Genomic DNA, 72,089 nt, shown 5'->3' with positions numbered 1-72,089 from the left:
ACCATGCAGGGCTGTCTGGGCATGTACCCAGCCTCCACCCAGATGCTGGTCCCACCTGGACCAGCCCTAGGTGGGAAGAAAGAGATTCCAGGGGAATCCGGGCCGTTGCAAATCCTTTCTCTAGTCACAAGATGCTGTTGCTGAACAGGATCTCAAAAATCCAAGAGGCCCACAGGGGCACTGTAACTTATCGCTGGTCACCCAGCCAGTGGGCGGTAAGGTGGAATTCAGAATCCCAGTCTTCCTGACTTCTTTTCCCTATGCCGTACAATCTGAGTTCTCCAATATGTTTGTTTATTTGTGTTCTGTCTGCTTCTGCTAACCAGAAAAAAAAAAAAAATTAGCCAAGGAATGCCAATACCCATTGTAACAGATGGAACCTCCCAGGAGGCGGTTTGCAAATGGAGACAGCAAACTGGCGACCCCAGGAGGTGATTTTTTATGAACAGCATTAGGGATCCAGTGGCACTGGTAAAAGGAACAAAAAGTATGCCTCACAATTGTAGGCAGCACTTTTATGCTAATTTCCCCCCCCCAAGTGTTAAACATTTGCTTTCCTTTATTAGCTAATATCACAAGTTACTCAAGAGAGAAGAGGGGCCAGATATTTCATTATTATTAATTATAAAGATATAAGTAATGATAATAACTGCTGTCTTTGGTGTCAGGCTTTGTGTTTTACATTCATCAGCTCATTTAAACCTTACAATAATGTCGTGAGGTGAGTAATATTAATATTAGCTTCATTTTACAAATGGAGAAATGAAGGCTCAGAGAGGGTAAGTCACTTGCTCAAGGTCATACAGCTGGTAAGTGTCAGAGCCAGGCCCAAGAGCTCCAAAGTATGTGAGCTTAAACTTATGGAACACCCCTTTTAGAAAAGAGGAGACTGGTTGGGAAAGCAGAAGACAGATGGACAAACAGATGTGACAGCTGCCTTCACATAGCAAATGCTTTATTTTGTAGAATGAAGAATAAGCAAGACCTGTTTCCTGAAAACACCAGAGCAGCTACATAGAAGTTACAGGGTTGCACATGTCATTCAGTGTAAGAAATGACCACTGATGACTCAAAGAGAAAGTTGTTCAGATGGTAGCCCCCATCTCTGGAAACGCACATCATAATTGCACTAGGTGATTATCTAGTCCAGGCCTCTCTTCTACTCCATTGTAAATGAAGTAGAAGAGAGGCCTGGACTAGACAATCCCTAAAATCCCTTCCAGCTGGGGGATTCTACAGTTTGTGAGCATTTAAGCATCTTGAGGGTAGATATGGCATTCAATAACTCTCCATGCTCCCCAGAGCATATGGCACAGGCCTACACAGGCAGTGGTAAGAAAATGTCTGCTGGTGTTGCCAGTAATGTAATCACTTTCCTCTGCCTGGTCCTCAAAATGGGAGATCAAGGAGATCTCTCTTTGCCACGCTAGCAGGTCTCAATTCCAGCAAGTGGCAATAAAGCCCTCATTTCTCAGTCTCCCTGAGCCCTAGGCCTGGCAATTTGAAACACAGAGGAGGACAAAGGACTAAGAAACACAAAGGACCAATATCTGGCTAATGGGACATAAACAGAACTGCAGTGTACAAATTCCAGGAAGTGTCCTTAAAGGGGAGAGGGTACCCTTCCCCAGCCCTCCTCTGCCATGCTGCTGTCTGAAAAACAGATATGACTAAAGCTTGAACAGCCATCTTCAGTGATGAGATGGAAACCATGAGTTGAGAAGGGCAGAGCAATAAGATAGAAAGAGCCTGGATTTGACAATCAGGGAGCTGCCATACTAGGCCTGTGCTGCCTACAGGATGAGACAGAGAAGGAAGCTTACCATTATTTTAGGTGTTCTGTTACTCCCAGTGGAATCCAATTCTAATTCTTATAGAGTTGAAAAACATTCTGAACTACCAAATGAGCGAATAATTGTGAAAGTAAATCTGAGTAGGCTATTGAGATGTACATAATTATAGAAGAAGGGGAGAAAGGGAAAGGGAAGGAGAAAGCAAAGAGAAGGAGGAGAAGGGTAGAAGAAGAGGAGGAGGAGAAAGACTAGGAAGAAGAAAAAGGAAGAGGAAAAGAAGGGAGGGGGGAAGGAGGAGGAGATGATGATAATGACAGGCATATGTCTTGCTTACAACCAGACTACAATATTCCTGGAGTCCAAGGTAGAAGGAATGCTACATTCTCACTGCCACATTACATCCTCATTACATCTCACCTGAAATGTTGGGTTGGCTATTTGGTGTCTGTCTATAGTCTTCTTCCCTCTCCTTGATCCATTCTGCCAGCTATTGCCCAAGTCTTCAATATCACTCCCTTGCTCAAAACGGGTCCAGGCCGACTTTGTGTTTCAGATGAGAAAAGGAGCCCTTATTCTGACGTTTGCAAAAATCTATCATTTCTGCCTTATACCTACTTCACACCCCTTGTCCTCTCACAAACGGTCTGTTTCAGGAAGAGTAAATTATTCACTGCTCCCCAAATGTACCTGCTAAATTCCTGCCTCTGTCCCTTTGCTCCCACTGGTCCATCCACCTGGGATGTCCTTTGTCCTCTGAGTGCTGACAGCTCAACTGTCCTTCACAACTCTGGTCAAATGCCCCCTTTTCTATCAATAACTCCCAACTCTCCTTGCCCCAGCTGGAGTCAATCTCCAAAGCCCATACATATTTTAGTATGCATGACTGCCTCTTTGGACCCCCACACTAAAGCCTGTCTGTAGCAGGAGGACACAACATCAGCAGAAGGAGGAAGTGGGGGAGGAGAGAGTGTCTTTCTCTGGGGCTAATGATTATGACTGGCCACCGCTCCAGCTCCATCTGGGATTCCTCATTGCCTCTTAGAGAAACACTCATCATCTAGCCTTATCTTTCTCTTTATTACTGCAAAGATATCCCAGGTCAGGTAAACTAAATTACATATCCTAAGATTTTTCCCATTCGACACTGTGTATTGCTGTGGCCTCCATATGTAATCTTCTCTTCCACCCTAAAGACTGTCCCCATTTCTCAAGGATCTACTCCAGTTTACCTTCTCTGTGGAGCTCTGAGCCATCTCAGTCCTCTATGAGCTATTTTCTCTGTAAGATATTATCTCACTTTTTTGAATTACCTCTTACCTTATAGAGGATTTATTATGTTCTTATATTCTTTCCTCCATAGTATATATCCAAGTTTTTATATTTGCTAGACTGTAAAGAACATGGAGCTTTGAAATTAGACAGACTCATCATTGGACAAGATATTAACTTTGCTCAGGCTCAGTTTTCCCATCTGTAGAATAGGGATTTTAACACCTGCCTCGCAGATTAGTCATGAAGATTAAATAAGAGAGTCTGGTACTCAAAGCAAGGTTAGCAGCACCTGCTCATGAGAATGCGGCAGAAGCACAGAGCCTGACGTGAAGGAGGTCTTCACCAGGGATGGGGAACTACTGAGCTGTTGAATTGGAGGCTCCTGCTGGAGTCTCTGAAGTTTGCTGGGTATCACTGTTTGCAGCTGTACAAGTTAAGTGAGTGTCACTGTGATCTTGAAAACACTTGAACAAGATGGGCTTGGCTGTAGTGGAAGAGAAACCCTGTAACTTTCAGAGATAACCTCAGGAAAGAAGCTACTCCTATGCTCAGTGAAGGCCCTGGGACAGACTCACGTTCTGGAATATCCCAGGCTTCCTTGTCACCAGGAAGCTGAGGAGAGCCACATGGAAGTCCTCCTTAATGTGGGGAGGCTGGTCTAATAAGAGACAGTCGAATGGGAGGCCTCAGGGGAAGTGAGGTGACTGTTGCCCAGTACTCTGTGCTGGTCAGTCTCCACTCAAGGAGTCGGGTTCTCTCAGTGCCACATGATGGAAGAGGGGCATGGATCCATGCAAGGCTTTAGAAGAGGAAGGCAGCCTGGGGAGAGGATTAAGACGCCATCCTTTGGAAAAATGTATTGAACAAGGCATTAAGTCTAAAAAGAGGAAGTTTAGCGAGCATGGGTTCTATTGACCATATTTGATGTCCACAAGGACAGTCATGTGGACATAAACATGTGAAGTGGGCCCAATGCAGGAGACAGCCAAAAGTGATGAAAACAGACTCAGAGGCTTCTCAGCACACCTGACTCTTACACGTAAGGATAGGGGTCTGGTGTTGCAAGATCCTCCAACTTTTCTAGAGAATATTTACCTCTGGGTTAGTTTGTTTGTTTTTCATGAAACCTCACAATTTTCATTTGAGTAATTGATTCAAAAGCTTTCGTAGCTCTGCACCAGCCAACACTGTGCAGACCAAACAAATCATATCTGTAGGAAATGAGTGGATGCCTGGGCTAACAGTTTGCAATTTTTGGATGAGATACCCTCTAGGGTTGTTTCTAAATTGTACTCTCTAGTTATAAAATAACCCCACAAATTTAAAATTGATGGACTCAAATGGCAGGTGTTGGCATCATGTGCCTTAGGAAAAGATGCTCTGTGGTATTTCTAGTGCCCACCATTACTGTTGCCATCAGCCAAGGCAGAGAGATTGAGAGCACATGTTCTGGAATCAGACAGACTTGGGTTCAGATCCCAGCTCTGTCACTTTCTAGTTCTGTGATCTTGGACAAGTGATTTAGCTTCTGAACTCAGATTCCTCAGCTGCAGTTGAAATAGTAGCTGAATTTATTGTTTAAAATGTGCCACACACTGATGTAAGTAATTGTTAAATTTTAATCCTATAAACAACCCTCTAAAAGTGGGCAAAATTATCATTATGTTCATTTCACAGATGAAAAACCAGGCACAGAAAAATTCAGGGATCACGGCTAATAAATAGAGAGCTGACATGCAAATTCAGACACTCTACCCCCAGGTTTGTGCTTTCAACTGCTTTACTCTACTGGCTGGAATCAAAAATAAGGGTGGTAGTGGGAGTGTTCCCTGGGGTTCTCATGAGAATAGAAATGATGATATATGTAAAAGAACTAGCTCAATGCCTGAACATACTAACAATACATTTAAAAGATGCCTACTATTATGTTATTAACCATTTCCTATGTTCATCCTTATTCCCTCCTGCTTTAATCTTTCTTTGGCCCAGTTTCTCTGTCTCTCCCTTTCTCTTCTCTATTCTAATTATTACAGTAAGGATCATTTTAACACCCAGCTCTGAACAAATGCCCTCTTTATTTACGACCAAGCTACGGCTTATTCCTGTTCACCTTTCTGCTTCCTTCAATCACTCCCTAGCCCCTCCCCAGCCTTTTTTGTTTAATCCCAAGGATTATTTATCAGGTAAATCTATCATTAGGTAATGTTTTAATAACATGTTTCCCATCAGATAAATGGATATTACGTATTCCCTATAACCAGCCATGCTCTATGGTAAATATTACCCTAAAAAGGAAATTCATGACTCATGATCAACTGAACACCCAACTGGGAAGCTGGGAAGCTCCCATCTATGAAAATTATTATTGTTTGATAGATTTTTAGCCCACCTGCTCCCTGAGGGTCCTCTGAGTCATGCTGTACACATGAGTAGCATGCAAACTGGCAGGGGCTGGTTAGTTAGGGATGAAGTCAGGGTTATTTAATAACCTGTATTTATAGTATCTACTTACAAGGGAAAAAATCTCCTCTGTTTTATGCAGGTACCTCTAATCAGGAATTCGCTGGCAACACACACACACACACACACACACACACACACACACACACACACAGACACTCACACTGGAACCCACACTTCACCTGCCCCAGCAGGCCAAGGGTGATGTTTCTCAGTTGCCTTCCTCCATCCCACTAGGGAGCTATGGGAAAGATGCTCAGGTTTGGCAATGGTTTATGCCTACTATGAATCCCCCTCCCATCACTTACTTGCTGTGTGACTCCAGACAAGTAACAAACCCTCTAAGCCTCAATTTCCCTGCCCACAGAGCTATCATGTGGATTAGATCAAATAAAACACTTGGTACATAGTAAAGTGCTCAAATTTTGGTCCTGCTTAGGGGGACATAGAAGAATGTGAGCCTTGGGGAAATTCTGCTCCAGGACAAGAGCAGCCATATTTTTGAGATCATGTCTGGAGAGAGATAAGGGTCCAAACATTCTAGAACCATCGGTTGTCTGTCTACTTTGTATTGATAGGACTGGAAACAACCTCTCCTCCATCATCAAGGCTGAAATTCAAGTTACCTCTCCTTGAGCACTTACTGCATACCAAGAACTGGGATCGATAGGTGTAGGGTCATTTAGAGATGAATATCACAGTTTCGTTGCTACCACAGAGCTCAGAGGCTAATCAGTGATTCCCTAAGTTATGTGTGACGTCTGGATCACCCGTCTCAGAGTCACCCTGATTCCTGGGCCTCTACCCCAGACTTCTTGAATCACAGTCTCTGGAGGTGGAGCCTCAGGGTCTGCATTCTCACAAGTTCCCCCAATTAACTTTATGTACACTAAGGTTTGAGAACAACTTGCCAGCAGCTGGCACCATCTAAGATTTATTATGCATTGACTATTCATTCCTTCATTCAACAAATATTTGTTGAAGGTATTTCTGTGCTAGGCACTGTGCTAAGTGCTTTATGTGCATTGATTCATTTAATTCTCTCAACATATCTATACAGCAGGTGCCATTAACTCTGTTTTTCTAGCCCAAGAGCTAAGAAAAGTACATACTTAACCTGACTATGTTAAGTATCATAACAGAGATACATAAAATGTGCTCTGGAAATTCCAAGAAAATAGAAATTGCACTTAATTAAGAGAAGTAGTGCAAGCAAGGAAGATTCTAAAACAGGACAGATCAAATGTCATTCCAGCTGAGTGGCATGGTTTTAGAATCCTTCAGGGTGGGTAAGTCGCTACCTCACAAAAAAAGCCAATTTACTCACAGGCACAATGGTTACAGGTGCCTGTGAGCCATTCCACAGAGATATTTCTATGTTCACAAGGCCTTTCAGTAACAGGTAAGTTTCTCAGACATTTGAGAGTTGAATAAAGATATTCATATGCACTGTGAGGGAAGTATTTAATTCTTCCTTTTGATTATGAGGGGAAGTGAGGTGTTTTTAAAACAAGATGTCATTCTTCAACTACTTTGAATAAGAGGAATTCATTTTCTTTAAATAAAACGAAGTTAATAAGTACCATATTTGTTGTTACAGAACTATAAATGCGATATCAGGTAGACAAGGATTAAAAAAGGAGAAAGAATGTTGGAAAGGGTGCGGTGAAATGGACATTCTCGAAACTGCTGAAGTTGATGAAAGTGTAAATTGTTACACCATTGCTAGGGGTTATTTAGCAATATGAATCAAGAACTCAAATGAATGTTCATATCCTTGACCTTTATAATTCCTTTTCTGGGAAACTCTTCTAATGAAATAAGCAGAGACTAGGATACATTAAGATTTACAAATCAGAATGCTCTCCCTCACACTGTTAATTTTTTTATTTTTAAAGTCATTAAATCAGAAGCAGTTTAAACATCCTACAACAGAGATTTGTTAGGTAAATTATTGTAAATTCACATGATAGATGTGAGACAAAATGTAAGCTCCATCGGAGCAGAAATCTTTGTCTCTTTTGGTTACTGCTTTATCTCCAGAGCCTATCACAGTGCCTGGCAAAGAGTAGACACTCAGCAAATATCTCTTGAGTGAGTATAACATCATAGTTAGACATGAGTACTTTGAAGTTGGACCTTCTGTCTCTCAATCTACAGTTGTGGCAACTTTTCCTCAGTAGCCTCATTTGCAAAATGAAGGTGAACATACAACCTTTTTCATAGGATTGTGTGGAGGACTGAAGGGCATGATAAATACATAAGGTGGCATGAACACAGAGATATTAAATAAATGTTAGCTGCCGTTATTATCCATGGAGTCATAACATTTTCATGGCTAGTAAAAACTTGTATGTCAACTGTACTCAGGGAGATTCAAAATTTGCAATAGAAAAGTACAAATATATTTATATTTAAAAGAATAAATGAATGCCTATTAAGCATGGTTATCTGTGGGCCATGAGGATCACCATAATTTTCATCAGCAGATAGACAGTGTGCCTCTGAAAGGTCTCTGGCTAATACCTAAGTTTAATACATCTATACCTTAGTCTCTACATTCATAATCTCAGGCGGAATCAAAGCAATTCAACAAAACCTGGAGAAAAAAAAGAATTGTGCTGTAAGCAATTATTGGAATGGAAAACAGAAGGGCTTTAAAAACTTTATTTACATCAAGCCACATGTTTAGTGTTGATTCTTGATCTTTGTCTGCTCGCTGATAAGAGGCCCATAAAATGAAATTTCATCCTTGGCATGCTTCTAGCATTTGTAGATAACATCTGTGAATCTCAAGGAAAGTCTTATCATTTGCTCTTTCAAGGTTTTTCCTTAAGCAATTCTATGGCTCTAGACAGAGCACGCACCCAGACCACTTTTCCAGAACTTTGTCTAACAACTTCGATTAGATCTTGCCAATCTAAAGATTCCAAAGGATAATTTGCATTTTTAGGACTTGCCACAAAACTTCCTGGTGGCATGAGCAACTTATAGTAACCTGTAGTTCAGAGCAGTGGTATTGTCTGCAGTGACTTAGGGCTTTAAGGAGTTACAGACAGACATCACAATATGAGGTTATTTTTCCCAGGCCACCAGCTTTAAATGCAATCTGGGAACCCCAAGGAAGGCTTACGACAAAACTGTAGTTTTGTAGTTCTGCCCATACTGCAGCATTGTGGGCCTGGTGGTCCAAACTTTCCTTGTGCTCCAAGTGTGGGCTGTGGGGATAGATTGGGAGATAGACCAGTCCTGCACAAAGAATTCAAATGTCAATTACTGAAATCAAGGGTGAGAGACCTCTGGCTTAAAGGACATTTACTAGGATATACCTACATAATTTAGTAACCACAAAACAAGCAGCATTTTTTTTTCTGTCTTCAGCTGTCTAAGAATTCGAAGTAGGGAGAGTTTGGTGAGGGGACGTGCTAGTTGAAATACAGATTACCAGGTCCCAAACGAAGACATTCTTCTTCACTGTATTTGGCGTGGGCACAGTTGTTTGCATTTTTAGTAAGGGTGCCAGGTGAAACACACAAATCTAGGAAAACTTTCTGTAAGAAAGTAAATGTTCTGCTAAAAAAGTCACTCCAATTGGCTTTTGGGGCTATGTAATTATAGGTGCTGGGGCTCCTCTTGATGGGAAAGGGCAAGAAAGGATGAGATTTACATTTTTCCCTTTTACAACATAATAGGACTAGAGAGTTTTCCCACTGTCAGCCCCTGTCAGAGTCTTATGTCCTTGAATTAGGGAGAGAAAGGAACAAGGGCCCAGCCCCATGGAAGGAGGCTGCAGCCAAGAGCGAAGGGGGCAGTGAGTCACTGCCTTCAAGGGGCGGAGGATGAATACCACTGACATGCTGTCTGACATTTAGTCTTAATTGTTTCCTCTCCTGTGATGTGACTTTCCGCTTTTATCACTAAAACTTTGGTAAAATGCTCTGTACAGAGCAGTGTCGTGTTGGTGGTGCACTAGGAGATAAAAGAGAGAGGAGTATGCAGGGATTTTCTGGTGAAATATGCTAGAGAGAACTGGGACAGCCATGAGAAGCAGGGATGAGGGAGTGAGAAATGGGTGAGAACTGAGGTGGATGAGTTCATAGGGTGAGCTCCAGAAACTTGAGTGCACCTCTCTTGGGAACTCTTGGGAAGCCTTCTGGAAACTTTGGGTTTGTGGAATATCATTTATATACAAAAAGTGTTCCCATTTTAAGTGTATGGTTGAATCATTTTTGACAAATGTATATACCTATGTAATCACCACCACAATCAAGAAAGATATCCACCGTTGTCACCTAAAAATTATCTTTCTATCTAGCCAGTTGATTAACCCTAGCCACAGACAACTGCCAAACAACTTTTTATCACTGTAGATTAGATTTGTCTTTTCTAGGGTTTCATATCAATAAAATTATACGGTATATACACCTTTGTATCTAATAGTATTTTAGGTTCCTCCACGTGGTTGCATTTTTCAGTAGATTGGTTGGTTGAATTATTTGATAAGGAGTAATGTGTTTACCCATTCACCTGTTGATGGTCATTTGGTTGTTTCCAGTTTGGGAACTGTATCAATAAAGCTGTTATGAGCATTTGTATACAAATCTTTCTGTGGACATATATTTTTATTTCTCTTATGTAAATAACTTTAAGTGGAATTGCTGGGATGTAAGATAACCACATGTTTCACTTAACAATTTCCCAGAGTGGTTATACTGTTTTAGTTACCAGCAGTACATATGAGAATTTTAGTTGCTTTACACCCTTGTCAAAACTTGGTAGTATCAGTCTTTCTAAATTTAGCCATTTTAATGGATGTGTCCTGATGTTTCACTGTGATTTTAATTTTCATTCCTCTGATAACTAATAATATTAGGCTCCTTCTCATGTGTTTATTGGCCAATCATATATCTTCATTTGGAAAGTGCCTGTTCTAAGTTTTTGCTCACTTAAATTTTTTTTTCAGTGTTTTGATGAGTTGTAAGAGTTCTTTATAAACTTTGAATACTTGTCCTTTGTCAGATTTATCTATGACAAATATTTTTCCCAGACTATGAAATGCCTTATTATTCTTTTGATTCTGTCTTCGGAAGAGCAGTTTAAAATTTTAAGTTCAATGTTTTCATATTGCATACTTTCCATTGAAATATTTGCTAACATAAATATTGTAAATATTTTGTTCTGTATTTTCTTCTGGGAATTTCTAGTTTTAGATATAGATATAGATTTAGATTTAGAGATTTAGATTCAGATTTAGATCTATGACCCATTTCAAGCAATTTTTTGTGTTGTGATGTAAGATATTAAGTTGATGGTCGTGTTCCTGATCTTAGGATGAAGGCATTTATTTAGTCATTCACCTTTTTGTATGTTAGTGGGTTTTTCACAGACACCCTTTATTAGGTTGAGGAAGTTCTCTTCTATTTTTAGCTCTTGAGTGGCTTGCCTTTTTAAAGTAATAAATGGATATTGAATTTTATAGAATGTTTTTTCTGCATCCATTGCAGAATTTTTCTCTTTTTTCTGTTAATATGTAAAATAACATTAACTGATTTGTAAATTTTAAACCAACATTGTATTTCTGGAAGAAACCCTAGTTAGAGGTGGTATATTGTCCTTTTTTATATATTGTTGGATTTTATTTACTACTCTTTAAAATGATTTTTACATCTAGGTTCACAATGGATATGTTTGTAGTTTTCTTTTTTTCATAAATTCTTTGGTCTCGATAGTAGGGTAAGGCTAGCTTCATGAAATGATTTGTGAAGTGTTCGCTCCTCCACTCTTTTGTGAAATAGTTTGTGTAGGACTGGTACTATTTCTTCCTTAACTGTTTCATAATTTACCTTGGAAGTCTTTATTATTATTTATGGAAAGGTTTTAATAATGGTAACAAATTCTATAATAAATTTAGAGCAATACAGATTTTCTGTTTCATCAGGAATCAGTTTTGGTAGTTAGAGTCTTCCAAGGAATTGATACATTTCATGTAAATTGTTTAATTTTTGGCATAAGGTTGTTTATACTATTACCTTATCATTTTAATTTCTGTAAGATGTGTAATAATGGCTCCTTTTTAATTCTTTTTATTGAACATTCATATCTTCTTCCTCTGCTAGTTCATGACTCTACTAGAAATGTATCAATTCATTTATCTTTTCAAAAACTCAGCTTTAGGATTTGGATTCATTGATTTTTTTTTCTAAGTTTTATAATCTCTTTTTTTTTTTGAGACAGGGTCCTACTCTGTCACTCAGGCTGGAGTGCAGTGGTGTAATCATGGCTCACTTCAGTCTCAACCACCTCCCAGGCTCAAGCCATCCCCCATCTCTGTCTCCCAAGTAGCTGGGCTGAGACTACAGGTGTGCACCACCACACCTGGCTAATTATTTTTTATTTTTTATTTTCTGTAAAGATAGGGTCTCACTTTGTTACCCAGGCTGGTCTTGAACTCCTGGGCTCAAGTGATCCTCCAGCTTCAGCCTCCCAAAGTACTGAAATTACCATGTGAGCCACCATGCCCAGCCAATTTCTGTTCATATATGTATTATTTTCTTCAAATGTGTAATGATACACACTTGAGTTTAAATCTATCTTCTTTTTCTAGCATCTTAAGGTTGGTCATTGATTTTGGACATTTCTAATTTTCCAATATAAACAAAGCCATAAACTCCCTGGTCACTATCTTAGCGGCATCCCACAAATTATAAAGTGAATTTTCATTTTCATTCACTACAGTGTGTCTTCTAATATTCTTTGTGATTCATTTTCTGATCATTAGTTATTGAGAACTATCTTATATAATTTCCAAATATTTGAGGATTTTTCCAGACATGTGCCTAGAAATAGGATTTCTAACATATTCTTACTGTGGCCAAAGAGCATACTTTAAATAGTTTTAATACTCTAAAATTTACTGGGACTTCTTTTATTGCCTTGCATATAATATATCTTAAGTGTTCCATGTGCACTTAAAAAGAAGGTATATTCTGATATTGGTGAAATTTTCTATAAATATCAATAATATCAAATGGTTAATAACTTTGTTAGAGTCTACTATATTCTTGCTGATTTTCTTTATATCTATGATATCAATTACCGAGAAAGAAGTATTGGAATCTTCCAGATATTATTGTAAATTATCTATTTCTTCTTTCTGTCAGTTTTTGCTTCATGAATTTTGAAGCTCTGGGGTGGGATTTAGGATTATTGTATCCTTTTGATAAATTGATCCTTTTATCATTATGAAGCATCTCTCTTTATCTCTGGTCATGTCATTTATGCTGAAGTCTACTTTGTCTGTTATTATTATAGCCATTCCAGCTTTATTATTATATTTTCACAGTATGTTTTTTCCACCCCTTTATTCTAAGACTTTATATTTCAATAGATTTCTAATAGACAACATATTGTTGAGCTTTGCTTTTTTATCTGATCTTAAAATATCTGTCCTTTGAGTCTTTCAACTAGGTTTAATTGAATTTAGCAATACTGTGGCGCTTCACATTTAATATATTTAGCAATATTGTGGTGCTTCAGTGTACCATCTTGCTTATTTGTATTTTTATTAGTCCCATCTGTTCTTTTTTCTTTCCTTGTTTTTTCCCACCTTCCTTTGGATTGAAAGTTTTTGTATTATTCTATTTTATTTCTACTACTGTCTTATTAGCCCAGTATTTTATTTTATTTTACTTTTAGTTCTTGCTCTAAGGCAGGGGTTAGCAAACTAAAGGCTGCAGTCAAATCTGACCCATCGCTTGCTTTTATAAAGTTATATTGAAACACAGTTGCACTCATTCATTTATGTATTGCCTATGGTTGTCTATCTAGCTGACGAGTTTCATGCTGCAATGGCAGAACTAAGTAGTTGTCACAGAGACCACGTAGCATGCAAAGCCTAAAATTTCTACTATCTGCCTCTTTACACAAGTTTGCCAGTCTCTGCTCTAGGGTTTACTATAGGTTTCCTTAACTTATTACAATCTATCTTCAAATAGTATTATACCACTTCACATATAAAAACCTCTCCTGTCTTTTGTTCCACGTTTTACTTCTGCATATATTATAAGCTTGCAAATATATTATTACATTTGTTTTGAAGGGCCCATTTTACATTTCCTTGCACATTTACCATACCTTGCACTCTCCATTTCTTTTCTATATCTAAGTTTCCATCTGCTGAAATTTCCTTTCTGTCTAAAGGATATTCTTCAATATTTCTTATAGTTTAAGTCTGCTGGCAACAAATTACACCAGCTCACATTTGTCTCCAAGTATTTATTTAATTTTATTGCTGAGGAATATTTTTACTGGATCTAGAAATCTAAGCCAACAGTTTATTTTGTTCTTTCATTCAGCACTTTAAATAACATGGTCCATTGTCTCCTTGCGTAGTTTCAGATGAGAAGTCTGTACTTATGTTTTATCTTTGTTCCTCTATACATAATGTGTCTTTTTTCCTTTAGTTACTTTTAAGATTTTCTCTAAATTGTTTGTTTTCAAAAATTTGGTTATAATGTGCTCCGGTGGAGTTTTTGTTTTCCTATTTGAGGTTCATTGAGCTTATATTTTTCATCAAATTTGGAAAATTTTAGCCATCATGTCTTCAAATATTCTACTGTTTTCCCTTGCCCCAGCCTCTCCTTCTGGAACTTTATGTTACAGCACTCCAAATTGTCCCACAGGTCACTGAGACACTGTTCATTATTTTTTGGATTGTTTTCTTGCATATGATTCATTTTGGATAGTTTCTATTACCAGACTTTGAGTTTACTAATATTTTCTCTTACAATTATACTTTCAATCTTTCCAGAAGATGTTTCATTGGCATATACTGTATTTTTTAATTTCTAGAAGTTTCATTTTGTCTTTTTAAAATATATCTTCCATTTATCTCTTTACTACATATATGTTTACTTTTTATCATTTTGACAGAGCTTAACAGCTGTTTCAAAGTCTTTGTCTGCTGATTCTATCATTTCTATGATTTTCTGATTGATTTTTCTTCCTGATTATAGATCACATTTGCCTACTTTTTGGCATGTCCAGTAATTTTTTATTGGATACTGAATATTGTGTTTTGAGCATCTGGATTTTCTTGTTGTCCTTTAAAGAAGTTGAAGTGTTTCCTGCCAGTTAGACAAGTTACTTGTTGATCAGTTTGATCCTCCCAAGGCTTGTTTTGAAGATTTTTAGGGCAAGTCTAGAGAAGCAATGACTCTAGGGATAATCCCACCACCCAGTCATGACACTTCTGTGGTCTCTACTGAAGGTCCAGGTGATCCGTGAGGACGTTCCGCTCCTCCTGGTTGGAGTTTACATGTCTCTCACTGCTGTGATTTTTGGGGATTGCTCAGTCTCCAGCTCCCCATCCATTGCCTGGCCTCATGGAGTTTTGCCCTAGGCATGCATGACCTAATATTCAGCAAAGACTCTGAAGTGTTTTTTCTATGCAGCTCTCCTCTCTGAAACTCTGCTCCACAATTTTGAGTCACCTCAGCCTCCCTGAACTAAATCTCTGTCCTCAACTTAGTGAGACTGCTGAGCTCTGCTGAGGATTCCTCAACCTGCCATGGGGTACAGAATGAGATCCCAGGCAGAAGGCCAAGGGCTTACCTCACTTTTCCCCCTTTTCTTAGGAATCAAAGTATTGTACTATCTGTTGTCCAACATCTGAAAACACTTGTTATGCCATTTTCGCCCAGTTTTCTTGTTGTTTATGATGGGAGACTATGTCTGGACTTTTGTCATTCCATCATGGCCTGAAATGGAAGTTCCACTATTACACTTTTATTTATACATAAGAGAGAAGGGCAAGCCTCAAGACTGGAGGCAGAGATAGTCGTGTTACAACAACCAAACAAGATGAAAAAGCTAGGTTGGTCTGCATTAATAGAGGTGTGGTGTCTGAAACAAGGAAGGTGATCATCCCACTGTTCTCCACACATGACTGGACTTGTTCATTTATTCATTTATTCCATAAGCATGCTTTGACCACCTCCTTTGTCAGCTTCTGTGGTAGGCACTGAGGATACCACGTTGCATGAGATATAGCCTTTGTCATTAAGAAACTCATAGACCAGAAAGGAATAGGCAAATAACATGGAAATAACAGTGCATCATCATAAGGAATGCAGTAGAGATAAACCCAGAGGTTATGAGAACCCAAAGCGGGGGATACCTATTCCAGCCTGAGCAAGGGTAGGGGAATCAAGATGAACTCTGTGGGTAAGGATGGCTTATGAGTAAAGTCCCAGTGGATGAGTAAGAAAGAAAGCATCAGCTGAAGAAAGTGAGGGGAGTTGGAAGTAAAGCACACATATGCAAAAGCTAATTTAATTTCTTCTGGGAATTGGAAGCATTTCAGTGTGGCTGAAGTGCCACAAGGGTAATAGAGGAATGGGGTGAGATTAGGCAGAAAGGAGATATAATTGATGAATAACATAAGGTCTCATTAAAATTTTAAACTTTATCCTAGGAGAACTGAGAACTATTGAATAGTTTTCCCAGGTAAATAACATGGTCTCATTTATGTTCTGGAGAGATGTCATGGAAAGATGTTTGGAAAATGAGGCTCTAGGGGGGAAATAATAATCCATCAGGCAGCAGTAGCATTAATGCAGGCAAAAGATGACATGGGCCTGAGCTATGTTATTGGAAATGGGAATTAAGAAAAGTAGATGAATGAGAGATATTTACAGCATAGTCAACTAAGCTGGAAGACTGATTGGATATAGAAATTAAGGAAGAGGTAGCCATCATAGATAGCACCCAGGTTTTGACTTGGAAAGCTAGAGTATTCTATTAAGAAACACCATATTCCTTGGTTTTGTTAGGATTGACTCTTGTCTTGCCATCTATGTGATTTCAGGCTTTTCGTTGCCCGGACCTATGCACTTCCTCTGGATGTGTGAGTTTGTTTTCTGTTCTTAAAGTTGCCTTCCATCTCTTGCCTCTTCTCACAGTCAGAATCTGTGTGAGCCAAGCTCATGGCTTCTCTCCTGGCTCTGTCTGGGTCACCATGTCAGGTTCTTTCTTGGGTCTGTCTCCCCAGCTGTGTGCTCTGGACTCTAATCTCCACTGTTACTATATTTCTTTCTATGACTCATGGAATATTGTGACATAGAACTGACAAAATAATACTTGGAGATCAGAGCCAGAAGGGAGTTAAACCTTTTTATGGTACAATATACCAGTTTTTCAATTGAAAAAAATGAAAACATAGTTCCATCATGTCATTCATACATTCACTGAGCATATGTTGATTTTACTACCCTGCCTGGGTCAAACAGGACTAATCAACAATGATAACTCTCCCATATAGAGGTGGATCTGTAGGTTCTTACAACCTTGTATGAGGTAAGAAAGATGGTGATTTCCTTCTAATGTGGATATTAAGAGTAGGGAATAGAAAGTTCAAGCTATAAAAAGTAGACATAAAAAACAGGAGAACTGATCATGAAAGACTGATAGGACTGTGGCAAAGACTGCTAATCATCCTATAATATTGGTCCTCCTCTTTTTTAGTAACACAGCCTTCAGTTTTTAGGTTGAGTACATGGCCCATAATAAAATCCTTATACTTAAATGGATGTGTCAAAGTCCCCACATAGTATAGATGATATATTCAAAGTAGAATAACTCCAAGAAGATTGATTTATAAAGGGGCTAATGACTGAGATTGGGTATGGAGAAACTTTAAGAGTAGTGTAGTAAGCAAAGCTCATGTCAGCCAGGCTGTTGTTAACTCCTTTGGGGCTTCATGGGATGGAGAGAAGGAAGAGTTACCAGAACCTGGAAAAAGAGAGAGTCAAGTAGTGTCATTCATTTTGCAAGGATGAGTTATCTTGAGTTGAGGGACAGAGCCAGCCAATGCAACCTTGATGGGAGGGATCCAGAAAAATAAATACCCTGACCTCACTCTTCTCTTTTTCTGATCTCCTGCTAGAATTCCTACTGTCTGAGCTAGAACCATAGAAACCAAAGGTTACAATAGCCCACTGATGTGGTTGACACATGCCAACCCACAAAGACAGACAGCAGATGACGAGGAGTAGGCAGTGCATTTGGGGAGGCAAATGGAAGATAACTGGCATATGGGAGTTATGTAACTAAGCAGAAATGGTGTGTTCAGCTTCTGGGATACATCTTTAGAGGGAGGAGCATGTCTTCCTCCTTCCTGTAAGCTAGAGTAATGACATGATGCCTGAAATTTGAGCAGCCATCTTGGTCCACAAGATGAAAGCTCCATCCTGAGACTGGCGGAACAAGAATCCCTGAGGGAACCTGAATCCCTGAGAACTAGGCAACTAGACCTGGTTGCCTACATTCCATTGAGAAAAATAAACTTGTACTCTTTTTAGGCCATCGTTATTTTGAATTTTCTATCACTTGCAGCTGATGCAAATCCTAACCAACTCAGAGACAAAACAGGAAATTCTTTTGGACTACATTGGTCATATATTTTTTTTTTTTACTTGTAGGCATCTAAAATGGACTTCTTTTGCTTAAGCAAAGGAAACATTTATTGGAAGAATGCTGGGGGTGTCTCAGAGAATCAAAGGAAATGCTGAACTACCAAGATAGGAGGACCCAGGGCAATTCTGGTTTCTTGAAATTCTTCATGGTCTCTCTTTCACCCTTGAGGACTGCCACAAACATGACTCTTTCCCCAGCAACTCCCAATCTCTTCAGCAACTCATTTCAATTTTCATATTTCTATTAAAGAGAATCTGACTAAGGTAGATTGGGTCAGGCTCTGGTGTCTCTGTGGGTTAAGAGGTCACAATACAGACAGGGCCATTGGGGGGGCACCTGAAATTCTTAAAGCCATGGATGTGTAGTGAGTCGGTCAGCCCAGGAGGTGTGATTCAAGGTGAAAAAGGCACCAACCTCTAAAACATTTGTGTAAGTATAGTGTATCTCCACAATGAAGTCACAGCTCTTTGAGAGCATGTTTCATGCTTTTTCTGGAAGCAACTTGGACAACAAAAATGCCTGGTTTATAGTAGACACTGAATAAAGGATCATTTCCTTTCACTTTCCCCCATAATCCCTGATATTACAAGTCTCATTACAGGAATAGGGGTGGCAACAACTGAAAGCCAGAATGTTTTGTAAATTTTGTGCAACCAGATTCACCAAAATTCTCAATATCTACCATATGCCAGGCGTATATTGAATACAATTGACAGAAGAAAATAGTAAATGTTTTTAAGAGCTCACAGTCTGGCAGGGAAGAGAAGCATGTAGATGACTCACAATAATAGTGAGTTATATGCTGTAGTAGAAATAAGTATAAGATGCCTTAAGAGTATAGGGGAGAGAGCAACTGAGAGGGTTGGAAGAAGTGACATTTGAGGTGGTGTGTGTGGATGAGTAGGAGTCCTGCAGGGATAAAATGGATGAGGAGAATTCTAAGCCAAAGGAATAGCATGTTCAATGGTACTGAGGCATAGAAATGCTGAGCTGTGTTCAGGAAACAGCTAAAACCTTCATGTGAATAGACTCCTAGGCATAGACTAGAACAATATTTAGTCATTTGATAATAACAATTGAGTACCTGTACTGTGCAGGGTTACTAGGGGTTCAAGGAAAAATGATAAAGAAAATGTGGTATATATGCATAATGGAATACTAGTCAGCCAAGAAAAATAATGAAATTATGTCTTTTGCAGCAACATGAATTGGAGGCCATTATTTTAAGTGAAACAACTCAGACACAGAAAGAAAAATACTGCATCTTCTCACTTACAGGTGAGAACATAATAATGTGTACTCACGGGCTTAGAGTCTGGAATAGTAGACACTGAAGACACAGAAAGGTGTGGGGTGGCAGGGGGGTGGATAATAATAAATTACTTAATGGGTACAATGTATGTTATTCCAGTAATCAATACACTAAAAGCCCAGACTTCACCACTACACAATATACCCATGTAACAAAGTTATACTTATACTCCATAAATTTATACAAATTTTGTATAATTTTTGCACAAATTTTGTATAAATATCAGTGCCAGGCACTGTGCTATGGATTTTACATGTTATCTCATTTAAACTGAGGCTGATCTACAATTCTTACAAAGAAAAATGAGATGTATTTCTCACCTTCAGTGGGAAGGGCAACTACAATGACTATGATTAGATGAGTGCAATACCAGATGGGGACAAAAACTTTCCTGTGAGTTTTTGGGGGAGTTTTAGGGGAGAGGACACTATCTATGGACTCAGGAAGAGGAGCTCAGAGCTCTAGGCATGGGTTGGAGATTTGAATGCCATGCAAAAGCTGCTTCAGTTTCTTTATCTTGCAGGTCATGGTGCCCTCTAAAATTTTTCGTACATGTTTGTTAAGCAGGAAGGCTCATTTGCAGAGGTTGCTTTAAAACCTTCTGTCTCAAAAAAGGACAATCCCATTTGTTTTGTACTTGTTTGCCAGGCACTGTGCTATGGATTTTACATGTTATCTCATTTAAACTGATGCTGATCTGCAGGTGGAGAGAGCTGTGTGGCCAACTTTGGAGGTGAACAAGGCAGAGAACAGAGAAGAGTGCTGTGTAGTGTCGGTGGGGATGGTTGGGCATGTTAATGCTGTTTTATGTGTAGGGTGCAGGGAATTAAATTCTCACAGTTCAGAGAAAGTTCCCTGCCTTGATCAAAATGGCTGCTATTCGTTGAGTATGTATGATGAGTCAAAGCCTTAATTACTCCATCAGCCAGAAATATGGTGAGCTGCAAATCACTTCAACTACCTACAGTCCACTTGTCTCAAGCCGTGAGGAGTCCAAGAAAAGCAGTCCAACAATACCACCAAAGACCCACTCATTGTTTTTCTAAGACAGCTGTTGCATCTCCAGGTCTCTTTTCCCTATTCCAAGAAGGAAGAAAAGGAGAAGAAAGGCTTTTACCAAAAAGGTTTAGCTTTCTTATTTAGGACCAGATACCCTTCCCTGAGACTTATGCTTACATTTCATTGGCCAGAACAATGTCATGTGGCCACCCCCAGGTGCTAGGGAGACTGGAAAATTGAATGTTTTAATAGGGTGTATGTGCTGCCTCCTCCACCCTAAATTAGGCATGAGTCACTAAGGAAGAAGGGGGATATGGGTAGCAAGTAGGCAACATATATAATCTCATTCCACATTCCACGCTTCCAACAGTTCTGTGAAGTAAAGTTATCTACATTCTACAGATAGGAATATGAATGTAGAGAGGAAAGTAAATTGCCCAAAGTCACCCAAATAGTGAGTCATGGAATAGAGATTTTAAAACAGGCCTATATCATTCCAACTGAAAGGATTATTTTATGATATCATCCTGTCTCCCTTAGCTGTGTGACCTTAAAGAATTTACCAAACCTCCCTGAGCCTCAATTTAAGATCTGTAAAATTAGAATAATCATCCCTGTCTCAAAGCTTCTTGAAGCATCAAGTTACATGCAAAGGGTTGGAAAGGGTATTATCAATTATTATTGATTACCCAATTATTATTGATTTACCATTTGCCAAAATGTCTCATCTAAAGTTGACAAGCAATGAAGGTTCTCTGCACACAGCTTGAACGTTGGTATTTGGGGTTGGCACCAGTAAAATCTCTTCACTGGCATTTCCTATTTGGGCCTCATTATGGATTCCCAGGAATTTCCACTGGCTGGATTTCCTTTGTCCACCTCAATAGCTGCATATGCAGATGAGTTATGAGCCACATTCCACAGCAAGTCAGATGAAAACAATGTGCAAACTATCCATTGTAGCTTTCTTGCCTTCTTTCCCCATGGCTGCTCCCCAACTAGAGCTAAACCCAGGCTGTTCCTTAGACTGTGCTTCTGGTGCCCCCTCCCAAGATGGAATAAACTGTCTGAACACCAAGGAAGTCATCCTGCTGCAGATGCACCACAGCTCACATGGTTTCGTGCCTCTCAGATTGGGCTCTTGTGTGCCTCTGCCTGGAAGGCTTTGCCGTCATTGTTCTCCCAGTCAAGGCCCAGGCAAAATCTTAGGTCTCTCATTTCAGTGACACCTTTCCCCACTCTTCCTGGTGGGATTTTGTTGTTGTTACATTTTTTTCTCTACTACCAAAGGGCTTTGTCCATACTTGTGTTACACATAGCACTGTCATCACATCAAGAGTCTGGCTTTGCTTTTACTGGACACCAGGATTTTGAAAAAGAACAAATAAAGTAATAGTGATAACCCCCAAAAATGTGTCACTGTGGTATGAATGTTTGTGCCCCTAGCCCCCAAAATCATATGGTGAAATCTTGACCTTCAAAATATTAGTATTGGTATTGGTATTAGTATTGGTATTAGGAGGTGGGGACTTTGAAAGATGATTAGGTCATGAGTGTGGAGCCCTCATGATTAGAATTAGTGTCCTCATGAAAGAAACTGAAGAGAGCTCCTTTGTCCCTTCCACCATGTGAGGATGCAGTTAAGAGGTGAGATCAATGAGGAAGCATGTCCTTGCCAGACACCAAATCTGCTGGCATTTGATCTTGGACTTCCCAGCCTTCAGAACCATGAGAAATAAATGTTTGTTGTTTACAAACTACCTAGTTTATGGTATTTTTGTCATAGCAGCCCGAACACACTAAAACATTCATGTACATTATAATAGAAGAAAGGAAGGATGAGATGGGAATCAAAAACATAAATGAAAAAAATTATATTCTCCTTTCCCTTCCCATCTGTATCCCTGACAGCCACTTAGTTATTTCTCTGGTGTGGCACAAGCAAGGACCAATCCAAGCAGGCAAAGAGCTAGAGCAGAGTGCTAGAGGCCTCCTGTGCAGCCAAGGTTCATTTTCTTAGGGCTAGAGTCTGGTCATCTTTTTGTGTCAATACATACAGACCTATTCTATTTGTTTTCGTTGCTCCCTAACTATTGCATGAATATACCATGAAATTTTTAGGCCATTTTCCTACCTTGGAAGCATCCAGTGTTACAAATGTTGCTGGAATGAATCTGCTTGAAAATATATTTGTGAGCACACGTGCTGGTATTTCTGAGTGATAGAATCCTAGAAACAAGGTTTGGGTGGAGACTCCAAAGTTGCACTCCCACTTAATAGCACATAAGCATACGCGTTTCCTCAAAGCCCCACTGAAATTAGATATTGTTGATTGTATTAACTTTTGTAAACGTTGAAAAACTATCTCATTACTTAGTTTGAATTTCTTTAATGATCAATTCAGTTGAGCTTTGTTCTGTATGTTTATAGGGGTTTTATTTTTCTCCTGTGCGGCGACTACTAGCATCAGGATCTTGACTGCAATAATCAGGGAGTTCCCCTCAGTCCTGAGGCCTGACTCCAATAATACCCCATGAAATTTTTCAACACAAGAGTATGTGAGAAGAACACAAGAATTTGTTAAGAATGACTGAGCCAGCACTCTGGGATTAGAGCCCCAAGAAGTTTTCCTTTGCCGTTTACTGGGCATATCCATGTGTGACAATCACATGTACCATTCACTGAGGTTCTAGTGGCAACTTCTAGACCAAACACTTTAAACATGTATTAAGGGTCTTCCGCTTAGGTAGGGAAGGGAAGGGTCTTACGTTTTCTAGTTTGGGGGCTTTTGGGGCTTTGCAGGGTTTTCTGTTATTTTTTTGGTCGTTGTGTGCATTGCTGTTGTCTTTGCTTTGTCCCAGTCTGGCAGAGTATCTTCCATGTGAAATGACGTCTAGCTCTGCAACATTCTGATGGGGGATGTCACCTTCTCAATTCAGAGCCTTTTCTATTAAATACGGTCTATTGCCTTTGCATAAGAAGTCAATTTTATTTCGTTTCAAATTCAAGGAGCACCTACTCTGTGCTAAACTTTGGGAATACAAAATTAGATTACACTAAGTCCCTATTTCAGGAAAGCCTCCAGTCTGGTGGAGCTGAAAGGGAAATATCATGGTCATATAATCAAGATGGAGTGATGCTTGGGATTCTCTGGGAAGATAGGACCAATCCCCTGCTTTCCAGTTGCTGTGATCTGAGTGTTTATGTTCTCCCCAAATCCATATGTTGAAATCCTGACCCCCAAGGTGATGGCATTAAGAGGTGGGGCCTTTGGGAGGTGATTGTGTCCTGAGGGCACAGCCCTTGTGAATAGGATTAGTCCCTTATAAAAGAAATCTGGAAAGATTTCTCACTTCTTCCATTCTTGTGAGCTTACAGGGAGAAGACACCCATCAATGAGAAAGCCTTTACCAGACACCAAATCTGCAGGCACCTTAATCTTGCACTTCCCAACCTCCAGAACTATGAAAAAAAAAAAAAGTTTGTTGTTTATAAGCCACCCCATTTATGGTATTTTGTTATAGTAGCCCAAACTGACTAAGATACTAGTGAGCAGGTAATAGAAACTCTATGTACCTCAGTTTCTTCATTTGTAATACATAAAACATAATAACACAACTGGTAAGGTTATTACGAGTACTAAATGAATTATCCAGATAAAGTACACAGAGCATGTCATGTAGTAAGTGATCAATGTGTTAGTTTTTAGTGTTATTATCACTGTTTTTCTTAAGTATTATTATTATTATTATTATTATTATTATTATTATACAAAAAGGGATCTCACTCAATCTAGAGGTTACTGGAGAAGGTGCTGGCAGGGTCAAGTTTTGAAGAGCAGAGAAAGTGGATTTAGCCTTGATTGAGAGATGAAATGTTTTATTTATTATTTTGTGGTGCACAGTGACAACAGGTTGGACATTTAACCTCCATGATCTCATATACAAATGACAATGCTCAGACTGAGAGGTCACATAACTTGTCCAAGTTTACACAACTAGTTAACTGTTGGTGTTAAGACTTGAATGTATAGTATTTTTATTTCCTCTATTTTATAGATAACAGTGAAGTGCAGAGAGGCATTGGGGATCAAAATTTAAATCCATGTTTCTCAAAGTCCTGAATCCATGTTCTTCCCACTACCCTAAGCTTCCCACCTAGCGGAATATATTCATCTTGTTTCTTTCAGATGTTGCAACAAGACATTAGGCTTCTTTATGATTTGGTTTTCTTATTTCTAACTCGGGCCTCTCTACACCTCTCTTTCTCTGCAGACTGCCCCTGTTTCAGCCTCCAGGAGAGTCTGTGACAAGGAGTGGGCTCCCTCTCCAAGGTGCTTGGATTCCTCTGAAGAAAGAAAGCAAGGAAACATGAAGTATGGTGATGGTGGCATTTTCAAGGGTGGGTGATGAATGGAAACTTCCTGACATTTCAAGTGACAACATCTGAAAGGAAATGGAATTTTCCTGAAGCACAGGCAGGAGGTCTCTGTCACAAGCTATTGATTTGGTGTGCACATCTTGCATTTAATCTGGTGATTAATTTGGAGGGAGGCTGCATGCATGCTGGGCTTTCATTTAGTGAGTTTAAAAGCCCACAACTTCTGATTTATTTTGCTTCATTCATGAGGAGCTGTTTTATTGCGAAGGGTTGAATGACAGGTTTCCTGGCAGGCTGTAAAGACAGGTAAAATTTAAATAAGCAACATAAAATCTTTCAAGACACTCTATTTATCTGTTGTAATTTATTAATCACACCTATTGAAGGCTGGTTGACCCTCCGGGAATAGTTCAGCAAAGAAAAACTATTGAGCATGTTAAGCTTGCCAATCCCTTGCTTTTCTTTTTCTTCATTTAGAGATGGGAAAACTAAGGACCTAAAATAAGACATCACTTGCTAAGTCATACCATGAGTTGGAACTGAAATTAACTCCTAGCTCTGCCCTGTGACTTCAAGACCACCAAAATACAAGAAGTATGTGTAGAGCTCGAAATATGTTCCTAAAATATTCAAAGTATTTTAATAATAAATTGAGAATTAACATAAGCACTCTCTAACTAATATCTTATCAATGGCTCCCCATTGCCTGAAGAACAAACTTTAAGAGCCAGCCTCCACTTACTTGGCAAGTTCCATTTCTTTTCTCCCTTGAACTCACCTCCGTCCATATGAAACGATTTTACCTTTTCCCAAGTAGAATATGGTCCTTCTTATTGCTGGGCTGATGCAAATGCTGTCCACTTGCCTGGATGTTTTTCCTGGAAGGAAGTAAAGAAGGGAGAAAGGGAGGAAGGGAAGAGGGAAGGAAGGACCGAGAACGTGGGTTTACAGCTCATTTTATTAGCAGGCATTGCCTCTTTGGGTTGGTGCTCATTCCAGGAATTCAAACTACCTCTGACCCACAAGAATTTTAATTTTTCTACTGTGACTTTATCATTTACCTGGGGTTCTCCCATTGTAATCTTTGGGTGTGACATGGCTCCACTTATTTCAAGAAGTTACCATATTTCTCTTGGCTAAAGCTCCCCAACTCCTAAAAACCCAAGAAACTCTCTCTCTTTGATTCCTTAGTAGGTTGGAAAAAATCTCCCCCATCTATAGCACATGGATTCCAAGAAATCAAACCGAAACTATACTGAGAGGTTCTGAAGGGGGAAAATGTAGGTGGGCCTCATTATCTTGAAGGATGGCGCAAACTCAAACAGCAGGCATTTCCAAAAGCGGCTGGGGACACATGCAGAACATGATATAAAAATGTCAGATTATTAAAGAGTAGCTAGAGATAACAGGGTCAGGGTTAAGGGTGAGCATGGAAAACATGTCTTAGACTGTGTGTTGGCATCATGGAAAAGAAAATTCTAAGATCAAGAGTGGAGGAATGGGATATTGGAAGAATTGAAGAACAGGGCACTTTGTTCATTTAATAGCACATTTTATTGAGCACCTACTATGTAACAGGGCCTGCTCTGTGAGCTCAATATGCAGGAGGAAAGAAAATGTGATCAAAAGACAGCTTTTGATGGAATTCAGTCTCATGGAAATCTGGACTTCAACTTCAGTTCTGTCACTCATTACCTTTTTGACCTCACATTGTTTGTTTCAGTTTCCTCATTTGTAAAATATGTGTACTCTTTTCTGTGTCTTGATGGCCTGCTATGCTGTTGTGCCAGGAGCCGTGCTAAACCCTGGACACACAGCAGTGAACTAGACAGACGCAGTACCTGTGCAGCCCTACCCTCACCCGCCAGAAGCTTATTGAGTAAAGGCAGGGACTGACATTGTTACCACAATAAAGCATTTGCTGTGGGAGGATCTAGCAGAGCTGAGATGGCATTTCACATACATGGGCTCTTAGGATTCAATTAGATAAATGATTTTAATGGGCCACCATGATTTCTACAAGAGCACAGGCTCTAGAACCAGACAGCATGAGTTCAAATTCCAACTTCGTTAGTAAATCCCAATTATTTACTAACTATATCATGTAAGGAAGTGTCTAAGTCTCTCTTTTTTCTCATCAGTAATAAGGGGATAATAAGAGTAATTAACTCATGTAGTTGTTAAAAAGATTAAATTAGTTAATATATGTAAAAAGTTTAAAATAATATCTGGCACAAAAGTACACAATTAATAATAATTATTATTTTTATCATTATCATTGACACAGACCCTGGCTCATGGTGGGTGCTCACAATTGCTAGTTCCTCTCCTCTGCTACATGGCTCTTCTTAAAATCCCATAGGCCTAGCAGAACAGTGGCCCATGTTTCATATTTCATCATATGTCAAAGGCCCAAATTGGTAACTACAGAAAGGATTGTTCTCAGTATCACTTATGATTTATTCCTGTCTGAGCAAGTTGCCTTGTTGAGCCTTTGAAGAGCACAAGGGTCTTCCCTGTAGGGTGGACTAGAGACTAAAGTCAGATTGTCAGGGAATTAGAGCCACAGGAACAAGAGAACTTGGAAAAAAAAACTTGGGTCCCAGATGGATGACAGCTGGCTGTCTTCAAGGAGACCCTTGGAGGAAAAGGCCGCATTTTGTCATTCAACCACAAGCATGGTATTTGGAGTCTTATACACTTGGGGTCACTGCTTGACTCCACACTTACTTACAAAGCCACGTAGTCTTCTGGGTCATTTGAGAGTTGGGAAGGATCATGTCTACATCATATGATTGCTAGGAAGGTTATATGGATGACTAGTTTTTAAATGCCTGGAAGTTAATAGAACTATTATCCAGCCTTGTCATCAAATAATGATGCTGACATTATCCTTAGCACTGAGTGGTACTTATGGTACTGATGGTCAAACAAACTTCCTCCTCCAATGCTAGTAAGACTAGTATACCCTACAGAAAATCAGGTCTCAGAATTAGGGACCCAAACTCCATGAATACAGGAACTGGTGAGTCTTGTTTCTTGTTGTATCCCCCAGATGATCCTCAGCATTCAGCAGTAATGCAATAAATGCTTCCTGAATGGATAAACTGTAAGAGGGACAGGCATAAAAACATAGCATGTTTGGAAAGAGGCCAGCATGGTAATGGGACTTAAAACCACATTGTATAAGGCACATTGGTGGAAGTCGGGCCACACAACTAGTGATGGAAGACTGGGGCATTGAGGTCTTCCGAAAGACGGTTGTATCAGTCAGGGCTTAACCAGCAAAGCAGAATCACAGGAGAGATGGCTGGTTGATTGACTGATTGATTGACTGATAGATGAATGAAAGGATGAATGATAGATAAATGCATAGATAATTAAATAAAATTAAATAACTTATCATTATGATTGTTTCAAGTATTATTAATTATCCTATGCAATTTGGGAAGCTGACTAAGCCACAGGGAAAACAATCAGGAAGGGAAGACGCACAGGGAAGAGAGAACAATTGCAAGTCCAGCTGCACTTGACACACTCAAAATCAACTGAATAGGAACTTTAATTACATCTGCAAATCCCCTTCACTGCAGCACCTAGATTAGTGTGTGATTGAATCCCTGGGGGATGGTGTGCTTATGCTACAAAGTGGCCTCTGCCTCTCATCCAACCTGCAACTCTCATGGAAGACTATCTCTTATGGCCCACCCTAACCAGAAACAGACAAGAGAGGGAATTCTGGGGTGGGTGGCTCGGCCTAGCCAAGCTGATGTTTTTCCTCTATGTCCCAAAACATTGATGCTTTTCCTCTATTTCCCAAAGCCCTCACAGTAGTCATAAGGAAAAGGGAGCAAAGTCCTATTCCTCAAAGACAGAACAAGGCTTAACGGGTGGGAATTTTGAGGAAAAGATATAGACCCATTTGAAGAAAGAACTTCATAATAAGTGAGAATAGGTGGCTAGAAGAGGTGTGTGAGCAGAACTGAATCCTTGATATTGGCAGAATGGCTGGGAAGCTGACCTGTAAAGAATCCTCCCATTCCCAAGACTCTGAGCCCACAAATCAGAGACATAGGCTCTAGGGGTGATACCACTATTCACAGGCAGGCTCAGTCACCATTGTATGACCCTCTGTGTGCCAGGCACGGTGCTTGGCACCATAAGACCTTAGGCAGGAAGACCAGATGATGCCTGACTCACTGGTTTCAACATCTAATGAATCTTTTCCTAGGGATTGAGAAGGTGCTGCCCACACTCTTAAAATTACATCTCAGCAAAGGCACGACAGTTAAAATCATGTATGCCAATCTGAGGCAGCACCAAATTGGTGGGTCACATGGCCTAGGGAAAGAGCTTAGCCTGCACCTCTTGGGCAAACACACAGGCAGCTTGATTGCATGTGTCAGTCTGCAGTGAAGCAAGACTTCTAAATTCTGTGTGAGGATATTGATTCTCTCCAAATTTCAAAAATAGTTTCTACGCCCCTTTCACCACTCAATACGTTTGCACCTGCTGTCATTTCCTCTTCCTAAACTGCTCTTCTAGCCTGTTCTAGGTATCTACTGCCGTGTAACAAGGCACCCCAAAATGTAGTGGTTTAAAACAAACAAACAAAAAAAGCCATGTATTTTGTTCAAAAATCCGTGGTTCAGGCAGGCTGAGAGGGAACAGCTGACACTCAGTGTCAGCTGCGGTGGCTCAAAGGCTGGGGGCTGGAATTATCCACCATCTCCATCTATTGCTGTGATTTCTCCATGTGGCAGCTACAGGGTCGCTGGACTCCTTACATGTTGGCTCAGGGTTCCAGAGGGGTATATCCTGAGAGAGAAAGAGCCAAGCAGAGGCCTTATGGCCTTTTGGTGACCCAGCCTCAGAAGTCTCATGCATCATTTCTGCTACACTGTCTGGGTGGAAGGAGTCACACGCCCCCACCCAGATTCAGGAGAAGGGAACACAGACCCCCACTTCTCTGTGGGAAGCATGCCAGTCCCATTGTAAGAGCATGTGGGATGGGAGATATATCTTGGTGAGTCCATCTTCGGAAAGTACAATCTGCACCTACTCTTTTTCTATCTGAAAAACACTTCTTATATTTCAAGACCTAACTCAAATATCCCTTCTTTAAAAAAAAGCATCCCTAGCTCTCCCAGAGCAAGATACCTCCTCCCTGCAGCCCTATAAGCACTTTGTATGTCTGCTTTCAAAGTACTTTGTACCCTAAAATGGCATTCTTTGTCACTTTCTGGAGACTGCGAACCATGAGCTCTTCAAGGTGCGTGGTGGTATTTCTATACCCCAGGCTTTCAGCATTGGGATAATGCTTACTTACGAAATAGTTGTTACTGCAGGCTAAGGTTTCTCGTACACCCTGGACTATCTACATCAGAATGCCTGAGTGCTTGCTCAAAACGCAGACTCCTGGGCCCACATCCCTCTAGGTCAGACCCAGGTGAGACTCAGTGCCCTATGTCTCCCTTAAATGGGTCAGTCCCCTGGAGGAGGTGGCAGAGGCCATAGAAGGGAGAGAATCCTGGTGGTTGCAAAGTTGGTACATTATTTCACCCTCTACCAGCAGGCTCCTTCACCATCCCCACCTCCCCCTTGGCTCTGCCCACCCCCTCCTTGGCTCCCCCAACCCCCACACATCCTGTCACATCCCAGATCAGAACCATTCTGGAAGCAGTATTTGCTAGTTTGACATTTCAAAATAGCATCATGGAAGCTAAAGATAGCTAGGTTACAAGGGAGGTTAAACATCTTGCCAAATGACACTGAGCAAATTAGGTCTTCTCCATGTTGATCCAGAGAGTACACTGATGTTTTTCCTCTATTTGGAGGAGTAGAAGCACTGGACGAAGAGGAGAAAAGAGATTGAACCAAGAGCCAAAGCGCAGAACCTGTCTCAATTCAGTGGACAGTAAAGGAGTGCATGTATTTCAAAGTCTCAGTTACCAGACTCTGCTTTCTCTAGTTGTCTGAGACAGAAAGCCTGACATAGTAAAACCCTGCTCTCCAGACTATCTATACAGCCCCCGTGTTCTCTTGTGCATCTGGCTTCTGCTCAGACAAACATAGCCAGGAGTTATTTGAGTTGAGGAAGCAGTTTGTGCATCTGAGACAGTTAAGAAAAAAAGTCACTACCCTTTTACTTCCTTTTCTTTTCTTCCTGTCTCACCACATTTCAACTAAATTTTCCAAAGCCACAAACATATGACTGTGGATGTGCAGAGTTGGAGGCCAGAGCCTGGGGTCTATGGAGAGACACGGTGTTCCCCAGAGATCAAGCATTTACGAAGACGTCAGCTTGTATAAATAATAACACGTACCATTTAGGAACTGTTCACCATTTGCCAAGGACTCAGCTAAGCCTTTCACATACTTTACTGCATTTACTATTACAATAATCCTACGAGTTAGGTAGCATTATCCTCCCATTATAGAGGAGGGATTGAGGGTCAGGGAGGTTAAGCAACTTGCTTTGGGTGCCATGCTAGTAGACTACAGAATTGAGATTCAGCCCAGCATGTCTGACTCCAAAGCCTGCTTTCTCCCAACCATGTTAGATCATCTTCCTTTAAAAATGTAGACAAGGGGCTGGGCGTGTTGGCTCACACCTGTAATCCCAGCACTTTGAGAGGACAAAGCAGGTGGATCACTTGAGGTCCGGAATTCAAGATCAGCCTGGCCAACATGGTGAAACCCCGTCTTTACTAAAAATACAAAAACTAGCCAGGTGTGGTGGTGTGCACCTACAGTCTCAGCTACTCGGGAGGCTGAGGCAGGAGAATCACTTGAACCAGGGAGGCGGAGGTTGCAGTGAGCCGAGATCATGCCACTGCACTCCAGCCTGGGCGACAGAGCGAGACTCTGCCTCAAAAAAAAAAAAAAAAAAAAAAGAGAGAGAGAGAAAAGAAAAAGGTAGACAAGGGATATCCCCACTGCGTGCTGTGAATTAAATCCATTCCAGGAATCACACTGGCCTCAGAGAGGGGAAGAGACGCCCCTTGAGATAGACAGGCAACCTCAGGTAGAGTGGAAGGCAGGGAAACTCACTCTCAGTGACTCAGCAGCCCAGCCCACTGTCTGGCCTTTTCCCCATATCACTGATATCTACTGAAAGGGTGATCCCTGCTTGTGTCCTGAAGCCCCAGGGGTAAGTGGCAACCTGAGTCACAAGGGACAGATAGAATGTCAGGGTTGAAGTGACTCTCTGCCTCACCCACTCTGAATGTGACTGCCCCTGCCTATGCAGTGGTGGTGGTGCTGTCACAGCCGGAACATGTTGGCAGAGTGGTGGGCAGGGTGCCTGAGGGGGCAGGGTGCTGGTCATCTGGCTAAAAACAGGGGCTGGGGGTAGGGAAGGCCACTCAGTTATGCCTTTATGCCTTCCTTTGGTTCCAAGCTCTATAATATGGTTCAGGTGCCTCCCATGCCCCCCTGCCTTCCCAGCAAATTCACTAAGAGCAGAGGGAGGAGGCACTAATGGTTTCCACATTTGGGGCCCTCTGCAGTGAGGCCTTCCAAGCTCTGGGGCAAAGAAATCCAACCTCACCAGCGCTCTGAGTAGATCCCTGCTCTGTGGAGTGCAAACGTGTTCACGGAGTACCTCTTAAAGGTGAGGGTCTTAGGCCTTGTGGGCAAGACCCTGAGAATATGACAAACCAGCAAACAGAGAAGCAGCCTGCCCAGAGCTTACAGCCAGTGGCAGAGACAGAAAACTTACCAGAAAATTACAATATGGGGTGAAGAGGACTGTGGGTGCAGTAGCAACAGAGGAAGGCACCTCTTCCTCTGTTAGGGGTTTGCCCAGCATGGTGGCTCACACCTGTAGTCTGTAATCCCAGCACTCTGGAAGCCAAGGCAGGCAGATCACTTGAGGTCACGAGTTCAAGACCAGCCTGGCCAACAGGGTGAAACCCTGTCTTTACTGAAAATACAAAAATTAGCTAGGTGTGGTGGTGCGTGCCTTAATCCCAGCTACTTGGGAAGCTGAGGAAGAAGAATTGCTTGAACCTGGGAGGCGGAGGTTGCAGTGAGCGGAGATCATGCCACTGCACTTTAGCCTGGGCAACAGAGGGAGACTCCCTCTCAAAAAAAAAAAAAAAAACAAAAAACAAAGGGGGGAGGGCTCAAGGGAAGCATCTCTGTGTTAGTGACTGAGCCCTGCAAGCTGAAAAAGAGTTACGGCAGGGAGGGGTTTGGAGATGCAGGCAACAGGGACAACAGCACATGGAAAGAGCCAGGGAAGGTGGGTGGGTGAGGATGAGGTGGCCAGAGCACAGGGTACACGGGCACAATGTGTGAAGAGGTGAAAGGAGAGCCAAACAGTGGGAAAAATCTTCAGGTCTTGAAATCCATCAAGGACGGCAATGGAAGAATTATAAGCAGGCCCGAGATAGGAGATCCATTTAGAAATACCAATCTGGCTTCTGAGAACAGCTGGGACATAACAAGATACATGCAGGGAGAGCTGTTAGGAGGCTGAAGCAGTGATTTGGGGCAATAATAGTGGTGTTCTGGAAGAGGGTGGCGGCTGTGGAGATGGACAGGAGCATGAGGGTAAAGGGTGTGACGAGGCCAAATCAACAAATTATATGGTCCTTGCTTTCAAGGAGAAAAAAATTTTAGTTGAAAACAATCTTTTCTCTCTTAATTCATCCCAGTTTTCTGTGACTAGAAGGACACTTAGAGGTCACTTAGTTCAATTTTCCCCTTGCAAGAAGTCCAGGGATTTTGAATTCCTTCATGCACACAGGGAGTGGGTGAATATTAGGCAGCAGGGGGAATACTCTGGGTGGGCAGCTGAATTGGACACAAGCTTTCCCAAAGTTCCAGAAATTTCTGGACAGAGAAGTGTGTATTCTGCTGGCCAGGCCCATGGCTCCAGGCAAAGGGGTGGTTTTGAGGTGACGCTTCCTCTGCTGGCTATGATGGAGCACTCTCCTGCCCTCCCCAGGCAGAACCCCCAGCAGGGGTGCGGGGGCACAGAGGCTGGCATGAGGCTGAGGGCTCCTTTCTGCCAACAGACCCAGCCACAAGTGCTTGCTGAGTGACTGCCCTGTACCCAGCCTTGTTCCTGGAAACTGCTGTGATAACACTCTCTGGGTGAGAACCAAGATTCGCTGACCTTTTACATAGGCTGAATCTCCAGGAAAAGGTCATTCTTTTTGGAGGTTGTTGAAAATTTAATGACAGCAATTCCTTAGGCTTGTAAAACCCTTTTAATGTTCTCAAAGCACAGACAACAGCATCTTCTCTTACACTGAGTGGTGTTTTACAGCATAAAGCACTTACACAGTGACATGCTTGATCCGCAGGAAGCCCTGGGAGGGACGCAGAGATCATGGGCCCTAGAGCCCAAGTGACTTCAGTTCAAATCTTTTTTATTCTACGCCTTGAGGCTGTGGGGGTGTGGGACTTGCTTTACCTCTTTGAGTGTCTTCCTCTGTAAGATACATGTAATATACAGTCATGTGACAGTTAACAACGAGGATTCATTCGGAGAAATGTGTCCTTAGGTGACTTTGTCGTTGTGGAAGCATCATAGTGTGTACTTACACAAACCTAGATGGTGTAGCCTACTACACACCTAGGCTACAAATCTGTACAGCATGTTACATTACTGAATATTATAGGGAATTATAATACAATAATATTCATGCATCTATAAATTAATAGAAAACGTATTATAATCTTATAATCATAAAAATATGGTATTATAATCATGTGGGGCCACCATCATATATGCAGTCAGCCATTAACCAAAACAGTATGTGGCACACGACTGTACCTATTTTGAAATGTTACTATAAGCATTAAATAAAATGATGCTGCCTGGCCCAGTACTCAATAAAGGCTAGCTTCCTCCAACTTGTTTCCCACCCATTTCCATATTCCAAACAAGGACATATCTAGGGTTGCCACACTAGAAGTGGTACCTGGCACATAGTGGGTCTGAAATGAATGTTAGTTTCCATTTTCCTCCCTTTAAAGCCCTAAACTAAAGCTATTTCTTCCCTGAGTTTTTCCTTACCCAGCCCCTGGTATTTCCTGGAAAACCCCGTTGACAATATCACAGAGCCGTGGAGCCTCTCCTTTGAGAAACGCCCATATATATATAAAGAGGCACCACACACACCCTCTCACCCACACAATTTTGCTTATGATTTTAAGAAGTTCAGATTCCCTGAAGCTTAATTTAGAAGCCTGTGATAGCACCCATATGACACAAAATATCTTCTGCCACAAAGGACAGTTCTTCGGTTATCTGATTTCCGTTTGTAGATTAAAAATTACAAGGAATTGGAGACCAGCTTTTCTTCTTGTCCAAGTCTGTGTTCTATATGGTGACTGGAGGGTGATAAATACATGGTGAATGTTAATTTAATGCCTGGGTGGACAAATGGATGGATGAATGGAAAGGTGGGTGGGGAGGTGGATGAGTGAGTAGGTAGTTGAAGGGATGGTAGTAGATAGGTGGGTAATTTGGGTGGCAGAATGGATGGGTGGATGGATAATGTAGGTGGATAAGATGGTGAAGGGGTTGCCAAGCTCAGAGAAAGGCCCAGGCAAGCAGTGAGAAGATAAATTAGTGGTCATGGGGGATCTTAACACTCCTGGCAGAAGACGTCTGATATAATCAGTAGAAAGTATGGGATCTGGAGGGTTCAAAGCAGAGAATGAGTGGAGAAAACAATGTCTTAGCAGGTTGGGTCTGAAGCAGGGCTCTTAGCTGGGTGGAACAGGAAGAATCTGAGTCAGAAAGCCAAATAGGAAACAGGGCAGGAGATAGGGGAACTCCTGGCCAAGAAAGCAGTGCTGATGCTGAATGGAAAGCAGAAGCTGCAAGACCTGTTTCTAAGGAAAAGTGGAGAGCGGACAGGATCCAGGGGGTAAGGCAGAGGACTGAATAGAGACACAGGAATTCATGGCATGTGGGATTCTCTGAGTCATAAGTTCAACGATCATTTGTTGAGTTCTTCCTGTGTGTCAGGGGTTGTTTTAGGCACTGAGGATAAGTCCTTGGTGTCAAATAAGAAAGACAGAAACATTAATAAAAGTTGAGATTTATGGAGCATCCGCTATGCACCAGACACTATTCTAAGGGTTTAATGTGTCTCTTCCAAGCAACAATTGTATGAAGGAGGTATCATTATCATCATTGCTTAACAGTGAAGGACACTGAGGCACAGAGATAGTAAGTCACTTCCCCAACACAACTAGTTAAATATCAGAGCCAGGATTTGAACCCAGTTTCTAGGGCCTATGTGCTTTTTTGCTGTGCTATACTGCTGCCGTTAAATGAATAATTAAACAATAGTTGTACTGCAGGGTGATGAGAGATATGATGGCAGTCTTTACTGGTTACTGTGGGGCACAGAGCAGAGGTGGTAATTGACTTCGGTTGAATGGGTCTAAATGGGTTTTAGAGAGAAGACTCTTTGACGCTGGATTTTGGAAAATGAGCTTCTTAGGCATCCCGTAAATAAGGAGTGAGGTTTAAAGATGAGGAAATGAGGAGAAGGGCATTCCAAGCAGAGCAACCAGCCTGTGCAAAGTGCACAAGCACCGAGGCATGAAACAGCAGGGACCTAGGCAGGAAACCGTTAGTAGTTCTATCAGGCTGCTTTGCAAAGCTAAGAGCTGCCAGGAGGAAAGACACGCTGCCTACTGGGCATAATGCTTAGGAATGTTCCTCTCAGCCTTTATAGAAATATATGGTGTTCAACAGGTGTTCAACAGGCTTTTTATCTCTTTTATCATCCTGAATAACCCCAACAAGTAGGAAAGTCAAATATTAAGACTATTCCTATTTTGGGACTAAGAAAACAGCTTGGAGAAGTTAAATGACTGATCTAAGATTACACCTCCAGTGTGTAGCAGAGGCCAAACTAGATCCTCTGACTCCTAACTTTAATAATCTGGACACACTGGCACACAAAACATTTTGATGAGCACTGCTAGTACAAAGAAAAATAAGATTGAGTTCTCAGTTTTCTGCTACAAAGGCAATGATGAGGCAGCTCAGATCTGCAAAGGACTGGATATGAAGCCTTGACAGAAAAGTAACCACCAAGATTAATCAACATGAGCGCAGCACTTCACAGCTTGCAAAGCACATTTACATACAGAATCTTAGTTGACATTTATGGAGACACTGTGGCAGATCGTACAAATAATGTTCTTGTTCCCATTTTTCAGATGAACTAGATATACTAATTGATTTGTTTAAGTCACACAGCCTGTAGGTGATAGATTTAAGACTCAAATTCAAGTCTTTCTAATGCCAGATGTATAATACCCATGGGGGCTGTTAATATAACGGCCAATATTTATTGTGTGATTACTATGTGCTAGTTGCTATGTTAAATGCTTACATGCAACATTTCATTTCCCTTCTACAAATATGCCATGAGGTAGATACCTGCTTTAAAATAAAGAAAATTGAAACTCAAAACACTTAAGGTCCCGTAGCTAGGATGACCAGCCAACCACCACTCAAAGCCCCCTGCTTCTAGCACTATGCAATGTTGTCTCCATTGTCTTTAGTCTAGTCCACCCGAACTAAGGAAAAAAATACTTTGAGCTTTTCACAAAACTTGTGTAAAAGCAGGTACATTTGAGGATAAAAAGTTTAACTATTTTATTCAAAACTCTTTATTCCCTTTGTGAATGGTCCAGTGAAAAAGGCCAAGCTTTCCATGTTACCTGCGAGGAAGGCCCAGAGAGGTCATGAGACCTAATCAATAACACACAGCAGCACCAAATTCCTAGTTCAGTGCTCAAAAGTTTAAACCCCAAAAGCCATTCAACTCCTCCTCCCTCCCCTCTGTCTTCTTTATGACCTGGCCTTGTAGGGTAATGGGAACGAGCATGGAAGACAGTCAAGCTGGAATCTGAATCCTGGACATAGAATTTATCAGTTGTAAGCACTTGGACAAGTTGCTTTGTGTCTCAGCCTCAGTTTTCATAGCTATAAAATTGTTATATAACATTGTTTTTTTTTTCTTTTTTTTTTTTTTTGAGACGGAGTCTCACTCTGTCGCCCAGGCTGGAGTGCAGTGGCGGGATCTTGGCTCACTGCAAGCTCCGCCTCCCGGGTTCACGCCATTCTCCTGCCTCAGCCTCCTGAGTAGCTGGGACTACAGGTGCCCGCCACCACGCCTGGCTAATTTTTTGTATTTTTAGTAGAGACGGAGTTTCACCGTGTTAGCCAGGATGGTCTTGATCTCCTGACCTCGTGATCCGCCCATCTCGGCCTCCCAAAGTGCTGAGATTACAGGCGTGAGCCACCACACCCGGCCTATAACATTGTTATATACTATTATTCAACTTGAAGGGGGAATTGAAAAGGTTAAATGAGGTAATGTCCATCATTCTATGTCATTACTTTGTTTTAATTTCTTCCTAGCATTGAGCACTATTTATGATTATTTTATTTGTTCATGAGTTTATTGACTTTCTACCTTTGTCTTTCCATAACTGTTTTCCAAGTGTCTAGAATTGCAGTGATTAGCACAGTGGCCACTAGCCAATGTGGCTATTAAGCATTTGAAATGTTCCTAGCAGGAACTGAGATGTGCTGGAAGTGTAACATACACACAAAGTTTCAAAGACACAGCATTAAAAAAAAAAGTAAACGTAAAATATTTTATTGATAATTTTTATATTGATCACATATTGAAATAATATTTAGGGCATATTGGGTTAGATTATTAAAATTACTTTTACCTATGTCTTTTTACTTTCTTTAATGTGGCTGCTAGAAAATTTAAAATGTCGTATGTAGTTAATATTATTGCCATCGACCAGTGCTAGTCATGAACAATGCTGGCACATACTAGGTGCTCAATAAATAGTTGAATGACTGAATATTTTTCTTTGAATGAGTGAGTGGCACAAAAGTGAAAGTATGTGAATAATAGTTTATCTCAAGTAGGTGACCTCCATAGGATAAAGCTGTCCGCTTTAGGTTAATAAACTAATTCTGGTTGAGGTGTTAATAGCTGATAACAGCTTAACTTGTTGGCATGAGTCAAGGTAAGATGTACATTTTAATTGCAACTCTCTAGAAGTCAGATAAAAGTAGGCTTTTTAATTTTACTGTGAGGTCTTCCAGAAGCAAGGTTCCTTTAGATTAATTTTTTTTAAAAAAAGAAAGAAGAGGAGGGAGGGGACAAATGCTGAGAATGGGGATGGAACAGAGGATGGAGGGAGATGCGGAGAAACTTCAGAGCGGCAGGTGCCTTTGTTTCCCGTTACCTGCTTAGTCTAGTCCCTTCCAGGGCACACAGTGGGCGCTTAGTAACTGTAGAAAGAAGTCGAACGAAATCGGAAGGGGGAGAGGCAGAGGCCACAATCAAGACACGGAAACGACAGTCAGTCGAGGCAGCAGAGAGGGTTTCACGCGGGCCAGCGGAGGCGCAGGGCAGTTGAGAAGGGAACTTGCCACTGGGCGGAGGGGCCGCGCTCCCCACCAGCGCGGCGCGGGGGTGCTAGGCCAGGGACCGCCGGGCCAGGGACCGCCGGCTGCGAGCAGCGGGAACGGACCTGCCCCGGGTCGCAGCGGTTTTTCCCGGGCGGGGCTGAGGCTGCAGGGAGGCGGGCGTGCCGGCGGAGGGTCACGGCCTCGCCGCCGGGACTTTCCTGGGGTGGAGGTGGGAGCACGTAGGAGCCCTGGCCTTTCCAACTTCCCAGGTCAGACTGGGGCTGGGACCACCCTGCGCGGCCTTTGATGCAGGGAACCAACCCAGTGCTAGTCCGCCCTCGCGGGGACCTGTCCTCTCGCCTGACCTATGAAGTCCGTCCCTGCCTCCAAGGCTCCAGCAAAGTCCTTCTTTCCCCCAGAGTAGCAGTTCTCAAACTTGAGTGCATCAGCATCACCCAGAGGCTGTATTCAAACACGTTGCTGGCTCCCTCCATGGTTTCTGATTCTGTGGGTTTAGGGTGGTGATGCTGATTCTTCTGGTCAAAGGACCATCCCTGGAGAGCCACTGCCCTTTAGGTAACGATTTTCCCCTCATTTTTCTTCTGAACTCGGTCAGCACCGTGTTCAGCCTCCCATTGAGCCTGGAACCCTTGACAGCTGGGGAAACAGGTGCGTTGCTGCTAAGCCAGGAGGGCACCTAGGAATCCCAGCTTCCAATCCAGGGCGTTTTCCTCTGCATTCACTGCTTCTTTTACTCTCTTGGGAGCCTATGTGTGGGATCCAGAACAGGGCAGAACCCTGAGTAGTAAAAGCTGAACGGGAAGCGAGGTTAGTTAAATCCAACTGCAGGAGAGGAAAAAAGAGTCCTTTTTTTCAGGAGAGGAGAGGATACACAGAGGATGCCTGTCCATTGACCAAACCTGCCCTGAGCAGGTCAATCACCATTGACGCTTTCGTTCATTCAAAAAACAAAGTTAATTGAGCAGGTGCTCTATGCCAGGCACTGTCTTGGTGTGGGGGATAATGAAGGAAATAAAACCGAGATCCCTGTCTTTGGAGATACTTCCTAATAGGGAGATTAACAGTAAACACAATAAAAGGTAAATCATTGAATATGTTAGAAGGTAGTAACAGTTACAAAAAGAAAAACAAGAGTAGGGTAAAGGAGTGCAATTGGAGTTGCAATTCTAAATAAGATGGTCAGGTAGGCCTTATTGATGAGGTGAGTTAAGATAGTAAGCCATAGGATAGCTAGGGGAAGAGTGTTTCCAACAGGGGGAACAGCCAGCACGAAGGTCCTGAGTCAGGAGCATGCCTGATGTGTTTGAGGCTCATCAAAGAGGCCATTGTAACTGGAGCAGGGGCAGGGATGGGGAAGAAGCTGAGTAGGAGATGAGGCCAGAGAGGTAAAAGGGTGGGCAGGAAGATGTTAGAGGGCTGGCCGAGCCATTGTTAAAGGATTGACTTTTACCCTGAGATGTTCCTCCAATTTGATTTACTGTTTTGCCCTAATGATTCTTGCCTCGTCCATCTACAAAATCTGCCTCAAAAACAGCCATTAACCATCCTCTGGCTCACAGCTGGAGCTTGTTTTGAGAATGATACTATTTTCATAAGTTGGTGGGCCCCAGCCTCTCAGATTTGGGGCTTGCAAAGGTTGCAATGACCCTTTCTGACCTGCAGATTAGAGAGTTGGTAATTCATATTTGCTTTCAGCATTTTTTTTTTTAATCTTCTCTCATCATTCCCCATACCTCCTCTGGGTTCTTGTTCCCCTGACGTACCTGCTCCCTGAAGCTTCCCAGATTTCTAGAGCAGCACTGTCCAATCAAAATATGATGTGAGACACATAATTAATTTTAAATTTTCTAGTGGCCACATTAAAAAAAGTAAAAAGAAACAAGTAAATTTAATATTAATTACATATTTGATTTAACCCAATATACCCAAAATATCATCTCAACATGTAATCAACATAAAAAATTAACACACTATCATACATATTTTCTTCTATACTGTCTTGAAACCTAGTATGTATTTTACATTTATAGCCCACCTCAATTCAGCCTAGCCACATTTCAAATGTGTCATAGCCTCATGTAGCTAAGGATTACCTGGCCAGCACAGTCCTAGACTACTCATGTTCCTCCCCAACTCCCTCTCCTTAATATAATTTCTGCTTCCAGACTGAGCTGACACTTCCTTCAAGAAGCCTTCCTTGATTTCTCTACTTCCTTCATATGCCTATGAGAATGAAATGAGTTAATATATGTACATTGCCTAGGATAGGTACTGGCACATAGTAAACAATGGAAGTGTAGCTATCATTATAATACCATTTACTACGGTTGTAATAAACTGATCAGTTGTGTAACTATTACTTCACATTTCTCTCTCCCTGTTATGCTCAATGGTCCACAAGGAGAAAGGACTCTGCCTGCCTGTCTTTTTCATTGCTCTTTTCTTGGGACCTGGGTCTGGCACAAACAGATGAATATTCAATATAAATGTATTGAATGAATGAATGAATATAAGTAAGTATGCTTGGGGTTAAGCTTAAGCATTCTAATTCTAATGTTGCAATGGATTAAAATCATAATCCTGGATGACAATGGTATCAGATTCCATGTTTATAGAGGTTCAGACTAGATCCTAAAGAGAAATGAAATCTGGTCTCAAAAAGGGAAAGAAAAAAAAAAAAAGACAAAAACAGGATGGTGTGGCAGAAAGGGCCCAGACTTTGAATTCAGATACACCTGGGTCTGAAGGCCTGCCACCTCACCTACTATTTGTATGGCTTTGGAGATGTTACTTAACTTCTCCAAGTCTCAGTTTTCCCATCTGTAAAATGGGATCTCAGCATCTCGTTGCGTTATGTACCTACATGTACAGTAAGTTTGTAAGTGGCAACAACACAGGCCCTAATCTCGGCTCAGCCACACTCAGTGAGGCTACTTAAGCTTTCTGTACCTACTGTGTGTGTGTGTGTGTGTGTGTGTGTGTGTGTGTGTGTGCATGTGTATTCTTTTAGTAGTTAATGAGATATGATACTTTACATGTAATATTTTCTTTAATTTTCATTCAACAGCATGTGATCTTTCTTTTTTTCACTCCACCTTTCCCCCATCAAGTGAGGAAGGAAAGCTCAAGCAGTTTACTATTTTGGGAAAATTGTGCCATCGTGCCTAGTACATAGTGTGTATCAGACTTAAGAAAAGGACAAGAATGAAACTATTAAAAAAATTTCTCCAACTAGCAATTAAAAGACAATGGGAAAACTGCTTCTATGTTTAAGAAAAAATAATTTAACTCTTAATTTTATTGCCACTTATCTACTTTTGACCATATATTGAGGATTCCCCCCACCTTCCACCACCAGTGGAACTGGGGAATAAAACAACAAAGATTGAAGATGTAATGGAGAAAAGAGTGGAAACAACTCAAGACAGTGATGAAGGGGAATCTCATGAAATCATCTGTGTTGCAAATCTAGAGAGGTATGATGTACTGCAGTGGAGTAACTGGATGGATGGAATTCACCTAAAAGGAGATATTCAGGGGAAAACAAAACAAACAAAAACAAAAACAAAAAATGCTCAAACTATTACACTAGGTTATATATATATATATATTTTTTTCTTTTTCTCTTCCTATTTTCCTTTTCCATTTTATGTGTTTCAAATTTACAAATGAAAATTGTAGATATTAAAAAAAAAAAAGAAAGGAAAGGCCCTTGGGGAAAACTGTAAAACTTGCCACTTTAGTCTCCACACCCTTTCAGCCTTCTTCAGCCTTCTTCCAGAAAGCCCTCTCGTGCCATGTTGGTTCCTGGAATTTTCTTCTCTCTCTAGTTCTCATAGATGAAGTAGTTCCCAACCACACTCTATGAATTTTGCTGCTTGTTGAAGAGGAATGCCAGACACCTAAAAAGGGTTGGCACTTGCAGCTCAGCAATCTCAAAGCTCTCTATAGAGTTAAAAGCATTCTGCTACAGGGCTTTTTCCATTACATCCTTAATGTCCATTAATGCATTTTCCCCACTAGACCCCTGAATGTTATGGGCAGATATAGCCCATGTCTATCTCTGGATCTGAGCCCTTAGCAATCAGCTGCACACACAGTAGGTGTGGCTAAACCTGTGCTAAATGCATATGTGAATGCATGATGCATAAGTGACTGTGATTGCTTCCCCACCAAAATGCACAGAAGACTGACAGATGTGTGCGGTGAGAAGCTAGAATGGGAGGAGGTTGGTTGCTTGTTTAAAAATGAAACTGAACAGGCTGAGAAGCTTACTCACACATCTGCTTTCCTTCAGTGTCCTCTGGGGAGGAAGGGGAGGGAGAGGGGGAGTTGGGAGCCTAGGAGGGCTGACAAGGTGCCCTCTTCAGCACTGAGTCAGCAACACCCGGCCCTGTGGACACAGGATGATCCTGATTTCAGGGGCTGAGTCACATGAATAACTGGAATAGTTGTTTAGATCATAATGAATTCCCAGAACCTTTCCAAGCCAACCAGCAGGCACAGGCTCTCTCCCTACCCGCAGCACTTTCCAGCTTTGTGACTTAGCAGAAAGAAAGAGGCCGAGCCTGGATCCTGGGAGAGGACAGGCTGCAAGGGAGTAGGGCACAGGGATCCTCACCACTTCCATTGCCAAGCACTGCGGGTTGTTTCTGGACCTTTTTGTGTTTCAAGGAAGATGCTGAAAGAGACTGGCATTGCAGGCATGAATCCTGCACAGAGTGCACAGCTGTTGTGTTGCCGGGCAAATGTATGGGCCAGGGCCCTGGCACCTTACAGTGAGTGGTTAGGGTGTCAGTGATACTAAATGCCCTGGGAGTCCAGGAAAATATCCTCTGTGAAATGTCATTAGAGGTCTGTGTACCTTGGATGAAACAAGATATCTAAACTCTAGCCCTAGAAGAAACTGTATATGAGAGGGGGACGGCTAGCCTCCAAGGGATTTGGGAATGATGCTTGATTCTACAGGTTGCATCTTATTTTTTTTTTCTTTTTTTTTTTTTTTTTGTTTTTTTTTTTTTTTTTTTTTTTATTGATCATTCTTGGGTGTTTCTCGCAGAGGGGGATTTGGTAGGGTTACAGGACAATAGTGGAGGGAAGGTCAGCAGATAAGCAAGTGAACAAAGTTCTCTGGTTTCCCTAGGCAGAGGACCCTGCGGCCTTCCGCAGTGTTTGTGTCCCTGGGTACTTGAGATTAGGGAGTGGTGATGGCTCTTAACGAGCACGCTGCCTTCAAGCATCTGTTTAACAAAGCACATCTTGCACCGCCCTTAATCCATTCAACCCTGAGTGGATACAGCACATGTTTCAGAGAGCACAGGGTTGGGGGTAGGGTCACAGATCAACAGGATCCCAAGGCAGAAGAATTTTTTCTTAGTACAGAACAAAATGAAAAGTCTCCCATGTCTACCTCTTTCTACACAGACACGGCAACCATCCGATTTCTCAATCTTTTCCCCACCTTTCCCCCCTTTCCATTCCACAAAACCGCCATTGTCATCATGACCCGTTCTCAATGAGCTGTTGGGTACACCTCCAAGCCGGGGTGGTGGCCGGGCAGAGGGGCTCCTCACTTCCCAGTAGGGGCGGCCGGGCAGAGGTGCCCCTCACCTCCCGGACGGGGTGGCTGGCCGGGCAGGGGGCTGACCCCCCCCCCACCTCCCTCCTGGTCGGGGCGGGTGGCCGGGCAGAGGGGCTCCTCACTTCCCAGTAGGGGCGGCCGGGCAGAGGCGCCCCTCACCTCCCGGATGGGGCGGCTGGTCAGGCGGGGGGCCGAACCCCCACCTCCCTCCCGGACAGGGCGGCAGGCTGGGCAGTGGGCTGACCCCCCCACCTCCCTCCCGGACGGGGCGGCTGGCCAGGCGGGGGGCTGACCCCCCACCTCCCTCCCGGACAGGGTGGCAGGCTGGGCGGTGGGCTGACCCCCCCACCTCCCTCCCGGACGGGGCGGCTGGCCGGGCTGAGGGGCTCCTCACTTCCCAGTAGGGGCGGCCGGGCAGAGGTGCCCCTCACCTCCCAGACGGGGCGGCTGGCCAGGCGGGGGGTTGACCCCCCCACCTCCCTTCCGGACGGGGTGGCTGGCCAGGCGGGGGGCTGACCCCCCCACCTCCCTCCCGGACAGAGCGGCTGGCCGGGCAGAGGGGCTCCTCACTTCCCAGTAGGGGCGGCCGGGCAGAGGCGCCCCTCACCTCTCGGACCGGGTGGCCGGCCAGGCGGGGGGCCGAACCCCCACCTCCCTCCCGGACAGGGCGGCAGGCTGGGCGGTGGGCTAACCCCCCCACCTCCCTTCCGGACGGGGCGGCTCGCCGGGTGGGGGGCTGGCCCCCCCACCTCCCCCGCAGACGGGGCGGCTGGCCGGGCGGGGGACTGACCCCCCCACCTCCCTCCTGGACGGGTTGGCTGGCCGGGCGGGGGGCTGACCCCCCCACCTCCGTCCCGGACAGGGTGGCAGGCTGGGCGGTGGGCTGACCCCCCCACCTCCCTCCCGGACGGGGCGGCTGGCCGGGCTGAGGGGCTCCTCACTTCCCAGTAGGGGCGGCCGGGCAGAGGCGCCCCTCACCTCCCGGACGGGGCGGCTTGCTTGGCGGGGGGCTGACCCCCCCACCTCCCTCCCGGACGGGGCGGCTGGCCGGGCGGGGGGGGGCTCCTCACTTCCCAGTAGGGGCGGCCGGGCAGAGGTGCCCCTCACCTCCCGGACCGGGCGGCTGGCCAGGCGGGGGGTTGACCCCCCCACCTCCCTTCCGGACGGGGTGGCTGGCCGGGCGGTGGGCTGACCCCCCCACCTCCCTCCCGGACAGAGCGGCTGGCCGGGCAGAGGGGCTCCTCACTTCCCAGTAGGGGCGGCCGGGCAGAGGCGCCCCTCACCTCTCGGACCGGGTGGCCGGCCAGGCGGGGGGCCGAACCCCCACCTCCCTCCTGGACAGGGCGGCAGGCTGGGCGGTGGGCTAACCCCCCCACCTCCCTTCCGGACGGGGCGGCTCGCCGGGCGGGGGGCTGGCCCCCCCACCTCCCTCCTGGACGGGTTGGCTGGCCGGGCGGGGGGCTGACCCCCCCACCTCCCTCCCGGACGGAGCGGCTGGCCGGGCAGAGGGGCTCCTCACTTCCCATTAGGGGTGGCCGGGCAGAGGCGCCCCTCACCTCCCGGACAGGGTGGCTGGCCGGGCGGGGGGCTGATCCCTCCACCTCCCTCCCGGACGGGGTGGCTGGCCGGGTGGGGGGCTGACCCCCCCACCTCCCTCCCGGACGAGGTGGCTGCCGGGCGGAGACGCTCCTCACTTCCCAGACGGGGTGGCTGCTGGACGGAGGGGCTCCTCACTTCTCAGACGGGGCGGTTGCCAGGCAGAGGGTCTCCTCACTTCTCAGACGGGGCGGCCGGGCAGAGACGCTCCTCACATCCCGGACTGGGCAGCAGGGCAGAGGTGCTCCCCACATCTCAGACCATGGGCGGCCGGGCAGAGAGGCTCCTCACTTCCCAGATGTGATGGCGGCTGGGAAGAGGCGCTCCTTGTTTCCTAGATGGGATGGCGGCCGGGCAGAGACGCTCCTCACTTTCCAGACTGGGCAGCCAGGCAGAGGGGCTCCTCACATCCCGGACGATGGGCGGCCAGGCGGAGACGCTCCTCACTTCCCAGACGGGGCGGCAGCCGGGCAGAGGCTGCAATCTCGGCACTTTGGGAGGCCAAGGCAGGCGGCTGGGAGGTGGTTGTAGCGGGCCAAGATCACGCCACTGCACTCCAGCCTGGGCACCATTGAGCACTGAGTTAACCAGACTCTGTCTGCAATCCCGGCACCTCGGGAGGCCGAGGCTGGCTGATCACTCGCGGTTAGGAGCTGGAGACCAGCCCAGCCAACACAGCGAAACCCCGTCTCCACCAAAAAAATACGAAAACCAGTCAGGCGGGGCGGTGCGCGCCTGCAATCGCAGGCACTCGGCAGGCTGAGGCAGGAGAATCAGGCAGGGAGGTTGCAGTGAGCTGAGATGGCAGCAGTACCGTCCAGCTTCGGCTCGGCATCAGAGGGAGACCGTGGAAAGAGGGGAGAGGGAGAGGGAGAGGGAGAGGGAGAGGGAGAGGGCGAGGGCCAGGGCCAGGGCCAGGTTGCATCTTCTAAGCTGCAATTCAAGAGCTCAGCATCTCCCAGAAATGCCTGTTCTGAGCTCCATGGAAGTCCTACGTGAGTGCCTTGTCCAAAATACTGGCTCAGTTCAAAGTTTATGTCTCAGTGTTTCCTTCCTGAGAGTATCCAAAGAAGATCTCAGCCTTCTATGATTTTGCTCTCCCCTCCTTGATATCACATCCACTATGAATATCTCACCCAGGCCAGTGAACAGACCCTATTGCCACATTATTCATGTTTATGTTTGCTCTAGGGCAGTGGTTATCAAGCTTGAGCACACATCGGAATCATCTGGAAGACTTATTAACACAGATTTCTGGGTCCCACTCCCAGAGTTTCTGATTTAGTAGGTCTGGGATAGGCCCTACATTCCCAATAATACCCAGGAGATGCTGATTCTGCTGGCTCCAGGATCACACTTTGAGAACCACTGCTCTAAAGCAATGTTCACAAGTGTATTTTTAGATCAAAGACCCACTGGAGAATCTGTTGAAAAGCTTTTCTACCACTTCCCAGTAAACAATACACAAATGCTAAAAAATCATTAAAATTTCTTTACAATTTCAGGGTTCACTAGATTTGCAGAAATTCATCCATGAACTTCTGGGTTAAAAATGAAAACTTCTGATTCTGGCCCAAAGCAGAATTAATAAGTGGGATGAAGATTCATAAGGTATAGGAAAGCAGATTTTAACACTAATCAGAGGAACTGATTGAGCAAAGTAAGCATTTGTTTTGTAAAACTAGACTACCTGGTTTCAAATCCTGCTTCTGCCATTTGCCAGCTGTGAGCTGTGCTGCAGTTTTTGCATATGTAGACTTGGAATGACAATAGAACCTACTTAGTTCGTACATGCAAAGTGCATAGAATAGAGTCTGGTGCATAGTATAAAAGCAATAATTGTTCCCAATTTCTTTAGCTTGATTGACTCCTATTGAGTCAACTTCCTGATATATTCCAGGACTTCTCTACATCATCCCAGCATCCATAGATCTAGTTTAGGTACTATGTCTAGTCTACTATATGGCAATATCCTCCCAAGTGTTCCCTTTATTCGGATTTCTCCCCTTCTCAATGCGTCCTCCAGACAGGATCCAGAGTGACCCTTCTAAAATTCATCTGCTATAGTTTGGATGTCTGTCCCCAGAAACCTGTTAAAATATGATCCTCAGTGTTGGAGGTCAATGTTGAAGGTTGGGCCTAATGGGAGGTGTTTGGGTCAGGGAGGTGGATAGCTCATGAATAAAATTAATGCTCTCCAGCATGGAAAGAGGTGAATGAGTTTTGCTCTGTTACTACTGCTCTGAACTGGTTGTTTAAAAGAGTTTGTTCACTCCCCTCTGGCTTCCACTCTTGCAATTTGATCTCTGCACATGTAGGCTCCTTCTTGCCTTTCACCATGAATAGAAGCAGCCTGAGGCTTTCACCAGGTGTCCAGTCTTCCAGCCAGCAGAATCATAAACCAAATAAACCTTTTATTTGTTTATTTATTTATTTATTTATTTATTTATTTATTTATTTATTTGAGACAGAGTCTCGCTCTGTCACCCAGGCTAGAGTGCAGTGGCATGATCTCGGCTCACTGCAAGCTCCACCTCCTGGGTTCATGCCATTCTCCTGTCTCAGCCTCCCGAGTAGCTGGGATTACAGGCGCCTGCCACCACACCTGGCTAATTTTTTGTATTTTTAGTAGAGACGGGGTTTCATTTCACCGTGTTAGCCAGGATGGTCTCGATCTCCTGACCTCGTGATCCGCCCGCCTCGGCCTCCCAAAGTGCTTTTGTTTGTTGTTTAAGAAATTTCCCAGTCTCAGATACTTCTTTATAGCAACACAAATGGACTAAAACACCATCTCATTTTGTTGTCCTTCTGCATGAATCCTTCCAAAGGTCCCCCATCACTTAGGAGAAAGTCTGGGCTCTTGAGCATGTTATATGAGGCCTGCCTTGACCTGGGCCCTGCCCGCACTCAAATAGCATTGTTCACTCTGCTCCTTTTTCTCCCTTCTGTTTCTTGTCTGGAAGTGCAGGATGGTTCTAGGTGCACTATGCTTGCCTTGTCTAACACATAAGTTTACTCTGCCCTAAATGTCCTTTAGCCCTCTTTAAGGCAGACTTCTACAGGATATTCTTCAAGGCCCAATCTGAGTGTTTTCTCTGCACTTTGTTTGAATCTCCAGATAGAACTGGTCTCTTCCTTCTTTGTGACCTACCATGCCTTACATAGTGTGCATAAGTTTGTGACAGACACTGTTAGATATTCCCCCAATATCCACTCTCATCTTCTATACTACGAGTCCATTTTCCAGACTTCCTTGCAGATTAGGTTCTGGATGCAAATTAAGTTCCACCAACAGTTACACACATACAGGATATGAAGCAAAGCAAAGCTTCTTGCTGCTTCAGATATTTTCTATTGGTGAACATAGTTGTGGAGACATGAATTTTTTTTTTTGGCATCATATTCTAGTAACAAATCGACAGTTTTACAGTTGTCAAGAGTTAGTTTTAATAGCAGCAGTAACAGCTTCCTATGCTGGATTGCTGATTCTTAGAATGCAAGTATGGGTATGTTACAGATTCAAGAATCCAAAACTCAGTAGTTCAACAGTTTTGGGCTACTACAGTCTCCCTTCCTGATGGAGCACAGGTAGTAGCTGTCTCTGGAAGTCCTTGCTAGAGCCTACAATCCACTCTTCCAGCCTTTGGGATGATTTTATAAACATCTAATCCCCCTATTAAAATCCTTTCTGCTTGAAATACCTAGAATGGCTCCCATTTCTTTGGGAACTAGTAGTAGGCCAAGACTGTGACTCATTTATCTTGGTATTCTTAGTATTCAAAATTGTCAAGACAGGCTTCTGGGAAATGAACCCCTTATTCAAAATTGCCAAGAGAGGCTTCTGGGAAGTGAACCCCTTAAAGAAGTGAGCAGACTGGCCAGGCACAGTGGCTCATGCCTGTAATCCCAGCACTTTGGGAGGCCGAGGCGGGCGGATCACAAGGCCAGGAGATCGAGACCATCCTGGCTAACACGGTGAAACCCCATCTCTACTAAAAAATACAAAAAATTAGCTGGGCGTGGTGGTGGGTGCCTATAGTCCCAGCTACTTGGGAGGCTGAGGCAGGAGAATGGCATGAACCCGGGAGGAGGAGCTTGCAGTGAGCTGAGATAGCGCCACTGCACTCCAGCCTGGGCAACAGAAGGAGACTCCATCTCAAAAAAAAAGAAGAAGAAGTGGGCAGACCACTAATCTAAGTTGGAGAAGGGCTTGTCAGTGGACTCAGGGCAGGTCATTTATCTTCATTCACCAAATGAAATTTGAGTACAGAGCTGCTCTCAGACCAACAAACCAGCAAACATACACACCACCAGCAAAACAACAAAAAATAGGAATTGAAGGAATGACTGGAACCAGCAGTGTCAGGTCTGAAACAGGAAGACTCAGACCCTGCTCCTCATGGTGGGAGCGTGGTAAGGAGGTACTGTCCTCTACAAGGGCCCATGACCCTCAGGGGACCTGTCAAGAGTCCAGGAGAGGAGAGGGAAAACTCCACCTCCCCAAGGAGTAGCTCCAACCAGCTTATGAGTCTCTTCAGAAAAACAGTGAAGAATGGAGAAAACAAGTATGGGTGGGCCTAGCACAGCCTCAGGGTCTGACGCACACATAGCTGGGGACCAGAGGGGTTGCTAAAATCATGCAGGAAAAAATCCATGAGCTTTGGGTATCAGACAGACTTGTGATGAAATCCTAGGTCTGTACAAATCACTTTGTTATCTAAGACAAATTCTCCAAACTCTGTGAGCCTCTATCCCCTCACTCATAAACTGAAGATTATAATCTTTATTCCAAAGGACTGTCATGAGGGTTGAAGGGGAAGATGTGTGAGACTAGGCCTAGTATGGGGAGGGCCTGGCACTTTCTCAGCCCTCAGCAAGTCCTCTTTCTTATCCTCACTCTCTGGATGTGCCTTAAACTCTGTCTGGTATTATTTCTAGTCTTCCCACTTTGCTCTATAAAATATTAATTTACTGCAAGGCACAGTGGCACATGCCTGTAGTCCCAGCCACTTGGGAGGCTGAGATGGGAGGATCACTTAAGCCTAGGAGTTCCAGGCTGCACTGAGCTATGATTGCATCACTGCACTCCAGTCTGGGTGACAAAGCAAGACCCTGTCTCAAAAATTTTTAATTTAATATTTTGTTTTGTTTTTTTGTTATTTTGTCTGAAGGTAAGGCACTGAAGTTTCTGTGAAGGGTAATTTCTCAATCCATTCATTTGTCTGAAAAGGTTTGGGGCAGGAAGTAAGGTTCCCGGAAGTTTTTAAGCACAGAGAGGATGGGAGGTAGAAGGGAGCTGTTCCAGGAAGATTGCTCCTGCCAGCTGGAGAGAGAGTGCATAAGTTTTCCTCACAGTCTCTGTGTATTCATGTAGTCTATGCTCATCAGCAGTGCTATTAGCATTTGAGTCTAAGCCAGTCTTTCTGTGTCATCTTGCAGGACTCTGGGTTTAATGCGACTTCTCCTTCCATTGTGCCCTTTGTAATCTATGGCTTTTTGTGTGTGAATTTCTCCACGAAAGGAACTAGATTTCCACTTAGTGAGAGAAATGGCTGTCTCAGATATCTCACTGACCTTTTCAGTACAATATTTCCTCAGAGTAGAGAATACCAAAATTCTACGGAAAAGGCCTAAGCCCCAAAACACTAGGAGGACAATGCATTTTTTTTGTTGTGGTTTTAAATGAGACTATGATATTCAACGACCCCCTGGACCCTTCTACAAAGCCAGCTGTTGGGCTTGTCCAGGATGGGTAGGACTCAGGGAATGAGCCTCACAGGAATTAAAGGCATGAAGAAGTAGCCCCTGGGAGGATTGTAGTGATGACACATATAAAACCTCAGTGACATCAACCACAGAGCAACATCAAGAGATGGCCCCAATACCTGTTTGAGGGTGGAAATCAGAATGAGGAAGAAAACCACCATGACAGGGCATCCATTACATGCACAGCACTGTATGGCAGGGGCTTTTGTAGCTCATGCAGACTGGGCATGAAACAGTTAAGCTGTCAAATCCTGAGCTTCTGCAGCCACCGGGAATATTTGATGTTACTGCACAGGAAGCATAACCTAGAGTGAATAATTCCCGCACAGCAGGGGAGCTTTTTTCAGGTTGAACCCTGTCTGGAAGCTGCTCTTTTCTTGTCAGAGAGCCAGGGGCAATAGCTATTGCCCGAGTCTCCCAACCCTGCCCTTCCCCCACCAAGAACACAGCAAAGGCAGCTCAGCTCCCATGGAAACTCACGGGAAAGAGTAGAGATCCAGAGAGCTACTACTAAGCTTTTTGCACAATGGAGGGAAACAAACCTTCTTGTTAGCTGTTGATGACCATCTGTATCTTAAGCCCCTGTGGACAGAGAGACTGGGAATTCTCTACCATTGCTTTAAAAAACAACACACATTTTTTAATGACCATTTTGTTTTTGTTTTTGTTTTCTGTCTGAGCAAGATATAAACAAGGAGGGACTCAGAAAGGGATGAGGGCAGTGGGAAAAAACAGGATGTCCAAAGAAGAGGAGCCTCAGATCAGACGGTTCCTGAATCCCTGGTGAGAGACTGGTACCACAGCAGGTAGTATTGGGGTGTGGTATTATTGGGGTGTGTCAGGTGTGTTTATGTATAATAAACTTCTTTCAAAAAGTGTATTTAAGGCTGGGCATGGTGGATAATGCCTGTAATCCCAGCACTTTGGGAGACCGAGGCAGGCGGATCACTTGAGGTCAGGAGTTCAAGATCAGCCTGGACAACACGGTGAAACCCTGTCTCTACTAAAAATACAAAAATTAGCCAGGCATGCTAATTTTTAATTAATTAATTTTTAATAGGTGGCACACTCCGGTAGTCCCAGCTACTGGGGAGGCTGAGGCAGGAGAATCGCTTGAACCTGGGAGGCAGAGGTTGTGATCTTGGCAGTAAGCCAAGATCATGCCATTGCACTCCAGCCTGGGCAACAAGAGCAAAACTCCATCTCAAAAAAAAAAAAAAAAGAAAGAAAAAGAAAAAAAAAGAAAAGTGTATATATTGTATGTACAAAAGGGAAGAAGAGAGAAAATAGGAAATAATAAGCATGATGCCACTCTAGATATTTTACATGAATATCTGGCATTGAAGGGATTCTAATCATTCTTACATTTGTTAAAGAAGAGTGTTTCACTTATTTTTTATAGAAATGCTAGGAGGTAGGTTCACTAGGTCCACTTTACAGACAAGTTACCTTAAAGCTTAGGAACATTAACTGAGTTGCCCAATGTGAAATAATTTATCAAGTAGTGGAGCTAGAATTCATGTCCAGATATACCTGATCATTTCCAAACTTGTGCCCTGTCTACTAAACCACGTGTACCTCCTTCATATGTGTTCTAATTTGTAGAATATCCTCTTCGAGAAAAAGAAGCAAATTCCAAAGGGAAGAGCTAGAACCAATAATAATAATAAAATGAAACTACCAAATGTAGATAAAAGGGACAAAATATTTGAAGAAGCAAAGAAGAAATGTAGATGGCAAACAAGCACTGAAAGGATGTCCAACATCATTATTCATTAGAAAAACACCAGTTAAAATCACAATGAAATACCTCTGCATACTTGCTAAAATGGCTAACATTAGAAAGACTAATTATATCAAGTGTTGGTGAGGATACAGAGCAACTGGAACTCTCAAACACTGCTGGTGAAAATGTAAAATAAAACAACCACTTTGGCAAACCATTAAGCTGTTTCTTAAGAAGTTAAACATACACCTACCATGCAACCCAGACATTGCATTGCTAGATATTTATTTAAAGTACATATTTACATAAAGACTTGGACATAAGTATTCACAGCAATTATAATTGTGCTGTGATGTATACCACCATACATAGGAGCAGTCATATAATGAAATAATAGTTACATATAAAAACAAATTATTGATCATAGATGGATCTCAAAACAATTATGCTGAGTGGAAGAAGACAGAAAATAAAGAATATATACTGTATGCTATCAATTATATAAAATTCTCAAAAATGCAAATTGATCTATAGTGACAGAAAGGAGATCAGTGCTCACTTAGGGATTGGAGTGAAAAGGGAAAGGGATAGATTACAGCAACATGAGAAAAGTGTGGGTGGGGAGTAATGGATATGTTCCTTCTTATCTGAAGTGCAGTGATGTTTTCATGGATGTAAACATATGTCAAAACTCATCAATTTGAACTGGCTGTTGTATGTAAGTTGCACCTCAAAATATTGGTGGAAGTAGGCTGCCAAGAAGATGCAGTAGTAGGAGATAGGAGGGGGAAAAAAAGCAAAATCCTGTAAGGTAAGTTACCTAAAAAGAAATACAGTATAGTAGGTAAGAACCCAAACCATAGATTCTCAGTTCAACTTTAAGCAAGGCACTTAACTGCCTATTTAAAATGCAGATAGTAATAGAACCTACTTCATCGGATAGTTGGGACAATTAAATGACTCATGAACACAAAGCTTTAGACCAGCGCCTGGCATATAGTAAGGAATTAATACATATTAGTTATTATTATTGTCACACAAATTACTTCATTTCATCCAAAGTCAATAGTTTCCCAATAGGAGAAAACTTAAATCCCCATCCAGCTGCCGACTCCAGATGCCAGTGATTTTCAAGCCAAGTTGTCTGGTGAATGCTGATTCTTCCTCTTTAACATAGCTCACTGAGACTTCATGAAATTTCGCAGCCTACATAATAAATAATGCACCCAATAATAACTACCCAATATATTAATTATCCAAAGGTCATGAAGATAAAGGATATGAAGACTCTCTTAATGAGGGCCGGGGAAGCAACATGATACTGAGTCACCAGGACAGAGTGTCCTCTGGATTCTGTTGGATCACTCACTCTCATTAATATCTGTTTGTTCCTTGATCAGTCATTCAGGCCACCCTGGGTTCTACCCCCCTGGGAAAACTTCCTTTGGCCAGTGTCAATCAGTGCCCAAACCAAGAGGAAAATTGAGGAGGATTTCATTATAGAAGACTATACCACCTGAGTAATTCACTTCTATTTGGATCATGAATGTGGACTAAGGGCAGCTTTAATGTTTGAACAAACAACCACAGGTCTCTGTTTACCAAGCTTGAACATTTCTTGCAGTACAATTGTTTTAAGTCCTTTGTCATCCAGACCTATTGATTGCATGGGGAGGGCACAGAAGACACATGGACTCAGTTTGCTGGCAGCCAATACCAGAAAAATTAGCAGTTTCATTTTTGAATTTGGATCTTACTTTTGTAGCATCAGTTTCTCAGCATCAAATCTGAGGACTCTGTACATCTCTCTAACTCTTAGCTTATTGGCCTCTGCCTCTAAGTTTGAAGAACAAAAGGCTGGAGTAGTGGGGCAAAGCTAATATTTCCTACCATGTGGCTGCTGTCTCCATTTCACTATTCATCTAAATGTGCATTTTCAACTTTTCCAGACACAAGGATACAAGAGCAGAGTGCTGAAGCAATCTTGGAGCATCAGGTCTCCTTGATTCTTCTGAATCCTCCCAGACATCCAATATCCTAATCGATGCACTAACAAATATTGAGGCTGTATTCTTAAGGCACTTGCTTATCTGATTCTATGGTTCAAATTGCCAACTACAGGCAGAAGCAAATTAATTCTTTAAACAAAGCTGTAAACCTACCCAGCTATTCTCTATCTGCTATCAAATGAGCCAAAATCAATAACTTATTAGAAGTAGGAAATATTTTGACATTTTCTATCAGGTCACCTAATGTTCCTATTTTACGAATAATGCTCTGAGTTCACAAAATGCAGAGTTTAGCAGACAATTGACAATTCTTTAACCAACTGATTTTCATACCACCTAACAAAGATGGCAAATATCCCAATTCCATATGGCAGCATCCTAACAACTCCCTATGGGGGGCTGTCAGTGGGAACGTTCCACTTCCAGTACCCATTTCTCTACTAGTCAAAACTCCTTTGATGGGAAGTGACAAACACCTATCTGAAATAGGCTTAGGTAAAGGGATGACTTATTAGAGGGATATAGGAGACCATATATACCTGAAGGGGGAAAACATAAGACCTCTGAGGGCAGTGACTCCCAGCTTAGTCCATTGCTCCATGCTTGATGCCTGGAATCCAGCCTGTTCAATGTTAAATGAATGAATGACCAAACTGCAGTAAAGGCAGGGTTGCCACTTAGCCTTGATAATAGCCAAAACTAGCACTGAATGCCTCAAGAAGACAGAGGAGATAAGACTTTATGATAGATACTTTCTGGGTTGTCTCCCCAGCCCCTCTATTCTCAGAACTCCCCTGCTTCATCATATACATGATGTATGGGGGTCAGCCCCAAGAAGCCAAGTTCATACTCTGTGATCCTTCTGTGATCTGCACAGAGCTGGTTGTTACACCACTGGGCACAAGATCCAAGTGTGGCCAATCACATCTACTCTTGTAGAAATTTGTATTGGCTTAAGATTCAGTCTCTTCCCTGGTGGTTAAATTTGTTACATATAAATATAGATGATGACAAAGTCTATTTTTCAAAGACTTTGAAAAAAAGTCTGTTTTTTCAAAGATAGAGAAGTATGAAGCACACAGAACAGCAAACATTGGAGAGAAACAGATTGCCAAATGCATTTGAGATCTTGGTTTTAGGCCACTGCAAGGCTCAGCTAAATTCCTGTATTTATAATAAGGGTGTCATGAGACACCCCTTATTCCTATAACAGTTTCCTCTCATTCTTACAAGTTAGCTTCAGTTCTTTTCTGATACTTTCAACCAACAAATACCTCCCACTAATAAAAATATGAACACTAAGAATTCTGGAAGTAATAAGATTTGCCTGTTGTCTTAGGCTAAGACTAAGATAGTCTTAGCTTGACTGCCACTGGAACAAAATACTTTAGACTGGGCAATTTATAAACAACAGAAATTTATTGCTCAGAGTTCTAGAGGACGGGAACTCCAAGATCAAGGTACCTGTCAGTTTGGTGTCTGGTGGGATCCCATTTCCTGGTTCATAGATGGCACCTTCTATGTGTTGTGACATGGCGGAAGGGATGAGGAAGCCACTTCAGGCCTCTTTTATAAGAGCACTAATCCCTTTCATGAGGGCAGAGCCCTCATGACCTAATTAAAAGGCCCTACCTCTTACTGCCATCACCATAGGGGTTAGGTTTTAACATATGGATTTTGGGGGGACACAAACATTCAGACCATAGCACCTGTTCATTAGAAAATGGACAATAAATGCCATAGTCTTTACTGCACTCTCACTCCAGAGAAGTACAGCATATTAGAAGTGGTTTTGGCTACAGATAACAGAATGTCAACTAATAAAATCTTAAGAAACAGAGAATTTAAGTATTGAATTTAGGAGTTGGGAGGCAGAGAGCTCCCAGATTTGATGCTAGCCCCAACAGAATTCCCAAGTATCCAGCCACCCTCAACTTACTGGTTTTCTATTTTTGTGCCTCTGGTCCTAAAGGGCCACCACAGATCTGGGCATCCTGATCAACATTCAGTGGCAAGCCTGGAGGGGAAATGCTCACCTCCCATTGTATGGCAGGCCAGATATGTTCCTGGCCCATCAGAAGCCTCCTTCTGGATGCAGTCTATAAGCCACTGTGATGGATGAGAAGAGCCCAGGATGGAGGTGAAAGTCTGGAACTGGAATCTGAGCCCTTATTTTTCTGACTCACTGTTTTACCTTGGAAGAATCACTGAAGTTTTCTGCATCTCTATTTCCTCATATGTTTAAAAAAGAAAGCACTTAACCTTGGTGGTTGTGAAAAATAAATGAAATAATTTCTAGAAATGTGCCTAGTTCAATACATTGAAACCCACCTACATTAAAACCTTTCTCAAAGTCGTTTGAGCCTTTTCTTCTTTCTTCCTTTCTACATCCTAGTTCAAGGCCAGTTCAATAAAATCATGGGCTTTATAGTCAGGCAGATTTCATTTCAAGTCCTGGCTCTAACATTTATTAGCTATCTGACTCATTCAAAAATACTTACTGGGCACCTACTACATGCCAGGCACTGTTCTGCCTGCTAAGGATACAGAAAAAAAAAAAAAAAAAAGGACACAGTTCTTGCTCTTTACAGCTTAAATTCTAGTTTGTTCATTTTAAAATAAGGATAAAATCACTTACATTCTATTGTTGCTATAATGATTAAATAACAACATTTATGAGGAAGATTTATGAATAATAAATGCTCCCCAGTAAATGCTAATTCTCTTCCCTCCTTCTCTTTTCTAAACTTTGAAGGATGCTGGGAAAAGTATTAGGTTGGATGTTAGGAACCTGGCATTCTAACCCTAGCCCTGCCGTTAGCTAGCTGTGTGATCTCAGGCAAATGTCTGAGCCTTTCTAGATCACAATCATTTCCTCCATAAAAGAATAATGTTGTACTAAATAATTTGTAAGAGACCATTTGTTAGGATGGGATTCGGTACTTCTCAAAATTAGTCATTAATCTTGATACACTGTGGAAGAGTAGGTATATTAGACTGTGTTGTGATTCAAAAACAAATTTATAGCTAGCATTCTTCAAGGGCTTACTAGGTTCAAGCTGTCCAAATCCTTAAAGCTTTTTGCTTTAATCTCACAACAACTTCATGGGGCAGGCATTCCTACCTTCATTTTATATGAGCAAACTAAACCTCAGAGAAGTGAATTTGGCAAAGTCACCCAGCAAGTCAGAGGCAAAAGTGGTATTGACACCGACGTCTGACTCAAAAAGCCATTCTCTCTGCCCTCCACTGTTACTGGATAGTTGTCAGAGCTTGTCCTAAGACCAATCGAACATACTTAGTGACTCCATAAATTAATCAGTATGTCATGTGGGCAAAGAGTGACTCCTGCATGGTTCATCCACGGGAGACACAGAACATAAGCCTGGCTCCATTCTGTTCTCCGGCTCCTATTCTTGGCTTCCTCACAGCTGCCTCTCCCTACAGCCATTTCTGTGGATGAGTCCAAATGATTGATGGCAAACCACACATTATTGTTCAGGAATGATGTTTTTTCAAATTGGACAGCTGCTGCTTGTTTGGCTGGGAGTTTGGCAAGTGTTTAAGTATTTCACTTTGTCATGGTGGTCAGACCTAGAGGAAATAATTAGGTGGTCATGGCAACCAGCATCCCAGGCACACCACAGTGACGCCCAGGAGGAAGCATTGAATGGAGAGTCCAGACATTGACTCTGCCCTGAGTACTCTGGCCTCAGGTTCCTCAGCAGGCCTGCCCCTTTAGGTCTAAAATCTCTCAATAGGAGAATGAAATACCTAATTCTATCCTGAAAGATATAGGTCTTGAGGGACATGAAGACCAAAACTCACACTAAGCTGTTAAAGACTAAGGAGTGGGGACAGAAAAAAAATCTCAAGTGAAACATCTGCTATGTGCCTGGAGCTGTGCTATGTGCTTTATACTATTGTCTCAGTTAATCCTCACAACATTCTCCTTTGGACAGAGGAAGAAACTGAGGCTCGGAGAGGTGAAATGACTTGCCTACAATCACATAGCTAGATAGTAAAGGAATTAGGATGTGAACATTGGTCTAGCTGATCCTGAAGCCTTGCTACAACACCTATACTAAGTGCCATTAGGACCTTTCCCAGAAGCACCTGCTGCTTGAGGTATAGAAAGGGGCTGGGTGGAAGACACTAAAGTGTCCGAAAGGTGATGTCATTATTTGATGTCCCCTCCTCTACACTGCCCACCTTGGTGGGAATCTGGCTTCTGGTGTAGCTCCTAAATCATTCTTGCGTAGGCTATACCTCTCTTCTTCACCTCAGTTATTTCAAACCCACGTTCTCTCTACAGTATTTCTGAAGCGTCCTAGGCAGTACATTGAAACTGGGTCTGAGCCCAACTCTTTCTTTCTTTGCCTTATTGGAAAGATGACAGAATCTGCCTGATGTTCTCCAATTCCTGGATTATATATCTTACCTCTGACTCAGAAGATGAATTGATTGTTACCTTATAGATCTTTGAAAATTACTGTGCCTCATGGGCAGGTTCAGAAAAATCCCAATCATCAGTGATTTTTCTCCCTTTTCTGAATTCCTGCAATTTATTTAGAGTCTCATAAGATTATCCTTTACGGGGTGACGGCAGCTCATCTGCCACTTCATGCCCAGTAAGCTCTACACCCCCAAACATCTGAGGTTCCCTAATACAGGAATCAGAGCACCTGCCCTTGACTCCCATTTCCACCACTAACTCATGGTATTACCTTTGAAAACCCAATGGACATGTGTGAAATAAAATTCTGTCAAACTACTGAAGATGTCTTTCAATTCTAATATTTGGTAATTAAAGTCTTCCTTCTAGTAAGCAAAATTTCAAATTCTATTTGAAAATTAAGATTATTCAACCCATTCCTCACTTCAGAATGAAGAGTATCACCTCTGAGATTGATATAAATTCACAGACTTTTGCCCCAAGGTTTTGATTTTTCTAGCTCACATTTTTTTCTCTGCATTCTGCAGAGGTAATTTACGGATTTCTAGAGAGCTGTCTTTCTGTCTCCTGATGAACAGAATACTAGATGAAGGGCAAATAAAAATGATGATGATGCCAGTGAAGAAAGTAAACAAGTTAAATGATACCTTTAAGGAACTGAAGACAAGGGTTGCCTGAGTCATGCTGCCCTTGCTATTACTATATTTCACTGTGTTTTGGCTGCACTGGATGACGGTGTCATAGGAAGGGCATAGCCTTTGGATCTGGCTCTGTCTCTTCAGTAGCTGCATAATCTTAGACAAGTTACCCAGCACTTCCAAGCCTCAGTATCCTTTTCTGTTAAATGTGAACACTGGTATCTTGATGGTTGTTGTGAGGATCAGGGATTAGATAAATACAGTGCAAAAGCATTGAATCTTAAGAGATATGTGCTGATGTATTTACAGGTGAACTGACATGATGTTTGGGATTTGCTTCAAAGTAATTGGTGGAGATAGACAATTGATTTTCTTTCTGTTTTTTTTTAATTTAACTTCTTTTTTAATTTCAGAGGTATATGTACAGGTGTGTTACACAGAAACGTGTGTCATGGGGGTTTGTTGTACAGATTATTTGATCACCCAGGTATTAAGCCAAGTACTACTAGTTATTTTTCCTGATCCTTTCCTTCCTCCCACCCTCTACCCTCCGATAGGCCCTAGTGTATATTGGTCCCCTCTTTGTGTCCATGTGTTCTTATCTTTAGCTCCACTTATAAGTGAGAACATGTAGCATTTGGTTTTCTGTTCAAATTTTAATTTGCTAAGGATAATGGCCTCCAGCTCCATCCATGTTCCTGCAAAGGACATGATCTCATTCTTTTTTATGGCTGCATAGTATTCCATGGTGTATATGTACTACATTTTCTTTATCCAATCTGTCATTGATGGTCATTTAGGTTGATTCCATGTCTTTGCTATTGTGAATAGTGCTGCAATGAACATACGAATGCATGTTTCTTTAAAATAAAAAAATGTATATTCCTTGGGGCATATACCCAGTAATGGGATTGCTGGGTCCAATGGTATTTCTGTTTTCAGGTTTTTGAGGAATTGCCACACTGTCTTTCACAATGGTTGAACTAATTGACACTCCCACCAACAGTGTATAAGCATTCCTTTTTCTCTGCAACTTGCCAGCATCTGTTATTTTTTGACTTTTAAGTAAAAGCCGTTCTGATTGGTGTGAGGTGATATCTCACTGTGGTTTGGATTTGCATTTCTCTAATGATCAGTGATGTTGAGCATTTTTTCATATGATTGTTGCCTGCATGTGTGTCTTCTTTTGAAAAGTGTCTGTCCATGTCCTTTGCTCACTTTTTAATGAAGTTGTTTGGGTTTTTTCTTGTAAGTTTGTTTAAGTTCCTTATAGATGCTGGGTAATTAGATCTTTGTCAGATACATAGTTTGCAAAAGTTTTCTCCCATTCTGTAGGTTGTCTGTTCACTCTGTTAATAGTTTCTTTTGTTGTGCAGAAGCTCTTTAGTTTAATTAGATCCCATTTTTCATTTTTTGCTTTTGAACACAATCCCATTCACAACTGCCACAAAAAGAATAAAATACCTAGGAATACAGCTAACCAAGGAGGTGAAAGATCTCTACAAGGAGAACTACAAAACACTGCTCAAAGAAATCAGAGATGAAATAAACAAATGAAAAATCATTCCACGTTCATGGATAGGAAGAATCAATATCGTTAAAATGGCCATGCTGCCCAAAGCAATTTATAGATTCAATATTATCCCTATTGAACTACTATTGGCATTCTTTACACAACTAGAAAAAACCTATTTTAAAATTCATATGGAATCAAAAAAGAGCTTGAATAGCCAGGGCAATTCTAAGCAAAAATAACAAATCTGGAGGCATCACACTACCTAACTTCAAACTATGCTACAGGGCCACAGTAACCAAAACAGCATGGCACTAGTACAGTAACAGACACATAGACCAATGGAACTGAATAGAGAATCCAGAAGTAAGGCTGTACACCTGCAACTATCTGATCTTCAACTAACCTGACAAAAACAAGCCATGGGGAAAGGATTTCCTGTTCAGTAAATGGTACTCGGGTAACTGGCTAGCCATATGCAGAATATTAAAACTGGATCCCTTCCATACACCATGTACAAAAATTAACTCAAGATGAATTACAAACTTAAATGTAAAACCCAAATCTATTAAACCTCTGGAAAAACAAAAACCTAGGCAATACCATTCTGGACATAGGAACAGGAAAAGATTTCATGAGGAAGATACCAAAAGGAATTGCAGCAAAAGTCAACTGAGTTTTCAATAAGAGAGTCAAGAAAATTCAATCATTTAAAATAATATTCTTTTCAACAGATGGTGCTGGGACAACCGGATGTGTACATTCAAAAGGATGAGGTGGGACCCTTACCTCATACCATGTACAAAAATTAACTCAAAATTCATCAAGAACTAAATGTAAGAGCTAAAACTATAAAACTTTTCTTAAAAATCAAAGGCATAAATATTTGTGATTTTGTATTAGGCAAGTATGTGTTAGATATGACACTACAAATATGAGCAACAAAAGAAAAAATAGATAACTTGGAATTCTTCAGAATTAAAAACTTTTGTGCTTCAAAGAACACCATCAAGAAAGAGAAAAGACAACCCATAGAATTGAGAAAATATTTACAAGTTATGTATCTGATAAGGGACTTGTACCTTGAATATATAAAGAACTTTTATACATCTCAATAATAAAAAGACAACCAATATAAAAAATGTGCAAATTATCTAAATAAATATTTCTGCCAAAAATATATACAAATGGCCAATAAGCATAACACAAGATGCTCAGCATCCTTAGCTACCAGGGAAATGCAAACAAAAATCACAAGGTGATGCCACTTCACAACCACTAGGATAGCTATAATTAAAAATACAGATAATAACAAGTTTTGGAGAGAATGCAGAGAAACCAGAACACATATACACTGCTAGTTGGAATGTAAAATGGTGCAACCACTGTGGAAACCAGTCTAGTAGTTCCTCAAAAGGTTAAACAGATATACTATATAGTGCAGAAAATTCTCTCCTAGGTATATACCCAAGATAAATGAAATATACCCACTTGTATATGAATGTTCATAGCAGCCTTCATCATAGCCAAAAAGTGCAAACAACCCAAATGTTCATCAATTGATAAATGGACAAATAAAATGTAGTTTATCTGCACAATGGAGTATTATTCGGCAATAAAAAAATGAAGTAGATATATGCTACAACTTCAAAAACATTATGCTAATTGAAAGAAGCTAGTCATATATGCACATGTATGTTTATTGCAGCACTATTTACAATAGCAAAGACTTGAAACCAACCCAAATGACCATCAATGATAGACTGGATAAAGAAAATGTGGCACATATACATCATGGAATACTATGCAGTCATAAAAAAGAATGAGTTCATTTCCTTTGCAGGGACATGGAGGAAGCTAGAAACCATCATCCTCAGCAAACTAACAAAGGAACAGAAAACCGAACATTACATGTTCTCACTCATTAAGTGGGAGTTGAACAATGAGAACACATGGACACAGGGAGAGGAACATCACACACTGGGGCCTGTTAGGGGGTGAGGGGAAAGGGGAGGGAGAGCATCAGGACAAATACCTAATGCATGCAGGGCTTAAAACCTAGGTGACAGGTTGATAGATGCAGCAAACTACCATGGCCCATGTACACCTATGTAACAAATCTGCACATTCATCACATGTATCCCAGAACTTACAGTAAAATTAAAAAAAAAAAGAAAGAAGCCAGTCATAAAAGACCACATATTATATGATTCTATTTATGTAAAATGTCCATAATGAGCAAATCTATAGAAACAAAATAGCTTACTGGTTGCTTAATACTAGGGGGAGGGAACTGTCATGAGGGTAATAGAGGATACAGGATTTCTTTTGGGGAAAATGTATGCTCTAAAATTACAGTGATGGTTGCACAACTCTGTGAATATACTAAACACCATTGAATTGTACATTTTAAATAAATAAATTGTATATTATGTGAATTATGTCTCAGAAAAGCTGTTCTTAAAATAACCTGGGTAAGGGTGAGACAGGGGAGTGTAGGTGAGCAAATAAAGGAAACAAGATCGATTGACTAGGATTTCACCATGCTGAAGCTTGTTAATAGTAAATGCAGGTTCATGATACCATTCTCTCTACTTTTGTGCATGTTTGAAATTGCCTGTAATAAAAATAAATATAAATAAAAAACAGAAGACCATATTAGACTGTCAATAAAAGGCACTGTTATTGTTACATCACAGAGCCAAGCACCAAATTTAAGAACTCAGGCACATACCCCTGAATAACCTATCATACAATACCCAGTTTTCCTTTAACTTGCCTAAAGTCTCTTTGCAGGATTTGGCACTTTTCTTTCCATCCTGGCTCCAGAGGGACAGAGAACAACTGGTCATAGACATAGAAATAGTTCATAACCCTGACTCAGCCCCTTCTTTATCTCTCTGTGGCCAGTCAGCCACCCACTCTTGCCAATTTTCCTTCCAAAAGACCGTTATGTTTACCCATCCTTCATACCCACTGCCACTTATCTAAACCAAGCCCTTTGTAAATTCCACCAAGGTCACAGCAACAGCTGGTCTTCTCCACAGCCTCACATAGACTCCCAGTCCCACATCCAGTTCCCATCTCTCCTGCATACCACCAGCAGACTCTTTGCATGTGTGCCCGTGTGTGTTCCTCTCCCCTACTCAAACATTTACAGGCTCTGTATTTCTTATGAGTTTCCATCATCTGATCTCATCCTATGAATCCAAACATTTTTCACCATTTCATAATTTGTACCCATTGCTCTGACTAGCACTTCCACCCTCTGTGTTCATTCAAGTAACCACGCGCTTCAGGTAAGGTGAATCTTGTTTAGTCTTACTGAACTATGTTATTCCATTTTTCTTCCCAGTGATTGGTTTGGGAATGAGCGTTGGATGGAATTCTGGAGAGTAATGCATGAGAGGGGGAAACTCTTCTCTCTGGACAGTAATGCGTGAGTTGGGGAAAACCACTTCTTAGGAAAAAAATATTGCTCCTAAGAAAATATGGAAGAAGAGACAGAGCCTTTCCCCCTGCCCCCCACCTTCAGACCTTTTGGCATTGAGGAACAAAATACAATGCGTGGAACTGCTGCAGTCCTCCTGTGACCATGAAGGCAAAGCCAAGAGAATGAGAGCGATGTTGTTGATCTGGAGTCACAAGTCACTGAACTGCTGAATTAAACCAGTCCTGGAACTGAGCTACCTCTGCCCATCTTGCTAAATGAAATAATAGCTGTCTTTATTATACAAGGCAATTTTACTTCAAATTCTAAAACTTCTGTGAGCCCTCGCATTCCATAGTCCTGTGACTTTGGTTTAGGAGTCAGTCAGGCTCTGATTTCCAAGCCTCACTCTGCCCCTCATTAGCGCTGTGAACTTGGCAAATTACTCACCTTTAATAGTCCAGAGCGTCTCAAACTTTGGCTTGCATCAGAGTCACCAGGGGGGCTTATTAGAACATAGATTTCTGAACACCACCCCTAGAGATTCTTATTCAATAGGTTTGCGGTGGAACGGGAGAATTTGCTTTCTGACAAATTCCCAGGCAATACTGTTGCTCAGAGGACCACACCTTGAGTAACATTGTCCTACACTTACGTTTGCCTATCCATAACATGAACGTGAGAGGTATTCTGTAGCAGGTTTTATGAGGATCAAATGTGATAAAATAGGTACAGTGCTTGGCACAGTGTCTGTCACAGAATTATGGCTCAGAGATGGTAGCTATTATTATTAACTTGGGAAAATGTTCATCTTGAAGTTGAGGGCTTGGTTTCTGCAAATTCTAGGTACAGACTCATTTTTCTGGTGTTCTGGGGCCCTGTGTAGCAGCCTTTCCCAGACAAAAGAGCCAAAAGAAACCTGTTGACTGGGAATATTAACTAGGTGGCTGTGGGAGAATGACATGAGTGATTTGCTGGGATTATTGAAAATCATCCGAAATACTGCTGGTTGAGAAGCAGACGGGAGGAAAAATGGCCTTCACTTATCAGCCCTCCATTAAAATGTTTTGTAGTGTGTCTCAGCATTATCCAAATGATGAAAGAGGTGAGACCTTGAAAGGGGGTGGGGGTGGGAACAAGACTGGCCAGCTTTAAAAATGAGGAGGCAATAAAAGATTAGTTATTAAATAAATGAAGTTCAGGAAATGATCCAATGTCTTGGGAGTGTTCAATCACAGGAGATGGGAGGCTTCTAACCTTGTAGAGTCAAAGAAAATTCACAGAGAAGCACATTAACTGAGGCATGCCGTTCTGTTGTAGTTTCTCAGGATAAGGACAAATTTAAAAGTCTGAGAAACACGAACTTTATCATTTTTTATGAATTCTTCTTTTCTCTAAAACGCCTGATATATCTTACCTTTAAAAAAATTTCCCAGCAGTAATGTTTCTATTGCTGTAGTCATTGATATCTGTCATAAACACAGCCACTTACGGAGTCCTTAATGCATGCGAGGCACTATGCTAAGCATTTAACTACATTATTTCATGTAATCCCCTTAACAATTCTATGACACAGGCTCGTCTTCATGCCTTTCACAGATGAGTAAACAGCTTCAGAAATGTGAAATGATTTGAGTCATATGGCTAGTAAAAGTGACTTTAAGCTGGACCCAAATGGTAATTTAACCTTTCAAATTATTTGTATCTGTATTTTCTCAATTTATTCTCCCCAGGAAGTCAGGTAGGTATTTAATAGTCCTGTTTTACAGATAGGGATCAAAATATTTAGAGCATTTAAATGACATCTCCAAATGTAACTATGGATTTGAAGTTGTGAAATCAGAATTAGAACTCAGGGTACTCTCTCTACTATATCATACTGCCTTATAAATTGTTTTTAAAATTATTTTTAAAGGTAATTTGCATGATACATATATTTATAATTCCTTTCCCATGAATAAATGAGACAAAAGAGTTTCCAAAATCTTTTGTCATATATCAGTTTCTTACAGAGTTCACCTCCATTTTCATTTTCTTTCTCTATTTCTATTTCCATTTCCGTTTCCTTCCATTTCCAGAGTAGGTTTTACCCCTCCAAGCAGGTCGTTTTCTGACTTTCCTGTGTATTTCAGGAGAGCTTGAATGACTGAGTCATAGATCTTTCTCTTCTTTTTTCCCCCTATATTTCTTTTTAATTAGTCCTCACCACCTGTGACTTGCAAAAGGTCAGGTATTATTATCTCCGTGCAAAAGATGAGGAGATTGAATCAACAGAAAGGTTAAGAAACTCGTCCAAGTCCACAGAGTTAGTGAGTGTTCTATCTGATCTTAAAGCCTGTACCCTATTTAATTATTTACTTTGAATTGGCCAGAAATCTGACTTTGAGAACAGCCTGTTTCTGCCCAAGATCAGAATAATCTTAAGCAAATTTCTTATTTTCTCTGGTCTCAGTTTCCTCTTCTGTTAAATGGAATTTCTGTAAAGGTTAAATGAGATAACATGTGTAAAGTATTTGCCACTGTGCCTTCAGTAGAAGACATCAACAAAAGTAGATTGTGTGTGTGTGTAGATACTACATACGTATGTTTATATATCTTTATATATACCTATATAGTCATTATCATTATGTATTGTCATTATATAGTGTTGTATGTTTTATGAGCCTCATTTGTTTTAGAGTTTAAAAGACTTTTAATTGAAGTATAATATACATACAGAGAAGTACACATATAAAGATATGGCTTGATGAATTTTCACAGAGTGAATAAATCTTAGCAATGAGCACTCAGATGAAGCACCCCGGGGCCCCTTCATGCCTCCTTCCAGTCACTATTCACCATCACCATGCCACTAACCTAACCTCTAGCAGCATAGACCACCTGTGTCTACTTTTGTACTTTATATGTGTATAATCATGTCTGGCTTCTTTCATCAACATTATGTTTGTGACATTGCATAGAATTATAGTCTATTCATTCACATTGTTGTATAATATCCATTGTGTGAATATACCTCCATTTATTTATTCTTCATGGGCTGATTTCAGACTTTCAAAACACCCTGTGAGCTAGAAAGCAAAGTACTGCTATCCTCACTTAACAGATGAAGAAACTGAAGTTCAAAGAGGCATTTTCATTTGTGAAAGTTCAAGTAAACCATATGAGGGCCAGGCCCAAAACTCTTGCCTCCTAATTTCTAAATCCCAATTTTCAAATCCCATGCATTGAACCACACATTTCCATTAGGTGTGCAGACTCACCCTCCAGATAAGCCCCCTTAGTACTCCTGAGGATGAGTCATCCTCCAGCTGCTGATTCAGGGAGAGTTTGGGAAAGTCCTTAAGGGATGCTTTTGTTGATTTTCACATATAGTATTAGGTTGTTAAGTAAGAAGGGGTCTGGACTGGGCTAATGGAGAAACTCATTCTAATTCGGCCGTTGCCACATTGCTGTGACTCACTAGACAAATGTTCTCATTTTGGGGGGGGCCTTTGTTGAAAGGAGAAAATGTATGTGAAGACCTTTATCAAGGGGAAGTGAGTAAGGGAAAGGGAAGACAGTTTGCATTTGCTGGCCCTGATCCTGCTCTGGAACAGGGACAACCAGGATGAGCAAAACATCATCCCTGCCTTCAAGGAGTTCTGCCTGGTAGGAGAGAGTGAGAAGTTATGACACCTGCAATACAGTGTGAGAAGTGCAACAGGGGCCTGCAGAAGCCCAGAACCTGGGTGCCAGACCCAGCCTAGCAGGTGGCATCAGGGAAGATTTCTTGGGGGAGGAGATGCCTGAGCTGAATTTTGAAGAATAAATGAACTAACTAGCCAGGCTCTGACATGTGGGAAATTATATTCTAAAGTAGTGGCTATCCATTCAAATCATCTGGGAAACTTAAAAAAATACTAATGATTGGGTCTTCTCCCGAAGAGTTTCTAATTTAATTGGTTGTGAGTGGTACCCAGGCACTAGTATTGATTTGAGCTCTCTGGCTGATTTTATTGTGTAATCAGGGCTGAGAACCATGAAGATCAGCAGAAGAAACTGCTTGAGTACATTCAGGTTGGCTAAACCACCTTCCTCTTTGGGAAACTACTAGAACTTACTTGTTCCTGAAACAAGAAAAGTAAAATAGAAGGAGTTATGAGATAAGGATATACACAGGATCAGATGAAGAAAGTCCTTGTCTGTGAGCTAAAGACAAGGTGATGGGACAACATTAAGGATTTTAAGCAGGGGAGTAACATACCAGATTTACATTTTTATGTGGTCAAATATATATAATAAAGTTTCTCATTTTAACAATTTTTAAGTATAATATTCTGTGGCATTAAGTATATTCACATTATTATACAACCATCACCACCATCCATCTGCAGAACTTTGTCATCTCCAGCTGAAACGCTCTACTCATTAAACACTAATTCCCCATCCTCCCCTCCTCCCAGCCCCTGGAAACCACAATTCTACATTCTGTCTCCATGAATTTGACTACTATAGGTACCTCATGTAAATGGAATCAACATTGTTTCTTTCTTTGTGACTGGCTTATTTCACTGAGCATAACGTCCTCAAGATTCAACCATGTTGTAGCCATGTGTCAGAATTTCCTTCCTGTTTAAGGCTGAATAATATTCCATTATACATATACCACATTTTCCATGTATTCTGTAATTGTGTGTATACCGCATTTTCTTTATCCATTCATCCATCTGTAAATACTTGAGTTGCTTCCACCTTTTTGTTATTGTGAATAATCCTGCTGTGAACATGGGTGTACAAATATCTGTTTGAGTGCTGCTTTCAATTCTTTTGGGTGTACATCCAGAAGTGAAATCTGTAAATCACATGATAATTCTATGTTTAATTTTTTGAGGAATCACCATACTGCTTTCCGCAATGGCTACACAATCTACTTTCCCACCAGCAGTGCACATTCTAATTTCTCCACATTCCCACCAAACTTGTTATATTCTGGATTTTTTCTTTTTTTCTTTTTCTTTTCTGGAGCGCAGTGGCACAATCTCGGCTCACTGCAACCTCCGACTCCCTGGTTCAAGCAATTCTCCTGCCTCAGCCTCCCAAGTAGCTGGGATTACAGGCATGCACCACCATGCCCAGCTAACTTTTTTGTATTTTTAGTAGAGACGGGGTTTCACCATGTTGGTCAGGATTGTCTTGATCTCCTGACCTCATGATCTGCCCACCTTGGCCTCGCAAAGTGCTGGAATTACAGGCATGAGCCACCCCACCTGGACCTATGTTCTGAATTTTCTTGATTTTGTTTGTTTGGTTGTTTGTTTGGTTGGTTGATTGGTTGGGTTTCGTATACTAGCCATCCTAATGCGTGTGAAGTGATATCTCATTGTGGCTTTGATTTGCCTTTCCCTAACATTTAGTGATATTGAGCATCTTTTTAAGTGCTTATTCATTTTTTGAATATCTTCTCTGGAGAAATATTTATTCAAGTTCTGTGCCTAGTTTTAAATTGGATCGTTGTTTTGTTGCTGAGTTGTAGGAGTTCCTTATATATTCTGGACATTAGTTCTTTATATGATGTAGGATTTGTAATTATTTTTTTGCATCTTATATGTTGCCTTTTTACTCTGTTAATAGTGGCCTTTCACACACAAAAGTTTTTAAATTTTGATGAAGTCTAACATCTATTTTTTCTTTTGTTGTGCTTTTGAGGTCATATCCAAAAAATCAATGCCAAATCCAATGTCATGAACATTTTCTGTTATGTTTTCTTCTAAAACTTTTATATTTTTAACTCTTTCGTTTAGGTCTTTGATCAATTTTAAGTTTGAATATGGTGTAAGGTAAGGGTCCAGCTTCATTTTTTTGAATGTGGACAATCAGTTTTCCCAATACTATTTGTTGAACAGATTGTCTTTTCCCCCATTGACTGGTCATGACACCCTTGTTGAAAATCACTGGACCATATATGCAAGGGTGTACTTCTGGGCTCTCTATTCTATTCCATTTGTCTATGTCTATCTTTATACTTTTATACCAGTACATCACTGTTTTTTGTATGTGCTTTTTGTTTGTTCATTTTTTAAAGAGACGAGGTCTCGCTCTGTTGCCCAGGCTAGAGTGCAGTGGCGTGAGCATAGCTCACTGCTGCCTTGAACTCCTGGGGAATCCTCTTGACTCAGCCCCCTCATTGATGGGACTACAGGCATGAGCCACCACCCCTGGACTCACTGTTTTGATTACTATAGTTTACCATAAGTTT

The 72,089-nt window shown here is 42.1% G+C and overlaps 2 long non-coding RNA genes across 2 annotated transcripts; one reads left to right on the top strand and one right to left on the bottom strand.

Moving 5' to 3' along the window:
- The first annotated feature begins 19,965 nt into the window (after positions 1-19,965).
- LOC129526413 (uncharacterized) lies at positions 19,966-25,268 on the top strand. Its single transcript, XR_008671086.1, has 3 exons — positions 19,966-20,044; positions 24,585-24,711; positions 25,168-25,268. It is a non-coding gene; the product is annotated as an uncharacterized lncRNA (long non-coding RNA).
- Positions 24,173-39,180, bottom strand: LOC109029130 (uncharacterized). Its single transcript, XR_002008158.3, has 3 exons — positions 38,953-39,180; positions 25,469-25,568; positions 24,173-24,984 (listed from the first exon to the last, which is right to left on the bottom strand). It is a non-coding gene; the product is annotated as an uncharacterized lncRNA (long non-coding RNA).
- Positions 39,181-72,089: the final 32,909 nt, after the last annotated feature.

The sequence above is a fragment of the Gorilla gorilla genome, chromosome 1 (assembly GCF_029281585.2).
Source record: "Gorilla gorilla gorilla isolate KB3781 chromosome 1, NHGRI_mGorGor1-v2.1_pri, whole genome shotgun sequence".
In the NCBI taxonomy this organism is placed as follows: domain Eukaryota; kingdom Metazoa; phylum Chordata; class Mammalia; order Primates; family Hominidae; genus Gorilla; species Gorilla gorilla.
Note: the sequence above shows the minus strand (reverse complement) of the source record. Positions and strands in the feature narration are given on the sequence as shown.